Source organism: Enhydra lutris, unplaced genomic scaffold (assembly GCF_002288905.1).
Source record: "Enhydra lutris kenyoni isolate GAN:26980312 unplaced genomic scaffold, ASM228890v2 scaffoldscaffold13, whole genome shotgun sequence".
NCBI classification, from domain to species: domain Eukaryota; kingdom Metazoa; phylum Chordata; class Mammalia; order Carnivora; family Mustelidae; genus Enhydra; species Enhydra lutris.
In genome coordinates, this window is record NW_019154097.1 from 35,262,834 (window position 1) to 35,332,169 (window position 69,336).

Sequence of the window (69,336 nt, forward strand, 5' to 3'; positions counted from 1 at the left end):
CCCTCCAGACTGGCCACACTGTCCCGACCAGAGCGGCCCGAATGCCTGTCAACCATGGCCCCATGTCACCCCCGCCAGCCTGAGGCCCTGGTTTTCTTCCTTGAGGATAAGCAGCAGGGGGCAACCACCTGATGGCCTCCCCGGCCTCCCCAGAACCAGGACCACCCATCCTTGGGTGCCGCCCCTGGGCAGCTTCCCCCCACCTCCAACCCAACACTGGCACCCAGAGCCCACCTGCAGCTTCCCCCAAAGCGCCTGGGAGGGGCACCCCTGAGAAGGAGCCAGGAGGGAAGCTGCATGCCTCTCTTATCTTCGAACTAAATCTGGCTCAAGGTGGCTGGTCCTCCAGGCGTCTGGGGCCAGCGGGGACAGAAAAGGAAAAGCCGCACAACACTTAGACGTGCCTGCGGAGCTATCGGGGCTGGGCGCTGAGATGGCAGAACCCAGGGCTCAACCCTCCCTCTCTCCTCCCAGATCCGCCCCAGGCAAGTTAAGGCTGCCGGAAGAGAGGAGAGGAGCGGCCCCAGCAGACCCCCGTGGGAGCGCGCAGGTACCTTCTCCCAGGGATGGGGAAAGGGCTTGCCACCCGAGCCTGAGAGAAGGGGCTCCTTAGGTGGTCGGTCCGGTTTCTGGTTGCGTTTCTGCTGAAAGGAAAGAATGGGCAGCTGGTTTGAGGTCTAAGTCTGTCCCCCGCCCCTCTCTCAAGACCGCCCGGACGAGGGCCCAGGTGGCTCTCTCTCCTCCCTGCCCTGCCCCCTCCCTCACCTCTAGCAGAAGATGAGCCGTCAGCAGAAGAGAGATCCTGCTTTCTTTGTCTGTTTTGGGCTTTCTCCTTTAAATTCAGCTTAAGGCAAAAGTTTGGCAAAGCGAGTCTACGTAAGGCCGCGTGAGGGAGGACGACGAGGGGAGCTGCCGTAGGGGCTACCACTCACAAGCCAGCGGTAGCTCCCAGTCAGGGTCGTGACCAGCTCCGCCGCCTCCTGCCCCTGAACCTCGTAAAAGAGGTGTTTAAGGAAAAAGAAGAAGAAAAAAAGAAGAACTGAAAAAGCAGTTGTTCCGGGAGTCTCGCAAGTGAATGACGGAAACCGCCAGGAAAGGAGACCGAAGGTGGGGGGGCGTGGGGTTGGGTGTCCCAGCCGGGCCTCCCCTCCCCGAAAGGAAGCAGGTGCCAGGAGGGCTGGGGGAGCCATCCTGGGGCATTTGCACAGTGAGATCCGCCCGCTCCAGAAGGTAGAGTGGTTGCATTTTGCCAAACGACTGCAGAGTCCGTGGGTGTGCTCGGAGCGGGGTTATTATTTGCGTCTAGCCTCGCGGGGCGCCCTGGCTGTTACCGGTGCTTGGGCGGGATCACCACCAGCGGCTGCCCGTACTTGGGCCGCCACATGAGGACCTGAGCGTCGTTGGCATTGGGCTTGACCAGGGCGCTGGGCGGTATCGGCTCGTTCTTGCTCAGGATTTTGGGCTGGTCCTGGGCGATGGGCTCCCGCAGCCTGGCGCGCTGGCCCAGGGGCCGGTTGGGGTTCACCTCGATGCTCAGCTGCATACGCCAGTGCAGCGTCTGTAAGATGATCATGTCATTGGTCGAGGTGTTGGTGGCCACCAGCCACGTGGTGAAGCTCTGGTCCCGGTAGATGTTGGTCAGCTTGGCCACGTTGCTCTCGCTGACAGGCACAGCCCACGTGACGCTGGGATAGAAGTTGTCGTTCATGCTGATGATGAACTTGGAGTCTCTCTTGGTGGGGCCCACAATGGTGCACGTCTCCGTGGTGTTGCCGTACCAGGGGTAGTTCACCCCATCTGAGTCACTGATGGCCTCGATCTTGCCCTCCTGGAGGTCCGGGAGCTCCCAGCTGGACCTGAGGACAGGAAGGCCAGTTCACTCAATCAGCCACGCATGAGGCTGCGTCCCCCCGCCCCCCAGGGTGGGGGCGCAGGGACAGGCGATGCGCAGACATCCACCGTCAACATCTGGGCTCCCCCAGACGCAGCCCGCTTCAAAGCCAAATCCTGTTCTCCTGCATCCTCTCCAATCAGTCATCCTACTGTTGCTGTAATACCCCTCGGACAGAAGAGGACACCAGCCTGTCTCCCGTGTGGCTGGGGGCACAGTGGCACCCGGGGAGCCCCCACCTTGGACACTCATCAACAATCATGTCCATCCCGCCAGACAGATAAAGACAGCGAAGCCAGGGCCAGGGGGCTTTTTCCCCGGCAGTGGGGCCTGGGACCCAGGCAGCCTGACTTCATCCAGTGCCGTTTCCACCTGAGCACCCGTAATACCGAAGCTCAGGACCCTCTACCCCCAGAATTCTGCACAACGGGGTAAGCCAGCAGCGCCCCCCAGGATACGGTACTCGACAAAATGCACTCCCGTTCACAGCAGTATCATTCCCTGTGGCCAAAAGATGAAAGGAACCCACGTGTCCCTCGGTAGGAGAATCGATAAACAAAATGGGGTCCATCCACACGGTGGAATATTACTCAGCCCTAAAAAGGAAGGAAATGTTGCAGTATACTACAGAATGGATAAACCCGGAAGACATCATGCTGGGTAAACTGAGTCAGACACAAACCGATAAATACTATATGATTCCACGTGTAGGAGGTCCCTACTGTGGTCAAATTCACAGGAACAGAAAGCAGAACAGCGATTGCCAGAGGGAGGGGCAGAGAGTCAGTGTTTCACAGGGCAGCGTTCCAGGCAGAGAAGATGGAAAAGCTCTGGAAACAGATACACGACGATGTGGATGTGCTTAAGGCCACCGAACTCAAAAATGGGGGAAATGGCCGATTTCGTTAGGTGTAGCTTATCATTATAAAGAGAAGTCCTCCTCTACCCAAATGTATCATTTAGTGTTAGCAGTTAGCAAATTTGGGGCCACTCTGGGAGGGATGAATAGGAATGCGATGTTGCTAATTTTCCTGTTTATTTCCCTTCTGTTTTGTGTTTATTCCATTGAAAAAGTCACAAATTAGGGTAACACCTGCCTACTAGGCCACCTCCTGCCTGGGGCCCTGAGCTCATCAAAGTCCAAGGGAATTAGGGCAACAGCTCAGACGACCTCCCATTTCTGAGGTCCCCATCAGTCCCCAAGAGCCACCAGGCCCCAGCAGCCGCGGGTGGGTGGTAGCGGGCATGAGGCTACCAGCTCCCCTCTTAGGTGGGTACCACGGACCAGAGAAGGAGTTTCCGGTCCCTGTCCTGGATTTCTCAGAAGCCCGTGCCTTTGCCCCACCTGTGCTCAGGTGCCCGGAAGGCACCCATTCTGTCCTCTCACGGTGGCTACACCGGCTTGCAAAAGGGTTTTGTCAAAGGTAGAAAACAGGACAGCTGCTCGGCTCAGACAGTACAGCGTCTGACTCTTGACCCCAGCTTAGGTCTGGATCTCAGGGTCCTAAGTTCAAGCCTCAAGTTGGGCTCTATGTGGGGCCTACTTAATAATAATCATAATCGTAATCGTAATCATAATTAAAAAGGAGAAATTAAATTTGCAAAAGGAACTTTGCAAAAGGAACTTTGCTCTTCCATGGCCCCCTTTCACGGCCAAAGAGCTGGCTTGTTTTGCGGGAGGGGGACTCGGCACCAGAATGGCCCCTCTCTCCCAGCCTCAGATTTGCTTCCCTCTCCCACCCCCAGATGCACGCCTTGGCTCAGTCACAGGCGGGTGACAGTCCTCATGAGCTGGCAGACAGCCGCGTCTCATGTGGGCTGTTACTCAGAACCAAGTCCTGGGCATCTGCCTTCAAATCATCAGAGGCCAGCACGGACTCCCCGGGGTCCCGGTCCCCGCCCCTCCCCCTCGCCAGGAGGTGGAAGGGAACTCGGGTAAGGACACAACTTCTAGGAGACGCGGACCAGCCTGGACCCAGCCTCAGTCCAGCCACTAGCTCTGACTGTTACAAATCTCCGATCCTCCGTTCTCCCATCAATCAACTGTGGATAATCCTACCACCTTGCAAGATTTTTTTGATTATTAAGCGAGTTACTCTACGGGGCAGTACACGGAAGCTCCCGGAAGCCACGTGCGGGAGGCGTTTAGAGGCGTGCCGGCCCTGACTGACCTGAAGCTCTTTGACCCGTTACAGTTTGGGGATGACACATTCTCCGAAGGGAATGAACTCCACGCAGTCACTGTCTCCTCTGAGATTCCGTTTGCTCTGGAATGACCTTGGACTTCAAGGCAGACCCTCAGCTCTTTGCTCCATGGCATGGGGGGGCAGGCTGGGACCCCAGCCCTGCACACGCTGAACCTCCTCCTTTCTGCACAGCAGAGATGCTGTAGGGAGGCCACTGCAAGGGGCAAGCCAGCCTCCCAGCACCGCTCATGCACACAAGTGCCTGGCCAATGGGTCGACTGGGAGTAGAGGCATTTTGTGGGTAAGTGTAGACGCGCCTGTGTCCGTGTTCGCACACGAGCAGAAGACACTGGTCTCCCGTGTGTCTACCCCCTTGATCCGTTCACTGGCTTCTGCTGGTCTTCAGGGCATGACCAGCCAGAGAACTTGTGGGACCCAGTACAAGCAAAAACTCAAGATCACCTGTTCAAAAATGAAGAATTTCAACATGGCATCAGCAGAGCACTGAACCATGCACGAGGCACTCCAGATCATGGGCCCAGGGCGACCATGCAGTCTGCACACCCAGGAAACTGCCCTGCTGCCACCTGTCACACTCCTGCCCTCGTCCTCGTAAGTGTGTGAATCCAAAGGACAGCAGGCTAGTCCAGGCTTGAAGCTGGACTTTGGAACCCTCTGGGATCCCCTCGCATCACGTTTGAATCAGACTCCTCAGCTTCCCTCACGCCCCTTTTCCTGCAGCAGTCCCCATCCGTCAATCCACTCACCAAACGTTTGCAGAGCACCCATTATCAGTGTTTGCAGAGCACCTGCCACTGGAGGGCCCTGCACCCCCTGGCCACCTGGCACCATTCTTGACTCTCCCTCTCACCTCTGAACATCCCCCTTCCCTTTGCCTTCACGCTGGCCAGGACCTCCACCTAGGTCTCCCAGCCTCTACTCCTGCCTCCAACAATATTCCCCAGAAGCCTAAGTGATCTTCTAAAAACATAAATCTGCTCACACCATCCCTGCCTGCAACCCTGATAAACCTGCCATGACTCCTCTGGCCCTTAAAGCCGAGGTAGTCAAAGCTCAGGACCCCTCCCGGTGGAGTGCACGCACATCCACGCCCTCCCCAGGCTCCAGACCCCCCCCAGCCGCTCCTGCTTGTGCGCTGTCTCACCCAGAGCAGGTACCCCTGAAACAGCCCCTCCCAGCACAGGCACCGCCGCAGCGACGCCGGCGACAGCGGTCGTGTTCCCCACGCCCATCCCCCGCGTATACACGTCAGTGCAGTGCTTCTCCTCAACTACCCTGGGGCCAAGACTGGGTGCACATTTGATGGAAGAGGCTTGGAGACGGGAGACCCCTCACTCAAGGTGACGCAACCACAGGGCCCCCGGGCCGGGACCCACAGCTGCCGTGAGCTGGTCCCCAGCAGCCGCCAACAGACCCTCACTCAACACATGCACATGCACACACACCTGCACACGCACAGAGGCTTGCCCGGCGCACGCACGCACACACGCGCTCTGAGCACGACGGCCAGAGAATGTGAGTCTGGCGGGTCACAGAAAGGCCTTCCCTGGGGGCGCCTGCGTGGCTCCGTCCGGTAAGCATCCGACTCTTGGATTCGGCTCAGGTCACGATCGCAGGGTCCTCGCATGGAGCCCTGTGTCAGGTTCTGCACTCAGCAGGGAGTCCCTCTCTCTCCCTCTGCCCCTCCCCATCCCTCATGTGTGCATTCTCTCTCCAGTAAGTAAATCTTAAAAAAAAAAGAAAAGAAAAGCCTTCCCTGGAGCCGGGGGGCGCGGGGGGCTGTGCTGGGGCAGGCTTGGGGCTGCGGAGCATCACCCAGGACTGGCCCAGGGCAAAGGCCTCTCAGTGGAGGGTGAAGGCACCCAGGGATGCCCAGGGCAGCACCCTGGGAGGGAAGGTGAGACCTGTGCCTTGTGTGACCTTGGAAGACAGCAGCACGCCGCTCCCTGTGGCTCTAGGAAGAGCCAGGTCCGTGCCAGGCAGGGGCGGTGAGCCTGGGCGCAGCATGGATGGCCCCTCGTGCCCCGGGGCTCCCCACCTCTCCCAGGGCTCCCGCCGCATTTTGAGTTCTGGGCCCCAAAGCCAGACTGGACTGAGCCTCAGAGCAGAGTTTCCAAACTCCACGTCTCTGTTCATCTCGATCCTGTCCACGAATCTCCTATGTTATTATTCACTCCATCATTTTTTAAAAACTACATTGAGTTTTTCCTAAGAAACACACCAAAATAACATGTTGGGTAGGCTAGATATATTTTTTTCCCTGATATACATTAAAATAACTATGTTGCTTTAAATCCAAGTTATACTTAGGCTTAACGGAGTTCACTTAAATATTATTTCACATCCCACAACTGATGTCCGGCCGACACTCTGAGAGCCTCGTTTACAAACAAGGATTTGGGGCTTGAGGGCAAGAGGGCTGTCCGCACCAAGGCTTTTCTGCCCACGCTGGTCTCCGGGCCTCAGATGGGTCACACAGGCTCTCAGGCCTTATCTTCCCCCGCCCCCAGTCTTACACATTTCACAGTTCTGTATCATTTCCAAAGGGTTCAAATTCTGTAAAAGTTTGCAACCAGGAGACCAGTTTCCTGACTTCTGCCCCAGAAGAACTCCCACAGGGCTGGCCCCTTCCCTCCAGGTGTCTGCTCTCCAACGGAGGGTCTGGGGGGTGTCCCCGCTTCCTGCCTGCTCCTAGGGTTTCCCCCAAACAAAACCCCCACTCCTTCTGGGGCCCAGCCCCCCTCTTTGTCCAGGCCATAGCCCGGGTCCCCCAGAAAGGACCAACAGTAGTGCCTGTCTAATTTGAATTCTTAGTTACAAAAGCTGTGCTCTATCTTTTTTAAAGATTTTATTTATTTATTTGAGAGCGAGAGAGAGCACCAGCAGGGCAGAGGGAGAGGAAGAAGCAGATTCCCCACTGAGCAGGGCCTCACATCCGAGACCATGACCTGAGCCGAAGGCAGACGCTTGACTGACTGAGCCACCCAGGCGCCCCAAAAGTGGTGCTTTTCTTAAAAAAAAAAAAAAAAACGTAGAGAAGAGTATGACGTGAGAAGCCAAAGCCACATCTCCCATGCCTCCCCCCACCTCCCTGAGGTTACTCACCGCATTACACTTGGGTAAACACCCTTCTAGACCTTTCTCTGCACAGACACGCAGCACACATCGCCACTCACAGTGTTTTCTTTTTAACAAAGCGGGGCTCCTGCCCTGCATATTTTACAACTTCTGTAAGAAAACGCAACACGAGGACCGTTTCCCCCATGGCGGCACCCCCGGCCCGGCCTCCCGGGCAGTGCCGGCCTCCCCATCTTCCACGCGTACGCAGACCACACTCGCCCTCCCCACCGACGGCCACCGGAGCTGCTCCTGGCGCTTTGCAGGCGTTTTCAACCTCGTACCTACATCCTTACGCCCTGGCTCTTCCGTTCATCGTTTGGCAATTTTTTTTTTTTTTTTTTTTTTGGGTCAGGAGATTTTTTTTTTTGTCCGCCTACTATATGTCAGGCACTGGGCCAGGTGCTCCAAGTCTCTGTAAGACAAACTCCACGAGCAGAACTGCATGAAGGACGCGTATATTTGAAATTGTCAGAGATCCAGCCAAACCCACCTTCCAGAGGCTGCCTCCTCGTGCCCCTCCAACAGCGAGTGAGGCTGTCCACCTGCCACCGCCCCCCCCCGGCCCCCGCCGCCAACCCCAACACGGGGCATTAGGGATCAGTTTCGTTTCTACCTGGATCTGATCAGCAAACAACAAAGGATCTCCGGGTTTAATTTGTTATTTCCCCGATCACTGTGGCGGCTGGGTCCCCCCTTGCACATCTCCGGGGGCAGCCGGCTTTTGTTTTCGGGACTTGGAAGGTGAGGGCTGGAGCCGTCACTTGGCTAGGGCCGGTCCACGGGGAGCTCTCTTTGGGCCAGGCAGCCCCCGCCCCCACCGCCACTTCCTCCCACCCCAAAGCCTGGAAACCAGGACTTCCCTCTCCCACCCAAGCTGCCCTCCCCTCCGCCAGGGCCCAGCAGATGGGGGAGGCCGCCTTCCGGTCCCAGAGAGGAAGCTTCGTCCTCGATTGTTCTGTGCGGGGCCCGCGGCTGCAGGAAGAGGCCACGTGGTCCCCCACTGGAGCAGAGCAAGCCCCCTTGGGCAAGAGGCCTCAGGTGTCAGAGGCGGTTTCCTCATCCTAAAATGAGGACCCCAAGAGGTCCTGGGGAGAAAAGAGAGGAAGGGGAGCCAGGGCAGGTGTGCACATGCCCAGCTCCAGCGTCCCCCTCCGCCTGAAGCCTCAGTCCCCAGTCCCTCCACCCCTGCCCGGCCCCTTCCCACCAGCCTCCTGCAGCCCTGACGGCAGATGTCATCGCGTGCTCTGGCTGGAAAGACCCCCCACGCCCTGCCAGCAGGTCTCCTCACTCAAGGCTCCCACGCTGGAAGCGGGTCCGCGAAACCCAGCCCAGAAGAGAGCACAGCTCTGCGAGAGCCATCTTTCTGCGGACTCCGCCAGGGATCGATCACAGGATCACCAGTGAACTCGTTAGCAGCTCCGCCACGGACAGAGCCACGGATCAAGTGCGTGGAATGCACCAGGCACTGTGCTGAGCTCGTATGGTGCATCTCCTCCCAATACCCAGCGAGGGAAGGACCTTTCTCCCCATCTCACAGATGGGAACAGAGAGGCTCAGAAAGGTTAAGAAACCAGCCCCAAGTTCGCAGCTGGACTAGGGCGTGGGCAGGGAGCACTGGCCGCCCACAGAGACCCTCTCTCTTGAGCTCTTTCTCCCCTAGCCCCCAACCAGCCCTGGGCCTCAGCCACGCCCCAGCTTCCCTGGGGGCCCCAGGGGAGGGCAAGCTGGGGACAACATAAAGCGTCTCCCACACAGGCTAGAAATTGTGACTTGTCACTTCGAAGGCTGTGCTGGCTGACAGGTGGCGGTTGAGGAATCGTGGAGGAAGGGGCTGTGGAGGCAGGTGTCTCCAACAGTTTGGGGGAGGTGGCTTTTAAAGCAGTGTGGGTGGGTCGAAAACCATATAGAACCCTGCGAAGCTGGCACGGAGAGACGCTGTCGTCCGTAGGAGTCGGTGTTCAGCCGAGGCGTGTGCACGCGCGTTCCAATTCAAACGGTTCAAACCCGGGTGTCATTCTAAAAAGTTCTCCCGGATTAGAGATTAATTTTAAGCAGGGATAATGTGCAGGGGTATTACGGGTTTTGGTTAAGTATTTGGAATTAATATTTTGGATACAAGCCCGTATGTAAAGGACAGAAACCCTACCCTTAACCTTTGCCACTGGGCTGCTCTCTCCCCAGGCCACGAAGGCCCAGAGTGTGGGTTTCATTTGAAGTATTCAAATACTTCAAATGAAAGGGTCTCGTGAGGGTCTCGTCCAGTGGTTCTCAGGGGTGACTCTGCACCCCTCCCAGGGACAGCGGGCAATGTCTACAGACAGCTTGATCGTCCCGGCGGGGGCGGACCTGGCACCAAGTAGGCCGAGTCTAGGGATGCTTCCCACGCCCCACAGTGCACAGGACGGGGGCAGTTGTGGCCCGCCCGTGTCTCTGTGCAGTCCCTCCTGACCACCCCTCACTTTCTGCATTGTCACGGGGCTCAAAAAGACGATAAAGCAACCTTTGGGGTCGGAAAGATTGCACCTCGGGGCCCTCAGAGCCGCCTGCGGGGACTTCTTTCCCTATCCCCCCAACAGCTGATACAGCAGCAGGGCCCAGAGCCAGGGTGGTCGGCTGTTCTGGGCCTGGGCCTGAGCGCAGGAGGGGTTGCTGCACACAGGCTCTGCCCTCTCTCTGGGGCTGGTCCTGCCCCAGCTGGGGGTTCAGGCCCAGGGAGGATGGGTTCAGGGGACACAGGCCCCCCTCCATCCTGTAAGAGGTGCCCCAGGGAGGGGAGGAAACAAAGGGAAGCAAGTGGAGAGCAACGAAAACGGCCTTCAACCTCTGAAAACGCAAATCATCCGTGACTTGCACTATTTTTAAATTTTTAAAAGTCAGGGAGTGGGCGCTGTGTAAAAGACGGAGACCTGGGCTCAGGAGAAACTTCGGGACCAAGGGAAGTTTGCATCTTTCTGAATTCTGCAGCCTTGGCCGCGGTTCTCAGCTGGCTCAACCCCGCAGCAGAGAGGAGGATGGTCACAGTAACAATGTCAAAGACAACAACCCTGGGCTTGGCACAGTGCCGACTGCTCGACAAATGTCACCTCCCATGATTCTCACAGTAAGCCGGGGGGGCAAGGGCTGTGACTGGCCCTGTTTGCAGACAAGGAAACCGAGGGCCAGAGTGGCTAAGATCGCACCCTGGAAAGTGCAGAGCCTGGACTCCCGCCCAGGTCCGCTCCACTGCAGCTAGGTGTGCAGCAGGCGCTTCTAACCAGGAAGCAAGGACTGGCACGGAAAGGGAAAGTCATCTCGGGTCTCCAGCCTCAAGCCTGCCTCCAGCAATAGTGCCTAGAAGGACACGGAGCCACCAAAGGGAGGCTTCCAGGCCTGTGCACAGACTGGGAGGCGGAGGCCCCAGCCAGGCCTGCCTCTCCCCGCAGCACACCATGTCTGCCTCAACTCAGCGCCCCTGGTCCTCCCGCACGTCCTTCCTCCTGGCACTCTTATCTTTCCACGTTCCGCGAGTCCCTCTGCCTCCCCCTCCACTTCCAAGGAAGAAGACAGGCTTTCCCTAAAACCCCTAGAAAAACCTCTGTGTCTTGTCCGTCCTCCCAGATCCTTTACAAAGTCCCAGAAGACTTCCGGTTTAAGGCTTCCTAGGAGAGTCCACACCGAAGAGCTAAGAATGTTTCCCTTCTTGCCATGGGAAGTCAGCCCCCTGCCTTGGTTAATAGCCACTTTTGAGAATCAAAAGGCTTGGGGTGTAGACATCAGTTTGACAGAGGAACGTGCCCCCCCACACCTCTATGGGGTGATCCCTGTTACCCCCCTTCTACCCTTTACCACCTTCCTCTTGTCCCCCTTATAACTTCAGGGGCACCCCTGGAGTTGTTCAGTGGAAAAGCGACAAGATCCGGGGTCCCACCACCCTCCATCCCCTCCTCACCCCCTCTAATTTTGGTGGGGGGTGTGTGCCAGGATGTCCTGAAATCAGCGAAAAGGTCCAACCCCCAGGGAACCCCCTGCTCCGCTCACTTGCAGAACTGGGAAGCAGGGTGCACGGGGTGGCAGGCTGCCCTCAGGGCCTGCCTAGCTCCCCCTGAGGGACCTCGTGCTCCAAAAGAGCTATTTTCACCGCCCTATCTCAGGGCGGCCCTGAAAGCTGAGTTGCTTTCCTTTCTACTGGTACTCTTTCCAGACTGGGGATGACCACCTCTGCGGCCAGACAACATAGCAGAAGAGTAGACCCAGGCTCCGCGTGTCCTGCACCAAGACATGCATTGTCCTGGGAACATTCCGGAGACCAAGCTGGAGAGAAGCGGCCAGTGTTAGGGCCCCTCTGGAGCCTTCGGGACACTGACACGGGATGTCTGCATACAGCGGCCTTCTGCCTCGGGGAGAGAAACACGCTACTCCGTGAAGCAAACTAGGTTTCTAAAACTAGCCATCCTCTCCAACAAAACACCGTAGGAACTGCAAAGCCTTCCCCCAGGCCCTCACGCACCTCTGAAAACACTGCAGAGACAAGTTCGAGCCCAGCACTAAGCTCGATACAAATAACCACAGAGGCATCCAAGGGCCCCATTCCCCTCCGGAGTATGGGCCACAGGTGCCTCCCAAGGAGGCCCCAGCCGAGGGGTGGGGGGTGGCAAGCCTCAGGCTTTCTCATGGCCCCGGGACAGCACGCTTGTCAGATTTGCCAAAGAGACACCTGGTGGAATGCGCCTCTACAAACCGGCCTCTTACAGGCAATGACACAGGAACCCCAGGGGCCGGTGACACAGGGAGGGAAGGTCGCAGAGCCATGACCCCAACCCGAATCGACAGGCAACCCGTTGAGAGCACCTGGCCAAGAGGGAGGACTCACGGGCCACTTCCGTACCTGCCTAAAGCTTCCCCTCTGGCCCCCAGCCCCGACCCCAGACCCCCAAGCTCCCCAGTCTGAGCAGCGCCCCCAGCACTCGCCCCGGGCGGTACTCACATGCCCTGCTCCCCGTACTGGTTGTAGAACTCCATGTGGCTGCACGCCTGAATCCAGCCCACGATCCAGGTCTCTTTCTTGGGGATGGGCGGCATGACCACCTGGGCTGAGGCACGGAAGTGGGGTGTCCGGTAGCGGAGCACCACGCTGGAGGACTCGTCGATGCTGGTGGGGATGGGGTCGATTGAGGCTTTCACATCAATCACGGTGATACCTTCCCGGAAGACTCTGGCTTTGCCCCCGATGCTCTGAATACAGCCCATGGCACACAGTACGGCTCGGATCTCCAGGGAGGGCCAGCAGTCCCAGAGGAAACTGGGCATTGAAAGGATGGAGGCGGCCTGACCCAGTGCAGACGGTACTGCTCTCCAACCTCAAATCTCAAGACCGATATCCATAGGATAGAAAATTCACTGAGTACAGGGTCTTTGCATATCACTCTCTCGGGCCCGTTTATAAATAAGGATTTTGCTGCATCTCAAGAGCCCTGGGTTCTCTCTTCTGCTAGCAGTGGACAAAAATCACCGATATTCTTTGGGTTAAAAAAAGGAAAGTTTGGAGGCTAATGGACAATCATGTTGTTCAGACATCCAGTCCTTCCGTGCCTCACACGCGGGGAACGCAGCTCCGAGACGCTCCTGAAGTCTTGGGGCGAAGAAGGCGAAGGCCGGCAGACACATCAATGAGGAAGGCTCGTCCCCTGCGCGGTGCCGCCACCCTCGCTGCAGAAGTCCGACTTCCTGCCCTTCTGCCTTCCGCACGCGCTCGCGCGGGGCACACGCACCGGCCGCTCGCCCAACGGGGCCCTATCAATGGAAGAGCAGTTTCTGTTCGAGCGCGGAGGCCGGGGCGCCCTCGGGGGCGAGCGCCGACCCGCGGCTTCCAGGAGGCGAGCGCCGGGCTCCGGCCGCCCGCGGGGTCGCCGAGGAGCGCGGCGCGGGTCCCCGTCGGCGCCCACTCGCGGGCGCGGGTCGACGCCCCCACGCGGGCGCGCCGCGTCCCCCCGCCGCCGCTGCCGCCGCCGCCCGTCGCCGCGCGGGGCTCCGGGGCTGCGCTCGGGCCGCCGCCTGGCTCGCCGCGGCCGCGGAGGACCTGGTTGGGGGCGTGGAGGAGACAGGGCGTCAAGGCCCGCCTCAAAGTTGAGCCGAACTTTGCTGCGGGGGGCGCGCGAGGCGGCGACGCGTGTGCGCGGGGCGCGGGCTGCGGAGCTGACGGCGCAGCTCTGGGCGTCCTCCCCGGAGGCGGCGCCCCCCCTCCCCGCCCGCCCCGTCAGTGGCGGCTGCACGACCGCGCGCACCAGCGAATAATCGCCGCCCGTGACATCTCCGCTGACACCCTCCCGGCCCGGGGGTGGCGTGGGGTGGCGGGGGAGGACGACCGGCCGGCACCGCAGTGGGCCGCGTGGACTCGCCGGCCCTGGCACTGCCTCCGGCGCCCGAGCCCCTTCCCCCGCCGGATCCCTCCGGCCCCCGGGGGGCGCGCAGTGTCACCCCGCAGGCCGGTGTGATCGGGCGTGCGCCCCTTCCCGGACCGGGATCCCCCGACCCCGGAGGGCGCAGTGCCCCAGCCCCGCCGCGTCGGTCGCCTCCGTCCCCACCCTCGCCAGCCCCGAGCGGCGCTAGGCCCCCAGCGCGTCGGGCGCGCTCGCCGCCGCCGGGGAACTTTGGCGCGCACGCCCCCACCCGGGCGGCGCCACCGACTCACCTGCCCCTCTGGCCGCTCCGCGTGCCCCGGACGCCGCCCTCCGGACGCCCCTGACCCCCGCCGCGGGTACGTCCTCGGGGCGTTCCCCCCTCCCCCGGGCAGTGTCCTTTGGCTCTACTGGGGTCCGGGGCGGCCGTGGGCGCCCCCGGCCCCCGCCTCCTCCTAGCTCGGGGCTGCCGGGGGAGGGGTGGCCGGGGGCGGAGGGGTGAGGCTCGGGGCTCTCTCGCCCCCACCCCGTGCGTCCGCTTTATTTTATGATCATTGTGAGCGCGCTGCCGCCGCTCAGACCCGCCGCCGCGCCGCAGCCGCCTGGCGCGCCCCGCGCTGCCTCGCTCTGCTGCAGCATCGGAAAGGCAACCAGGTCAAACTTTGCAGAAACTCAGCCCCTGCGCCGGCCTGGCCCCGCGTCCGCCTGCAGCCGCTGCCGGAGCGCAGCGCACGCAGGGACCGCCGCCCCCTCGCCGGCCCCGCGGGGATGCAGGTCCGCAGGCGGCGGCGGCGGCGGGCGGGCGCCGCCTCCTCCTCGCCGCCCGCCCTGCTCTCCACCCTCGCTCCCCGCACACAGCCCGCCCTCCCCCTGCTAACCCTCTCCCCGGCTCCCCCCCCTCTCCTCCTGCAGCTTGTGGGGAGCTAAGCCTCTCCTCGCAGAAACGACATTTCCTTTCTGGCTAGCCCCAGGAATTCTGGGTAGTGTAGTTCGGCTTCTGTCGGGCGCAGGTGGGCTCCTCTGCCCTTTGAGCGCGGCAGCCTCCCTGGGGAGGAGGGTTGCAGCTCACGGTATTCCTGGCCATGGTGGGGCCATGGCTGGGTGGAAACAGTGCAGGGACCCTGGGAGGCCCCAGGGCTGGGAAGCTTGGGGGAGAAGTCCGGGGACAGGATTCCTGGGACAGAGCCTCTTGGCACTCAGACAGGTGGTCAGGCCTGTTGGGCCCCGGCTGGGATAAAGTGCGTCATCATTTCCTCTGCCCTCAGCCACCCCTGTGGAGGGAGGTCTATTATGGGTGCTTCACAGAGCAGGAATTCAAAGCTGGGAGACCCCAGAGACTTGCCGGAGGCCCTACGCCGGCAGGTGTCCCAGCTGATACTGGGACCCCAGCCATCTGAGTGCCGAGGTTCAAGGGGGGGTTGACCCTGGAGAGTCCCGTGAACCTCTCTGAGCTGCTGCAAACCACCAGCCCCACCCCCACCTTGCAGTCTACTCCCCCAGGGAAAGGCCAGGTGGTTTGTGACATCAGGAAACCTGGCAGGCACTTAGAGCCACTGACCTGCCCTGCCCCCATGACTCTGACTTCCAAAGGTACCCGCAGCCCACTGGGAAGCAGGCCCTTCCGGCCAGTGTCCCGTTAGAGCGTTTTGAGTGCCCGGGAGGGCAGGAGCTGGGGAGGGAGGGTTCCGGCCCCTCTGAGGTCTCCTCTTTGAGGGATGATCAGCCGGGTAGAGGGACCATCGCATGCCAATGCCAGCTTAGGCCACAGGTACCTGATTTCTAGTCCTGCTCACTGAGACGAAGGGAGGGTGGCCCTCATGACCTGTTTCCTGCTACAGAGGAGAAGCCCAGACAGCACAGGTCTCCCAAAGACCCCGTGTAAATGTCCGGTTCCACGAAGAAGACTTCCCTGGCCTCATAACCCAAGGTGGCCTCTCCCTGCTGTGACGTCATGGCTCCCCCAAAGCATTCTGCTCTTCTGGAACTCACCAGGGCCTACGTCACCTCCTTTGCCTTCAGATAACTGTTATACTATTCAGTTTCTGTATAGGTAAGATGTTAACTTGTGGGGATGTCTGTCTCATCTCCCAACCCCCATCACCCCCAGTGCCTGGAACAGAGCAGCCCCCACTGGCCAGGGTGTTCCCTGAAGTCACAGATGCCATCTTGGCGACAAGGACATGGGTGCTTGCTCTGTGAACTCGTGCCAGGCTGCACATTTTTCTCATTCGATGTGAAAAGGACAGAGGCCAGAGCCTTAACCTTGTCACTAAACAGCCACACCCCTAGAGGTGGTGCTGCCTGAGTGACCCCTGACGCCTGAAGGTGGGCTATACAGACAGACCCAGGGATCTGGGGACAGAAGCCTTTCAGAGTCTGGATCCCCAGCCACATCTGGCCAAAGCCCACTCAGTTCCTTCCTCCAGGGGCGCTGCCCTTGCTAGCTGTGGCCAACCCCTCTGAATGGGATGGAACTGACCCCTAGTAACCCCTGTCGCTAGTGAGTCCCACTGGAAAAGGTGCTCAGGTGCCCCCAGGGTGAGGACTCTTGCAAAACAGAAGCCCCCCTCCCACTTAACCCCAGCCCTATAGATGCCTCCCTGCACGTCATACCCCGTGCAGTACCTTGTCCTGGGCTAGCTGAAGGCCAGTTTTGTGGGCGGAGGGCTACGGCGGTGTCCGTGGGCCTGGTCACCAGGCTCTGAGCTGAAGAGTGCTCCCCACAGGCCAGCCCTGACCGAGAGAGGGTCTCCGCAGCCTGGGCTCTTGCACGCGCCCTGTCCCAGTCCTCCTGGGCCGGTCAAGGCTCTGGCTGCTTCCCCAGCTCTTGGGCCCTGTTGGTCCTTCTGCCTCCCAGCTCAGTCTTCCTCCCACTCAGCATTTCCTGGAGCTCCGTGGGTGTCAGGCCCAGGCCTGCAGCTGCCTCAGCATCTGTGGAAGGCCCAGGGTCCGTCCACACATGTATGAAGTGCAGAAGGGGACATCTGGTGGTAGCACACCCAACACCACGGGGACACTCATAGTGCCCCTCGCTGACCTTTCCCCCTCCCCCAGATCTCAGTCTCCCTAGAACCCTCGGGAAAGTCACCAATGAATGAGAAAGAGGAGAGACTGGACAGCCCCAACCCCAGCCAGGAGATGAACTCCCCAGTGTGGCAACTTGGGGACTCAAAGTATGGTCACTGGGAGGACAGGGTCCCTCCATTCTGGCCACATTGGCCCAGAGAGGTCACGGAGAACCAGCCGTACAACAAAGCTGGGATCAGAACCACATGGCCCAGCCCGGCTGATTTTCACATGCAGCTCAAACAAGCTGAGAGTCCTTCAAGGTCTGCGGAGAGAGCTGGAGGCAGCTTCTCCTCACCGAGCATCCCTGTAAGCCATCGTACAGTTCCCCTCCAGGCCCTCCATGGTCAGCCCACCAGCTGGCTTCTGTCACCGTGCCATTCTGTAGCCAAGACACTGAGGCCCGGGGAGGGTGGGGGTGTGGATTGCCCCCAGCAGCCCGGCTCTAAGACCCGGAGGCTGGCGATTCAAGGGAACAGGAGCTGTCCCTGGCGTCCCTGTAGTTGTCGGGACCTCGTTTTCATGGCCTTTGGAGCTGGTCTCCAGGCTCCCTCTCCCTCACCAGCCAACCTGCATCTCAAGGCCGACACTGGTCCTTCAAAAGATCGTAGCCTCCAAGGGTGTGGTCATCATGGGACTAGAAAGGCATTTCCCAGGAAGGAAAAGCCCTTGTTCTGCAGATGGAAATGTTAATGCTGGAATTCTGTTGCCCTGGGAAACAGGGTTCTCTCCTTAACTGTTTGGGACCAGACTGGAAGCCAGTGGTAAGTCTTGGAACGCCCACCCAGAAAACAGGGGGCAGGGCTGAAAGCCAGGCAAATGGCTAGAGACGGGACATCCGGAGGCCAGGAGGTGGAGCCCACTGCAGGGCCCACCTGACATCACTGATGCACCCCATCTCTGCGGGGAGCAGGAATGGGATCTCAGAGAGGGCTGATCCATGGCCTCCCCTACAGATGGGGAACACAAGCCCGGCGAGGCCATCCAGAGAGGGCCCCCGCGTTAGAACCTAGGGCATTCTCTGTGAAGAGACAGTGGCGTGGAATGGGAAACGTCTGGGAGGCATAAGACCAACTGCTTCAGGGGGCTGCAGGTCTGGAAGCGAAGGCCTTTCTGGCCACAAGTTCAGAACCATATTGCTTCTAGGGTACGTCAGGCTCAGGACTTCTCAGCTGGACCCTCCACCATCCACACATGCTTTCCTTCGCCAGTATCGACTGGACACTTGCGCTCGGCTGGGCGTTCAGGGGTTGCTGGGGACACGGGCAGGGCCAGGACAGACGGCAGGCGTGGTCCCCACGGCACTTACGTCCCATGGGTCAGAGAGATGCCAGGGTAAATCCAGGAATGATGGATGGAGGTATGAATTAACATGAATAATATATAAATACAAATTCATACTTGAAACGTTTACGAGTGAGTATCGACTGCTATAAGTCAGATATATAGAGTTTATTGTTTTGATTTGTGAGTGTCCGGTGTTGAGCTTGGGGCAGGGAGGGTGAAGAAAGCACTTCTAGGAGGGGTAAAGCAGGGGTGCGATGTGTGTGTAGTAAGCGTAGTAGAGGAGGTTAGAGTGTGTGAGTGTACGTGTGAGCGTGTGATGGTGTGGGTGTGTGTATGTGAGAGTATATGTGACAGTTGTGTGTGTGCGATGAGCATAAGTGGTGTGTGGTGTGGGTGTGGAGCAAGCGTGTATTGATCATGTATGACTGTGTGCGCCTTGCGTGAGGGTGTGTCTGTATGAGCGTGTGGGTGTCTGAGCGTGCTGGTTGGCATGTGTGTCCCTGGGCCTGCGCGTGTGTATACGGGCTTGTGTCTTGTGTCATCTGTCCCCGGGGATGTGCGGATGCGTGTGTGCTGGTGAGTGGAGCTGAGCACATTTTTGAACGTGAGTGTATGTAAGAGTGCGTGTGTGTGCAGGCCGGCGTGAGGAATGTTCTTCCCGGGCGGGGGCGGGGGGCGGTAACGCGCGGGATGGAGATGCCACTGGCCACAGGGAGGTCACCGGAGGGTGGCTGGGGCTGCTTCTCCCAGCCTGGCTTCCAAGGAGGCCGCCCTCTGGGGGTTCCGGGTAGGGACGCTCCTCGCTGCCGCTCTGGTCCGGCCTCTCCAGCGGAGCCTTCAGAGCCACAGTTCTGGCACCAAAAATCCTGCCCTCCCGCACAATCGTCGCCCCAGCTGGGGAGCGGCGGCTCCGCGGCGCCCCAAGGTCAGGGAGCGGCCGGAGCGCGCACAGACCCGGGACCCCGCACCCGGCAGCGCGCCGTCGCGCCCCACGGCCTCTGCGGGAGTGGGGGTCCCGGGTGCGGGTGCCGCTCTGCGGGTCCCCGCGCCCCCTGCCCCGCCGCCCGGAGGCGCCCGGAGGCGTCGGCGGCGGGCGGGGTGCGGCCGGGATCGGTGCGGCACTGGGAGTTCTCCAAGGTGCTAAAATAAACCCGCGAAGGATCAGGTTTCCGACCGAAATAACCCGGGACCGGCCTTGGAAATGCGAACTGCGAAAGCGATCCGGGCGGGAGCGCCGGGGTGGGGAGGCGGTGGTGAAAAACGCTGTTCCAGGGCTCCCTCCCCCTCCTGGCAAGGGCCCCGCCGCTGCCCCTCCCTCCTCTCCCCTCCAGCTGTGCGACTCCCCGAGACGCGTCCCTCCTGCCCGGGCGGCGTGGAGCTTCTCCCCCCAGTCCCTTCTCCCCTTCCCTTCTGGGGTCGTCACCCCAAATAACCCGCCTCCTTTGGTCATCCGTCTTTGATGGTGAAGCCTGTGGTACATTAGAGTCCAGCCTGCGGAAACACGGAGTCATGGCCTCCTACTGTGCGCCAGGCCTGTCTGGGCCCCCTGGGCACATACCTGACCATGCAGAGGACAGTCCGTGCCCCCTGGGCTGACACTGCTGGGAGGACATGAGCCATAAACACACAGAGAGTAAGTGTTATGGCCAAGGGCAGAGAAGAGCAGAGGAGGGTAAGGGGTCCTGCGGTGCCCTCTGGCTGACTCGATGACCCAGATAGAACCCCTTCACCTCTGAGTTTTGATGTTCCCATTTGGGTGAGAACGACTCAAAGCCCATCAAGTTACTGTGACAGTTCGGGGACACACACTTGGCTCAAGTAGGCACAGAGCAAGTATTAGGTGCCAGCTAATGCTACCCACGCTCCGTCATCGTCGACAGTAGTAGCAGATCTCTCTCAAACCTTTCAAGACAACAGGTCGCAGGTGTCTAGGCCCCACAGCCCGAGTCTGAGCCCTGCAGTGCCCCTTCCCTGCTGTGGGCCCTGGCAAGTCACTTCGGTCTCTCAGCACAGGACAGGGCTAGAACAGGAAGGTTTTGTGCACCACGGGCCAGGTAGGGTAGTGGCTCCGGTCAGGTGGTCTGCAGGATTGGGCACCTCCGAGGGTCACCTTTGCACTTCCTACTGGTCCTTGCCTGAGGTCTGGTGCCTAGCAGTCCTCCAGAAGTGTTCCACGAGCAGGCGAGTGCGTCAGTGAGTGCCAAGCCGTCGCGGAATGGAGAAGCTGGGGGACCCCTGGCCGGAAGGAAAGTTTGCAGCCTTGGAGTTGCAGGGACCAGCCATCCCTGACCTTGACCGGCTCTGTGGCCTCACAGGTGATGCCACCACCCTAGGCTGCCCTTCCTCATCTCTAACATGGGAAGAGGGTGCTTGGACTTGCCCTGTTGCCCTGTCGATGCCTGGAAGCATCTATAACCCATGTTTTCCCAGGTCTGGGCACCGCAGTACGTCGCTCAGGCCGACCCATCAGACCCACAGGGATGCAGCTGAGCCCGTGGTGGCCTCTGGCACTTGCCGCCTGAACCACGTGTTTGTAGTTTACTTTGGCACGCGGCGGGGGTGTGTAAGGAAGGCCGAGGCAGACTAGATTTGTATGGTCATGAAATGGAAACAGGCTGCGCGTCCAACAATAAGAGGTTGCTTACGGAAGGTGCGGCCCGTCCACACGGCAAAATGCCAAGCAGCCGTTGGACAATGGCAGGTTGTCGTGGAAACATGGCCAGGTTTATATTACGTGAAAATGTATAGGTTATTTTTTTAAAGGGCATATAAAAAAATAAAAAATAAAAAAATAAAGGGGATATAAAACAACCATGTTTTATGTGTGCACTTGTGTACATATGATACAGTTTGTTTAATGTATATTCTTGCTGAGAAATATATATATTCTTGCTGATTATTAAAGTAATACTTGGTTTTGTGAAATAGTATAATAATTGGAAATGAGACAAGTGAGAATTCCTTTGTAACCTTATGACCCTCATGTTAACAGTGGTGGTCTCCAGGCAGTAGGATTGTACCTATATCATCTGTAGTTATTTATTTTTAAGATTTTATTTATTTGAGAGAGAAAGAGAGAGAACATGAGAGGGGGGAGGGTCAGAGGGAGAAGCAGACTCCCCGCCAAGCAGGGAGCCCGATTCAGGACTTGATCCTGGGACTCCAGGATCGTGACCTGAGTGGGAGGCAGTGGCTTAACCAACTGAACCACCCAGGTGCCCCTCATCTGTATTTATTGAATTTATTTCAGTAAGCATGTAATCTCTTGAGAATAAGAAAAAAAAAAGTAAGGTTACTGGTAAAAGTAAACTGTTTTACAAACTGGCTAGTTATTTCGTGGGTGTGTGTCCTGTCTCCGAAACTGGGCGTCATGAGGAGCTCAACAAAAGCATTGATTGAATGAATGAGTGGATTCTGAGTGTCCTTGAGCAGGTGGGGCCTCAAAAAGGGGTGCAGCCTGCTTCTCAGCTGAGAACGTGAACTGGGTCACTCCCCCTCTTATGGGGGGAGGCACAGGTCTCAGGCTGAGTGAGTCCCACTCCCTGTCCTTCCAGCAGTCCCCCAGGATGGGGAACAGAGACCAAGAGGGCTCACAAGGCTCATTGGTGGTCACTAAACTGGGGGTGGCTGAGCCATGGTTGGAACCTGGGGCTGTCTCACTCCAGAGCCCACTCTTAACCCAAACTCCCAGGCCAGAGCCCAGCTGGACTTCATGGACCCCCCCCCAACCCCCCGCATAGAGCCCACTGTGGCCCTCAGAGCCTGCTGGCAGCTCTGACCAGACTGAGATGCTGACCTAGACCTCGGGGTATTAATAGCCCCAGTCTGGGCTGGGCTCCTCTTCCCCTCTGGAGGTCAGCCGAGGTCAGGGGCCCCACCCAGGGAGAGTGAGATGAGCTCCTCCCTGGTGGAGAACTGAGCGAGCACACCCAGGTCCCTGCTGGCTGAGGGATCTTTGTCTGGAGGACCTTGTGCTCCTCCCCAGGCACTGCTGGGGAGTTGAGCCCCCACTCCTTTAGGCTTCTTGGCTGGAGGCCTTCTCACCTCTGAGCCTCAACGTCGTCATCTCTAAAATGGGGGAGGTACCACATCTTCACGAAAGGTTGATTATGGGGTGTGAACAAGTTAGAGCACCCAGCTTGGTCTAGTGCCCTCTGTCCACGCATTCTGAGTACATCTCCCTCTGTGTCTGTCCAGGGTCCGGGAGGAGGCAGCACAGGCCATCATTTCCACCCAAGAGGCAAGGACATCTCCCCTGTAGCCGTGTGGTCTGCATGGGGCCCTCTGGAAGAGGAGTGCCGGGAAGTCTACAAGGAAATCTGGATTCAGGGCTTCTGGATTCTGGCTTCACACCAACAGGGCCCAGACTTTGGTGGTGGGTCATTCTGACGGGGACACCCAGAGGGAAGAGAGGACTGTGCCTTCTTTGTTGAACCCATAGAGTGAACGGCTCACTATGTGTCAGGGACCCTGCTCAGTGTTTAACAAGCATCATCTCACTGACCTCACACTAGCTTTTGAAAAGTAAACACTATGATTCCCATGTTACAGGTGGAAAAACCAAGGCCCAGACAGGCCAAGTGACTTGTCCAAGATCCCACAGCTAGTTGGGGACAGAGCCCAGGTCATCCCCCCTCTGTCAGACCCAGACCCTACGGCTGGTGCCCTGTGGCCAGAGAGCCCTCACCCCACTCCAGGTAGCTGGCTGTCCTTGGGAGGCTCTGGACCTGGTGCCTGGCAGGCTGTGGGGTGGGCCGGGGGCTTCACAGGTGGTCTCCATGACTGGAAGGAAGTCACAGCCTTCTGTCTCCAGCCCAGCTCGGCAGACAGGCCTTGGCTGCCCTGAACTGTGAGACCAGGACATTCACTCCTGACTCTTCTGGTCACCCTCTACTAGCGGCTTTCCCTTGAACCCAGGCCTAGTCAGCCCTATGAGGGCTGTGGAGACTTTGGGTACCTCCAGTCACCCGGGGTGGGGGGACAGAGAAGCCTGACTCAAACCCCAAATCTTCGACTGGGCCCTTGGGTCTGCCCTCTTTGGGATCTCAGCCTCTCTTGTCCTTCTGAACTATGTCCCAGCCACACGGGCCTCCCGGGCCTCCTGTGGGGTAGGCTCTCCCCTGCCTAGGACCTCCCACCTGTTCTTCCTTCCTGGGGAAGCCCCCCATGATTCCCAAGCCAAACCCAGGGCCATGGTTCTATGATCCTACCCCACATCCCTACACCTCCAATCATTTATGTGTGCCTTGTTTAATCCCCATGGAACTGAGCTTCCCAGGGACAGGGACGGACATTTCATTCGCTGCACGTGCCAGGCCCCTCGCGTAGTGCCAGGTGTCTGGTGACCAAGGGCCCGCCTGAGCCGCTGGAGTGCTTCTGTCCTCCGCAAAACTCTGAGCAGCGGAGACAGCCTCCAAGGGATAGATCCCTTACCAACCCATCAATTGGCCCTCCCTCTAGTGGAACTCAAATCTTAACAGATTGCCATTTGATTGGACTCCAATGCAGGGAAGCCAAATTCAAGACTGATTAAAAAGTAAAAATAAAACCCCAGGCTGCCAGCTTAATGAAATGCTGTCACAGAGGGGAGGGGTTCGGCCTGGCCCCAGCGGCCCCAAGATGATGCTGGCAGTGACGTCTTTCACTCCGTCTGGTGCCCGGTCAGGCCTTTGACCTGACTCCGCTGTCCCGTCCACGGGACCAGGTCCGAGTGCCCGGGCCCAGGGGGCAAGGCAGGCCTGGCTCACGGGGGTCTGCACTGCTCAGAGGGAACCTGGTAAAAACAGGGGTGGGTCCAGGGCCCACACCAGGGCTTCTGGCCGGGGGCCCTGATGAGGCTGGAGCAGCAGGGACTACATTTCCCAGAGTCCCCGGGTCCGGGGGAGTGAGCCATTGGAAGATTTAAATAGCCCAGGCCTGATGCAGCGGGGCCACAGCTGTGCACGCGTCAGCCTCCGCGGCTGCTCCATTGGCGCCGGCCCGCGTCGGGGGGCTCGATTGGCTGCCCAGCTGGCGCTGACGTCCCCCCGGAGCCCGGCGGCCGCCAGAGGTAAACAGCCATGTGCAATCCCGCACTCCGGATTTAACAGCTGCTGCGGGGAAGGCAGGGAGGCAGGGGGCGGCGGCGGCTCCCCGGGCAGCTCCTGTCTTCGGGGACCAGGCCTCGCAGCAGGGCTGGCACCAGCCCTCGCCGTGTGAGTGGCACCATGCCCGCCTCCCAGAGCCGCGCCCGGGCCCGGGACCGCAACAATGTCCTCAACCGGGCGGAGTTCCTGTCCCTGAACCAGCCCCCCAAGGGGGCCCCGGAGCCCCGCAGCTCGAGCAGGAAGGCCCCGGGCCCCTCGGCGCAGCCCCCAACCCCGGGCGATGGGGCCCGCGAGCGGCGCCAGTCCCAGCAGCTCCCCGAGGAGGACTGCATGCAGCTGAACCCCTCCTTCAAGGGCATCGCCTTCAACTCCCTGCTGGCCATCGACATCTGCATGTCCAAGCGGCTGGGGGTGTGCGCCGGCCGCGCCGCGTCCTGGGCCAGTGCCCGCTCCATGGTCAAGCTCATTGGCATCACGGGCCACGGCATCCCCTGGATCGGGGGTACCATCCTCTGCCTGGTGAAGAGCAGCACACTGGCCGGTCAGGAGGTGCTCATGAACCTGCTTCTGGGTGAGTGTGTCCGCCGCCCGCCGCCCGCCCCACCGGTCCCCCCCGGGAGGGAGCCCACGCCACCCCACCCCGCCCGCCCAGGACGAGTGGGGCCCTCAGAAACCAACTGGAATGATCTAATGAGGTTAAGCAGGAAGGGTGCCCCAGAAACAGGTAAGCCTCCAGCTTGGGAAAGAGAGAACCAGGGATGTGCCGCCAGGCGACCCTCCAACGCGGGGGCCTCAAGGATGTGGAGGCCCTGTGGGGTCCTCCAGGGAAAGGCCCAGCTCTTGGCAGAGTGTACCACTGCCCCAGAGACGACTTGAGAGAAGGGGGTGCTGGAGGCTCTGGTCTCCAGGGAGGCCCTCAGGAGTCTGGTGAGGGTCCTGGAGTTGGGGGAGTCCTGGTGTCCTAGAGCAGGGTAACTCCCATCCCGTGGGTTGGGGTCCTTGAGCTCCTAGGCTGCTTGCAGACCACATCTGTGAGCTGCCCGGAGGTCCCCTCTGCTTGGTTCAGGGACCCTGCCAACTGCCCGGGCCTGGGGGAGCTGGAGGTCCAGCCTGTGGCTCTGCCCACTTGTGGCCACCTAGGGTCCTCACCTGCTGCTTCCCCAGGTGGGTCACTGGGGGGCAGCCAGGGGAGCGGGTCCCTGGTTTGTCTCACCATATAGTCTCTGCCGCCAGCGTCGTTCAGTCGAGCGCCGCCCTGTGCCAGGCACCACATGGACCCATGCGGAAGGCAATCCCTCCCCGCCAGTCACAAGGTGACATCCGGCTCCCATCCAGCCCGCTTCCAGGCACCTGCACTTCCCGCAGGTGCTCGGGTAGCCCTGGCTCCCACCCTCCATGCTGGCCCATGTGGGTCCCCTTGGCCCCCCCAGCATGGCCACCATTTTGGGCACAGGCAGGCAGCTGGCCCAGGCTCTCAAACCCTGATGAGGGAACACAGCTCCAGAAGGGGTGCAGGCTGGATGGCTGAGAGCTGCGGTCCTAGGGGAAGGTGGGAGAACATGTATCTGCCCACCCAGGGTCAGAGGGGCTGGGGCTGGACGCTCTGTGGGTGGGACGTGGGGAGGACTCGGACAGGTGCTTCCTGCACCCGCAATGTTTTCATTCTTTTAGATTGCTTACGTTCCTTGTTATTTCTCGGGAATAGACCTGCTGCTATTATTGCTCCCACTTTACAGATTAGGAAATTGAGGTTCCTATAAATAAAACAACCTGGCCAAGGCTTCAGAGCTGGAGATCTGCACCAGGGCCGCCTGACACCGAGGCCAGTGCCCTTTCCAGGCGCAGTGCCACAGGCTCTGGAGTGGGGGGCAGAGCAAGGTGGCTGAGGCGCCAGGCCAGGGGCTCATGACCCAGGGTTTCCCCAGGGCTGCTGCAGCCCCAGACAGAACACAGTTCAAGAAAGCTGTGTTGGGAGTTAGGTGGTCTGGTGTCCAAGGACAGGGGTGAGAAGGTGCCCTTGAGCCTCCCTCTCAAACCTGCCCGCTAGACACCATCCATGGGTCCCTCCCTGGATGACGCTGGAGGTGGTGACACTGTATTGGGAATGAGTTTGTCGTTTACTTGTGCCCAGCATTGCATAAAGCGTGCCTTTGCTGCTAACCCTCACACAGCCCGGGAGGGAGAGGCAGTCATTCTTCTCCTGGTACAGAGGAGGAAACTGAGGCACAGGGAGGCAGCTGGCCCATGGTTGTGCAGCTAGTCAGAGATGGGGTAGGGGTGAGAACTGGGAGTAGCTCTAGCCTGTGAAGCTGAAGTTTCTGGCTCATTCCAGCAACTCCACGGCTGGGAGCTCAAAGGTGTCGGCTTCTGAGGATGAAGGCCAAGATTCAAGACGCCGCTCTTTTTGAACAAGAGTTTATCGAGCTTTATCGTGGCCCAAATACTGTGCCATGAATGTCCTGTACGTCATAATGTAAAACGATGTTTAATGATTAATAAGATGAATATTAATATACCCACTTTACAGGGGAGTTAACTGAGGCTCAGAGGAGTCAAGGGACACACCCACCCCATGCGAGTGTTAGTGTTCGGCCCAGGAGCCAAAGCCACATACGCAGACGGCCAGACCCTCACCTCCCCCCTCCCTGTCTGTCTGCGGGTCGAGGTGCCACCCAGTCCGTTCCAGAAGCATGAACGCAGCAAGGAGGTGAAGGGTCGTGGTAAGGGAGCGAAGGGTCTAGGGGGATATTTTCCACCTCCCAGCCCCTTTGCTCGTGTACTTAGTTACCTAGACCACGGAGATATGAGGGCCTAGCACAAAGCAGCCGCTCTGAGCAGGCAGAGTGCTCTGTGGGCCCTCCAGTTCCATGGGAGGAAACTCCAGCAAGTAGCCAAGGTGGGTTCTAATCCCACAGCTCCGGCCCAGCCTGCCTAGGGAGCTGCCGGCACCGTCCTCCACCTGGGAGAGCAGCCCACCCACTGTGCACAAACTGCGGGCTTCTGTCCATTCTGCAGTCTTCGGGGGGCCACGGAGGCAGCCTTCAATCCTAGAGCACAGGTTCCAAGGTCAGACCGGGCTCTGTCCACTCCTTCTCTGACACTTTCTCTTTCTGTGAACTTGGTCAGGCGGGGTCCCATCCCCGAGCCTCAGTTTCCTGGTCTGTACATGGGGCTCCAGGGCTTATGGGAAGCTGAGAAAGCACTTGGCACAGGGCTCCCCTGTGGGGGTCCAGTGCCATCCAGTGCCCTGGAGTGGAGGCCCCACCTGTACAGTTGGGACCTGGGCTCCCTGTGACCCCAGAGCAGAAAACTCAGGGGCCTTGGGAAATGGGAGCTCTAGCCACGGGGCCTGGGAGGAGCCCCAGCTGGGCCAGGTGGAAGTTCTCTGCGCAGCCCCCTGCCCCACGTTCCCTCCCCGAGGGCATACTGGGCGGACTGGAGAAAAAGCCAGAAGGGATCTGAGCAAACCTTGGTCTCCAGAGTCATCGGGACCTGGGTGCAAACCCGAGGCCTGCTGTGCGGACTCAGACGAGTGACTTTGCCTCTCTGAGCTTCATTTCCCTCATCTGTCAAATGGGCGGCTGGGACACTTGACCAAAGAACACGTAAGAAGTTTGGCGCGTCCCAATGCCCATCAGCGCCCCTGCCCCCGTGGCGATCACCATCATTACCACCACTCGTGTCAAAACAGTTCCAGGTCCCCTGCAGGCTCCAGATGCCTACGAGATGCCCTGTCCCCTCCCTTGTCCCTCCCCTGCTGCACTCCGCTTGATGATCCCAAAGGGAGCCGTGTGACAGGTGACCTAGGCCCATCCCTGTTTCTTTGTGGGCTGGTCCTTGGTAGACAATGGCTCCCATGTCTTGTTGCCATGACGTCTTTATTGAGATTTTCCTGATTATGAAAACTGTGCATTCTTCTTGTTCTATATCACTTTTTAAATTTTTCACTTATTTGAAAGAACAAGAGAGAGAGCACAGATGGGGGCAGGGGCAGAGGGAGAGGGAGAAGCTAGACCCCTCGCCTAGCAGGGTCTCCCATGCACGGCTCGATTCCAGGACCCCAGGATCATGACATGAGCTGAAGGCAGACGCTTAAGTGAAGGTGCCACCCAGGCGCCCCTCTGTATCGTTTTCTATTGTGAAAAAATAGTCACGATCCCAAGCCTACCATTTTGACCACTTTTTAAATCCACACTTCACAAGCATTAAAAACCTTCCCCATGTAACGCAACCATGACCGCACCCATCTCCATAACTTTTCCACCTTTCCAAACCGAACTCAACCCCTAGTAAAGACTAACTCCCTATTTCCCCCTCCCCCAGCCCTTGGTGCCCACCGTTCCACTTCCTGTCTCTATGAACTTGACTTCTCTAGGAACCTCGTAAAAGTGGAATCATAAGGTATTTGTCCTTCTGTGTCTGGCTCATTTCACTTTGCCTAATGTCCCCCAGGTTCCTCCATGCAGCAGCTGGTGTCAGGATTTCCTTCCTCTTTAAGGCTGAATAACATTCCATCGTGTGGGTAGACCGAGCACACCGTGTCCATCCAGCATCCAGCAGTGGGCTCTCGGGCTGCCTCTGCCTTTGGGCTACTGGGAATAGTGCCGCTGGGAACGCGGGGTGCGTATGTCTGTTCAAGGCCCTGCTTTCAGGGCTTTGGGATAAATACTCAGAGTGGAATTGGTGGCTTCAATGGTAATTCTGTGTATAATTTTTCGAGGAGCCCCTGTACTATTGCCCACGGCCGCCGAACCAACAGCGAGGCACAGGGGCTGCGATTTCTGCACGTCCCTGCCAACACCTGCTGTTCCCTGGGTTTTGACAGTAACCATCCCAGTGAGTGTGACAGGTGGTAGCCCATGGTTTTGAGTTGCTTTTCCTTAATGATTAGTGATAACAAGCACCTTTTCATTATCCGTCCTTACAGTAAGGAAAATTCAAACATTCCAAGGGCAGATGATAAAGAAAGCCAGTGTCTCCCTTAAACCCCCTCCCCAGGAATAACATCCGCTCCATGGGCCCCCCGCCGCGTGGCCCCCTAACTCTGCACGTGCTAACACAGCATCTGTTTCTCAAATGACCTCCTGGGGTGTTTTGCCTGGCGTGGCCTCCTTCTCGTGGGCAGCAAAGGACCTGCTGGGCCATGAACGTGCCCTTGGGGATCATGGTCTCAGCCCCACGTCCCTTTACCTCAAGCATGAAGGTTCAGAAACCAGACCTGGTCCCTCAGCCTAGCAGCGCCCGTACGCCCACCCAGCGCCCCCTGTGCAGACCCTCTGTCTAATCTATGGTGTCAGCTCTCCCTCACCGCCGCCAGGTCTTGCTGTCAGGGGTGGCATGGTGATGTCCCCGAGACACAGAACCTGTCCCTGATGGCAACCTAGGCTGCCCCCAGCCTTCCCTGCCAGCTCTGCAGGGAGAGAGCGGTGCCCCTGCTTCCCCACCCCTGCTGTACTCGTCATGTCTCGGTGGGGCTCAGTGAGACCTCAGTCCTTCTGGGGGGCCTTCAGCTATCCCCTGCCCAGGCACCATCCTGACGGCTGCCCTTGTGGCCACGTATAGTTGGACAGGCTCGTGTCTACACTGCCTGGCGCTCCAGTGAGCGAATAGATGTTGCTGTCAGATTCTGGTGCCCGTGGTCTTGATTTCCTTGTACCTCGATGGTTTTCAGAGATAGGCAGAGCCGGCTTTGGCGTCTGGATTCTTCAGTTGAGCAATGGAAACCTGCAAAGTTATGTGCTCGGACCGCTCAGGCCAGGGGAGATAGACAGGCCGGCGCCCCCGTGTCGGCCTCCCGGGTGCCTGGGGCTGGAGGTACGGCTGTGGCTGACGTCAGGGGCTGCCCAGGTCAGGAGAGGTGGCGGCACGTGCACACACAAGCACACACGCACACACACACTACTCAGGCCAGCAGAGCGGAGGTCCCAGTGCTGAGAGGCTGGAAGGTTCTCGCCTACTCTCAGGAACCCCCCACCCGGCTGCTCTGCTCCCTGCGTCCCTCCCTGAGAACTGCGTCCTGCCAGAGCCGTGCGCTAGTTTTTTCAAGAGTTTTGTGTGCATGTGCTGAAATACGCATAAAATTTACCGTTTGAGCCATATTCCCGTGGTAAAATTCAGCAGCATTAAGGCATTCCCGTTGTGTGCACCCATCACCCCCGTCCACCTCCAGAACTCTGCCATCTTCCCAAAGCGAAACTCCGTTCCCGGGAGTCACAAACTTCTCATTCACGTACTTCCCCTTGGTGGAACGTCCTCACCCTTCCCCCAGCTCTGGGGAACCACCGCTTTCTTTCTGTCTCTCTGAGTCTGTCTATCCTAGGGACCCCGTAAAAGTGCAGTCATAGAATATTTGTCCTTTTATAAAAATAACTTTTTTAAAAATTTTATTTATTTGAAGGGCGCCTGGGTGGCTCTGTGGGTTAAGCATCTGACTCTTGATGTCGGCTCAGGTCAGGATCTCGGAGTCCTGGGATCGAGCCCCACATGAGGCTCCACGCCTAGGGGGAGTCTGCTTCGGATTCTCTCTCTCTTTGCCCCTCCCCCTTCTTGGGCACTCTCTCTTTCTCGCTCTGCTCCCCGGTCTCTGTCTCAAATAAATAAACAAATCTTAAAAAAAAAAAAACAAAAACCAAGATTGATTTATTTGAAAGAGAGAGAGAGCAGGCAGAGGGAGAGAGAGAGAGAGAACCTCAGGCAGGCTCCACATCTAGCACAGAGCCCAACGTGGGGCTCGACCTCACGCCCCTGAGAACATGACCTGAGCCGAAACCAAGAGTCGGATGCTTACCTGACGGCAGCACCCAGATGGTCCTGGAAAAAAAAAAAAAACAACTTTAAAAAATGTGCCCAAGTTGGGGCACCTGGGTGGCTCAGTGGGTTAAGACTCTGCCTTCATGGGACACCTGGGTGGCTCAGTGGGTTAAGCCGCTGCCTTCGGCTCAGGTCATGATCCCAGCGTCCTGGGATCGAGTCCCACATCGGGCTCCTTGCTCAGCAGGGAGCCTGCTTCTCCCTCTGCCTCTGCCTGCCACTCTGTCTGCTTGTGCTCACTCTCGCTCTCTCTCTCTCTCTGACAAATAAATAAATAAAATCTTTAAAAAAAAAAAAAAAAAGACTCTGCCTTCAGCTCAGGTCATGACCTCGGGGTCCTGGGATCGAGTCCTGCATCGGGCTCTCTGCTTGGCAGGGAGCCAGCTTCCTCCTCTCTCTCTCTCTCTGCCTGCCTCTCTGCCTACTTGTGATCCCTCTCTCTGTGTGTCAAATAAATAAAATCTTTAAAAAAAAATGTGCCCAAGTAATGCCTGTTTGTGGTAAGGAAAAAATTTAAATGCAGAATTACAAAAAGACCATGAAAATCACCCTCATCTTCCTACCTAGAGAGAAGCACCATCACCGTTCAGCGCGGCGCCGTCCAGACTTCTTTTCTCTGCATATAAACGCGCTTGCATGTTAGTTCAGAAGGACGGCGTCCTGCGTGAATCCTGCTTGTCCTTCCCCGCTTGACAGAGAGCCCCGCTGCGCCCCCTCGGAGGCTATAAATACACACCCTCCTGGTCACTGGCCGTGGCCTTCGAGCGAACCACTGTCTAGACTAGAGCACGGTGCGTCCCATCCGTCTCCTACTCAAGGGCAGGGTGCGGTTTTCAGTGTTACAAGGAGTGCTGCAGTGGCCATCCTTGACCGTGAATCACGGTGCACATCCCTAATTATTTCCCGAGGAGGTATTCCTGCAGGCCGGAGAGCTGAGTCAAGGCAGACGTGTTGCAAAGGCTTCTAAGTCCGAGGCCAAATGCCCTTCAGAAAGGTTAGGCCCGTTTTTACCACTCCACGGCACTGCAGCTGGTCGCCCCCCACCGGTTCCTAAAGGAGCTGGAATGGGGGATGAGAGGTGGGGCCGACCCCCAGCCCAGAAGAGCTGGGACCCACCCCAGCTTCAGCCGGTGTGAGTCATGGCCCCCCGACCTGTCCCCTCAGCCACCAATAGGGCGCCCCCATACGGCCTGGCCTGATTCCCTGAGGCTGGAAAGCAGTGAGCGCCCCACAGGGGCCATGAGAGGTCATCCCAGCCATTCCCCTGCCTCCAGGCACACAGACAGACAGACATACACACACACACACACAGAAGTGGCCAGCCACAGGCAGTCAGGACACCTGAGGAACAGCCAATTCCAAATCCCGCCCCCCATAGCTGTGCTTTTCTAAGATCTGGTTCCTGCCTCACCCCTGTACCCCTGCAACCCTCTGGTTCCTTGGACAGCACAGGCCCCCAGGGTCTCTGGGGTGGGAGGGGGACAGAGGGCACCGAGGCAGGATCTCGTCCTACTCTGAAGCCCAGAGGCCGCCGGGGCAGCAGGGCCTGGGGAATGGCCGGGCTTCCCCCCTGGGGGTCCAGGCCCCTCAGAGTCCTGCTTGCTGAGAGGATCTGAGCATGGAGATGGCCACCAGGATGGCCATGAGGGGCAGTGAGGGAGGCCAAAGCCCGTCCCAGGGACCGTCTATGAAGCACTTCCTACGAGCAGCCCTCCAGGCAGCCTCCAGGATTTTGTCAGTGAGGGGAGGGAGGCGCGGACAGAGGGACGTGCCGAGGTCACACAGCTCACAAGCGGCTGCCCTTGAAGCTGGCCTCTGATTCTGGAGCCCAGGAGCATGCCCTGGCTGACGGCGGGGAGTGGAGGCCGGGGAGGAGGACACCCGCTCAGGTTAGCTGTCGGGGGTCGGCGGGCTTCGGCTACTCTCCTGCCCCTTGCCCCCGAGCATCCTGCCAGGCGGACGTTCCCCAAGGGGCCCCCCGGCCTCCAACTCCAGGAGGAATGTAGGTCAGGGAACTTGACAGCGCCGTGTGAGCAGAATTCACGGAGCCCTGAGTGATGGCGCCATTTGCTTCTATTTCTGGGCCCCAGATTACGCGCTGACAGTGTCAGAATCACGGTCCCAGGGAGGGCCGGCCGCGTGCTGGAGGAGGGGAGGGCCGCCCTGTTGGGATAGCAGGAGCAGGGCTGAGGAGTGGGAGGCCCGGGGCAGGCCATTCGGCCTCTGAGCCGCAGCCCAGGTCGAGACAGCTGCCGCTTGGTGAGGGGGAGACCCCCGGCCCTTTGCACCTGTAAAGGAACTCTCTGTCGGGTGCTTGCTTCCCGCCTACCGCTCGGCCAGATGGCGCTCTGCCAGCCTGGTCTCCAGCCCCAGACCTGGGTCTGCCTGACCTACCCAAGAACTGGAGGTCACGTGAATGAATGAACAAGGCTTAAGATGGCCCAGTGGTCTCCAAGGGGCACAGGACAGTGGGGTGGCATCTCTACCTCATTATGGCCTCAAGAGACGCAATCAGCCAGAAATAGCAGGTTCCCAAAGGCCCAGAGGCAGGGTTTTTAAATCATGGGACACAGGCAGCCCCATGGCCTCTGTGGGAGGGCAGGGGTGGGTCACAGGGCCAAGCCCCCGCCCCCAGCTTCACCAGCGGGCCACCTGTGTCATCTGGTTCCTATACTGAGCCTTTGTACATGCTTTACCGGGGAAAGGCTCTGCTGCTGCTACAGAATGTGGGGGCGTGGGTCTAGCTCAGTTTGTGGCCTGTGGGTCCTGACCACCCATGAGGAGAGCTGGGGCTTGTGGGGAGTCTGGGGCACAAGCCCTCCCTGCCTTCAGCCACCGAATCTGAGCCGGGCCTGAGCATGGGGCACCCACTAGGCAGCCTAGAGGTGCCAACCCTCTCCCTCCCTCCTGCCTTCTGCCGCGGACGCCTCTGCCAGGACTCACACTTGTCTGGGAAGGCAGAGTTCCAACCAGCAACAACTTGCCAAGTTGAAGCGCCCTGGTTTTTTGGCTCAGAAACTTGGTCAGCAGGTGGACGGACGACCGTGTCTTCCAGTGGCTAGTGTCCCTCGAAGCTCTATCTCAGGCCCTGATCCTGGTCCACATTAGACCCCCCCAGACCCTAGCAGTCCACCTGACGCCCGGGCTGTGGCTGGCCACTGTCCCCCAGCACCGGGGAAGTCCAGGCCCTGGACGCTCTGACTTGCCTTCAGGTGACAGAGGTCGCAGAACCGGGGCCAAGTACATCTGACCCCGGTGGGACGTCACAGAAGGAAACCCTTTTGCCGGTGCACCTGCTGGATGCTAGCTAGCCGCCAGCTCAGGCCGGATGGGACTGAGGGATGATAACGGCAGCTATGCCTCTTGGCCGCTGAGCTCACTGCGTCCTGTGACAAGCCTGTTACAGGTGAGCAGGTCGAGGTCCCGAAAAGTGAAGGACTCGTCCTTAATTAATGCAGGAAGATCTTGACCCCAGCCATGATCCCGGAAGCTGCGAGTGGAACCCCCACCCTAAGAACTGCCCCCCGCCCCCGCCTGGCTTCCCGCTTCTGCTGCTCCATGAGGCTGAGAGCCCCAGGGGTCAGCTGCCTCCCTTCAGCTCCCACCTGCCCTGGGGATCTGGCAGTCCCCCGTCCCTCTTCTCCTGCTGGGACTGTGACCTTCCAAAGGCTCCAGCTGGCTCCCAGCCCGGGCCTGGCCTCCACCTGGGTCCGTGGGCTGGCTGGCCACACACGTCCCCAGCTGGCCAGCTCCCGTTGCCATGGAAATGTGGGGAGGACGCCTGTAGAACGGGGTCCCCTCCCTCCCTGTGGCTTGTCCTCCCTCAGGCCAGCAGCTTCTCCGGCCACCGCTTCCTGCTCCCGTCCTCCCTTGCTGGCCAGGCACCTCCCAAGGTGGGCAGACGTCAGCTATGGAGAGGGGAAGGCCCAGGAGAGGCCAGGGGTTCAGATCCCAAACCCAGAGACGGGACAGCAGGCAGCAGCCCTGCGGGGTGGGGCGGGGGGTGGGGCAGGTAACCAGGAAGGCCAAGAAGTCTCCCACTAACCAGGGAATTCAGGGTTAATTTGGGAGCAGCCTGAAGTCTCTTGCTGGTACCTTCAAATAAATACCCCCGGGGCTTCATCTCCCACAGCTGTGGCAGCGAGGGGTGGGGCAGGGGTGCGGCCAGACTTTCCCAAGCAGGTTACAGACCCGTGTGCAGAGCGCGTTGCCGATGATATTAAGTCTATGCTCCGTCGAAGGATAAGGTCTGGAACGGCGGCGACCTCTGGGCGGTGGGATTACAGATGATTTAAAATTGTACTCGTTTCCTAATTTGCAAATTTGCGACAGTGACTACCTCCTGCATCTTTTTTTTTCTTCAAAAGCTGGTTGGATTTTTCTCCATGTCTGAGCAAGAGCGGTTGTAAGCCAACTGTTCGGAAAGCCCCTGCAGTTTCCAGAAAAGCTCCCAGCACCAGGCTGCTGTGAATTATCAAATAGTGACAACCCTCCTGCTGAGCCAGGCATGTTGGGGGGACCGACTCGCCTCAGTTTGCTGGGAGGTCCCTGTTTGAGCCCTGAAGGTCTTGTGTCCCCGGAAACCCCTCTGTCCCAGCCACACTTGAGATGGCTGGTCCCCTGTGCCCGACCCCCTCCAGGAGGTAGGTGTCTGTGATCTCATCTCCCTGGTGAGGAAAGGTGCGTGACTTGTCCACGGTCGCACAACCAGGAGGCTCCTGGGCTGGGATGCAAACTTCAGTCTCTGTGATACTTGTGAGGTTGGCCACCATACCATGATGCCCAGTCTCCTCTGTCACCCGGAGAAGGGTTTCCAGGTGTTGTGACCTATAGGGGTCTCCAAGGGCCTCTGTAAGGACGGGGATGGTTTCTGCGGAGATTTTACATACACCCCCTCCCAGCCCATTAGCTGTCTGGATGCCACTGTGATCAGCTGGGTGGAAAAGGAGCCTTGTCACCGTGCCTTCCACTAACAGCAGAGAGAGAGCACACCTTCCAAGGCCACACAGCACAGAGTGGGTGGGGGGAGGCAGGACGGATGGAGACCCGGGTCTCCCCTGTGCTCCCAAATGGGAGAAGAGCTCACCCCCCCGGCCATTCACCCCAGGCAGTGACTCCACGAACATCTAGAGACTTCCATTCCGTGCCTGGCCCTAGGCACAAACCTGTGAACAAGGTGGCCTCGGCCACCACCTCCACGGAGGGATGGTGTTGATGCGAGTGTCCCCAGCCAGAGGGTTCCTTGGTTGCAGCTGGGTGAGTGACGAAAAGGAGAAACATGGTGTGCTGGGAACGCGCCGTTTAGGGTCTGACCCAGAGTTCTGGAGGTCTGGGAAGGCCTCCCTAAGGAGGTGACATTCCTGCCAAGGCTGGAAGGATGAGGGAGAATAAGTCAGTGGGGAAGGGAAAGGGCCAAACCCTCTGGAAAGGAGGAGCGCAGGGATGATCGCTCCCATCTGCAAGGTTTTGTCTTGTCCTCTGTAACATGGGGACCATGCGCTTGGCTGCTGCGGAGGTGAGGGTCCCTCCCAGGGACACATCGTGTCACCACGGGACGCAGTGACTGCACCTGTACCTGTGTGCCCACAGAACTGGAGACAGGCGCCAACACATACGCGTACCCAAACATTTGTAATAGCCCCAGGAGGTGCCGGCCGCCCAGATGTCCGCAGACAAACGGACGGAGACACAAGTGGTGGTGCCTCCAGACGGGGGATATCATTCAGCCTTAGGAATGAGGAACGGACGGAGACACCGGGAGGGGTCGGGATGGCTGATGGGCCGTGGGGTGATTCCCTGTGTATGGAAGTTCCATCGAGACAGAAAGCAGATGAGTGGCGGCCAGGGCTGCGGGGAGGACGACAGGGGCTGGTTGCTCACTGGGTGTGGGACCCTCTTTCAGGGTGATCAGTGTGTTTTGGAACTGGATGGGGGGGATGCTTACCCAGCCCTGTGAACGTACTAAATGCCGCTGGGTGCGCTTCAAAATGGTTCGTTGTAAGTGACATGAATTTCACCTTAACTTTTAAAGAACAGGGATTGGGGGTGGGGGGCACCTGAGTGGTTCAGTGGTTAAGCCTCTGCCTTCGGCTCAGGCCATCATCCCAGGGTCCTGGGATCGAGCACAGCGTCGGGCTCTCTGCTCAGCAGGGAGCCTGCTTCTTCTCCCTCTCCCTCTACCCCTTCCCCCACAACTTGTGCTTGCTTGCTCTCTCTCAAATAAATAAAACCTTTTTTAAAAAATAAATAAATACTAAAAAACCAGGGATGGTCACGTGCTACTCTCAACATGGCAGGGACCCCAGTGAGGTCCTTTGAGAACCATCACCAGCCAGGGTGGTGGATCAGGCCCTCCAAGGGGCCCGTAGGGGCCACTGATGCCCCCCGATGACTTGCTCTCTCATGCAGCACCTTTCCTGAGCACAGTGAGCACATTGGGTCTGGACCCTCTTGGAGTCCCCAGGGCATCAGGGAAGAGAGACAAGATAAATACTAAGAAGTGTGTGATGTGTCCGGGCTAAGAAACGCTGTAAGGACAAAGTCCGGGCGGGCTAGAGAAGGCCAGGGCTTTGGTAAACAGGTGGTCGGGAAGGCATGAGCCAGTGGATAGCCCAGAAGAGGGTGTTCAGGCGGAGGGAACAGTACACGCAAAGGCCCTGCGGTGGAAACATGCTCAGGGGTGAGTGTGGCTGGGAGGAAGAAAGCAAATCGGGGTGGGGTGCAGAGCTTTGAGGGGACACTGAGCATCCTGCGGGCCTCTCTTTCTCTCTCTCTCGCCCACAGCTCTGCTCCTGGATATCATGACGGTGGCCGGTGTCCAGAAGCTCATCAGGAGGCGCGGCCCATTCGAGACGAGCCCCAGCCTCCTGGACTACCTCACCATGGACATCTATGCCTTCCCCGCCGGGCACGCCAGCCGCGCGGCCATGGTGTCCAAGTTCTTCCTCAGCCACCTGGTGCTGGCGGTGCCCCTGCGGGTCCTGCTGGTGCTCTGGGCCTTCTGCGTGGGCCTGTCACGCGTGATGATCGGCCGCCACCACATCACCGACGTCATCTCGGGCTTCATCATTGGCTACTTCCAGTTCCGCCTGGTGGAGCTGGTCTGGATGTCCTCCAACACCTGCCAGATGCTCATCTCTGCCTGGTGAGCCACCGCCCGTGGCTCCGGGACCCGGGGTGTCCTGGGAGAGGAGGCAGCAGCTGCGGGGCCCACAGGGCCAAGTGTCTGTCCCCCCACTCCTGCGCTTGGACTGTGAGCGTCCTCCCAAGGTGGGCCGGGGGCCCCAGGGAGAGCCGTGCTTGGCTTCTGCCCTGGAGACGGGAGGCGAGAACCAGGGTGGCAGGAGTGGGGCCGAGCATTGTCCTGTCCCTCCATTGTCGTGACTGCTGAGTGCTTGGCCGCACCCCCTGTGCCACAGCACAATGCCTGGCAAGACACCCCCAGCCGCTGCCCGACACAGGTGCCACTGCCATTAACGGTTGCCAATAGCTTAGGGCAGCCCTTTCAAAAGGGTGCCCTGCCGGATGCCAGCCTGCAAGACGCTTTGGGAAGAAGAAAGGGTTTTGTGGTCAAATAATCTTGGGGAATGCTGCATACTCTGCCCCCCATGCTGGCCGTTCACGAGAGCCGTTGTTGTCATAAAGGCTCTGACAAGTCCTGTAGAAAGGCTTCCTGTCAGACCCCGTTGAACTCCATGTTTCCTCAACTTATTTGACCACAGACCCCTTTTCTTGAGGAATAGCTACGAACCCCCAAAGATCTGCCGTCTCCTCAAGCACGTTTTGGGAGATGCTGCCCGGGAGCCGGGGGACCCAAGGCGCAAGTGGGCCCCTCCCAGCACCCAGGAAGGCCCGGTGTTGCGTGCCACCTACGGAGAGCCCCCGGCCATGGGCATCGGTGCCGCTTTGGCCCTCAGGGGCCGGACTCCGTGTGACCTGATAGGTCGTTTTCCAAGTCCCCATTCTGGCTGTGCGTTTCATGCGACAATACAGAGGACTTGCAGCGGACCCCTCCCCCGTGCTCTCTCTCGCGACGCATGTTTCCGGGCAGGACAGTCTGTGTTGACATCCAAGGGTGGGATTTCATCAGCCCCGGACAGGCCAGGGTGTCAAGTGGTCAGGGGGCAGGGGACTCCTCAACTTTCCCAGGCTGGTGGGTCGTTCTCCCTGAGGTCATTGGGGTTCCAGGGCCTGGGTCGCGACGTTTGGGAAGTCCTCATGGAGCTGCTGTCAGGGTCTCCCCTGGGGGCCCAGACCCTCTCCTGCTCCAGTCTCAAGTGTCCCTGGCTCCCGGCCCCTGAGCCAGGGGACAAGCCATCAGGCCAGCGGAGGAGAGCCATGACGAGGGGCGTCCAGGGAGCTCAGGCCAGGGGCCAGCCAGGAAGTGTGGGCGGGGAGTGGGGGGGGGGGTTGGGGGGGGGGGGTGGGGGGGGGGGGGAGGGGGGGGCAAGGAGGCCGTGCCTGTCACGGATGAGAGTGAGCCCCCCATGGCTGAGCCCAGACTGCAGGGTAGGGGGGAGACGCGTCAGGCTGGGGTCGGCGCTCGGGGTTCCCTGAGCGAGCACTTAGTGTGTGACGGCTCGACCCCTCTGAGTGGGGCTGTTGATGTGCCCATTGTGTGCATGAGAAAAAGAGGCACAGAGAGGGTAGGCGACTTGCCCAAGGTTGCAGGGGACAACACCCTGCAGCCCACCAGCTGCCCATGATGGAGGGGGATGGGTCTCCGGACCCAGAGTGCTCCACTGGGCTGGCCCTCCGGGCTGACCGCCCACCCCTCCTGCTGCAGGGAACCCAAGTCCTCACATGCTGGATGGCTGTGGCTCCCCCAACACCCAGCTGGGCCGTGGCCCCCGCAGACCGGTACCCGCCCACTCCCCCAAGACCCCCGGCTTCTCTTTTGAGCCTCCAGGGCTCCCTGCCCTGCTGGAGTGGGCCAGGACATCTGCACCTTGTCATTCCCCTGAAGGAGTTCTGGGGCACCAAACCGGCCGGGCCACCACGACGAAAAGCCCCAGCTTCCGGTCCAGGCCGTTGGCTACTTCTGGAGTCTTTAAAATACATTCTGCTCGTCTCCCCAGATGCTCCCAGGTGCTGAGTTTATGAGACGCCCAGCAGAAGGGGTGAGGGTGTCTTCCTCCCCACCTCACCCCCACCCTGGAAATCTGCGATCCACGGTGGACCCTGCTCCAGCTTTGGGCTGGGGACGGGCTGCTGCCCTCTGACGCCCCATCTGCAGAGGGTGGGGGGTGGTCTCTGGAGTCTTTAGGATGAGAAGGGGCTTCTGAAGAATGGAGGGTTCTCAGCAGCTCCCCTAAGGCTTAGAGGGGGCTGGTGGAATGCCACGGGCCTGATAAATGGTTACGAGGAAAGGCCCCTGGGAAGGCTCGTCTGGGAGGTACCTCCTGGGGGTGTCGGGAACACTGGGTACTAGGGACCCAGGCTCAGGCCAATGCCAGCACTTCCTGGCAGGGGTGACATCCCCTCTCGGAGACCCCGTGTACTGCTCGATCAGATAGGGATGACAGTGGTCCCTGGGAGGTTGTGTGTGATGCAGGGGTGCCCTCGCTGTGGAAGCCTGGCAGGTCTGTGCTCAAGGATGCCACCCGGATGTCATGGATGGACCCCTCCGAGGGGACCCGCGAGGGCAGAGCAGGGGGAGGGGTGGGGGACAATTCCTCGGGAACCCGCCATCACCCCACTGCTCCTGGAGAGTCCCCAGGGGGATGTGGGCAGGCAGGGGTGGCTAGGGGACAGCTCCCAGAGCCCCAGTGACAGAAACAGGGAGACAGTGTGTGTGTGTGCTCACGTGGGTATCGTGAATGCCCTTCCGTGACCACAGCCGATAACTGCCCTTTCTGTTTACGGTGAATTCTGAGCGCTGGTTTCCGGACGGTACACCAGTCCTACAAACCCGGGACAAACCCCAAGGGTCAAGACGCAGTACTTTTTCTAAACATTCTAAAGATTTTGTGAAGGATTTTTGCCTCTATGACTGCGAGGGGTGTTTGTGCTATTTCCTCGCTCTGTCTGCGTCTGCTGGGGTCATCAGGGTAATGCTGGCCTCTTCTGCGTTTCTGAGAGTCTGTGTAGCACGGGCATGATTTTTTTCTTTAACCCTCAGATCTCGGGCTTCTCCTTTCCTAACCTCTCAGAAAGTGGAGCTGACCCTTCAATTCACAACTGACTCTGGGGAGAGGAAGGGAGGGGAGGGGTAGGTACGGGAGAGCAAGAGAGAGGGGAGGGGAGGAAAAGGGACTTAGCCATATTTAACAAGCAGGAAGAAGTAGAGTTGATACACAATGTCACATTAGTTTCAGGTGTACCACTTTTTAAAAAAACAAGGTCAAATCCCACTGTGCCAGAGGGCTGCCATGTTGTCTGAAGTCCGCCTTGGCTAGATCCCCTGTCACTGTCCCAGGCTGGATGTCAGGTAGGGAAGGATCAAGCCCCAGGAGCTCTCAATATGACACCGCCTCTGCCCTTCCTTCCCCTCCCCCACCGTCAGCTGGACCCAGACCCCAGGGGCTTCCACTAGCTCCTCCTGTGGGCTGGAGCTGGTCCTGAATTCACCCAGTGCCCTCCCACCTCCTGGTTTCTAATCTCTCCACCCCCCCCCCCCCGCCTCCCCCCCCCCCCCCACACGCCCAGCCACCAGGGCAAAGGTGATCCCTTCTGGGAGCTGGAAGAACAGGAATCCGGAGGCTGCCTGCAAGGATCTTGAGCACGGAAACCTGCAAAGGTCATCTCTCTGGCTGAGCAGGGTTTGCAAAAGACCAGGCAACAGAAACAACAGGAATGTTGGCTCGTCCCTGATGTCACTGCAACTGAGGGCTCCGAGGGAGTGTGGACGCCAGGGCCATAGCCCGTTGAGGGGATCGGGGGGGGGGCCTCTTTGACAGAGAAGGTGTCCCTCGGTGTCTCCTGGTGCCATAAGAAAAAGGCCTGAGGACCTGTTCCCTCGAGGTGACCCGGCCCCAAAGATGTGGGCCAGAGCTTTGCGTGCCTGGGTTTCCTCTGTCAAGGTCCCGTGGTTGGAGGGCAAAGCTAGAGTCCGGCTGGGCCGCTGGTGTTGAGGAAGAGTTGCACACAGGGGAGTCAGACACACCTGGCTTCAAATTCTGGCCCTGACGAATCTTTGATCCCTCTGAGCCTCGGTTTCCCCCTCTATAAAATGGGGATGACGCTTGCCCTGCCCAGGTATGAGCGTTAGAGTGAGGGAGGCCAAGCCCCCAGTTTAGGCCTGGCACCCTGAAGGTTGCAAAGCAGAATGAGCTCCCTGGACCACCGTGTCCCCAGAGAGGACCAGGCGTGTCCCCGGGGCACTCGGGGACAGAGGCTTAGGGGCTCGGGTGGGCAGCTGTCAGCTGGGAGCTAGGAACCCAGGGATGGGCGTGTGCCCTTGTCATGGTGGGCCCAGTGCGGGATGGCTTCTGGCATGGTTTGCCTGGACTCTGGTGTGGGGGTGGGCAGGCCAGGGCAGGGAGTGGAGGTCCTGTGTTCCTTCCCTGCGAGAGCGGGCTTTCTGGAAAGCTCTTGTAGGAAACTCAGAGGCAGTGAGTACCTCTCAGGGTGGCGGAAAGTACAGTTTGTACCTGATCACCTCCTTCCGTCTCCATGGCAACCACAGGCGTCAGGGAGTCTGTGACCATGGTCACTGTGGCTCAAGTCCGGTGAGAGGGAGGAACCCCACTCCAGCCCCAGAAAAGGGACAAAACGGCTGTTCACTCTGGTGGGGAGGTCTAGTGGAAGGAGGGCTGGAGAGAGGGAGCTGGGTGGGAGGATCAGGGCTGCTGGGAGGGGTGAGGTGGGCCCGTGGCTGGAACTCAGAGATCTTGCTGGCTCTGCAGCGGAGCCTTCATCTGTAAAAAGTGCTGCTCTGCCCTGGGGAGGGGCTGCACCTCCAAGTCCAAGTTCAAAGGTAGCAGAGGCACTGGGAGTTGGCCTTCTGGGGGCAGGCACTGGGGGGGGACCCTTGGAGAAGGCCAAAGCATCAGGCTTCATCATGGTCACAGTAAGGACCTGGCGAAGGAGAGGCTCGGGGCCCCCAAATGCTGTACCCCCGCCATGGGAAGAGGTGGCCCTGGGGCTTGTCCCAGTGACCCTTCCGTGTGCTCACAGAAGCACGTGCACACGCACGCACGCATGTGCCAGCCTGGGCCAGAGCTCAAGCCCGTGGGTCCAGAGTGCTCATCACCCTCCCCGTGAGCTAGTGGGAGACGGGGAGGGCCGTTCATAGGGCCAGTGCTGTATCCAAACCCACGTGCCCTTGTGGCGAAGGATCCAGATTCCTGCTGCGGGGAAACGGAAAAGGCAGGCACGAAGAAATTAACCTTCCAGTTAATCCACAGTTTGTTGTCACGTTGCCTTGAGATAACCCAGCACGCTACCATGCCCTACACCACCCGCCCAAATTCTCATACACACAGACACAGACACAGACACAGACACACACACATGGGCACACGCACATATGGACACACACACACGGACACACACACACTTCAAACCAAGCGGAATGACGCGTATTGTTTTACAATCTGCTGTTCGTGCCATCGGATGTCATGTCTCTGGGTGCTTCCACAGCGTCCCACGGGGCCACCAGCCGCACACCAGCTGAATTCGCTCTTTTTTAATGTTTAAGTATTAATTCCGGCGCAGTTAACATGCATTCGTTTTCTGAACCAGGCCTCTCTGAGTAGATACCGGTTTCTTAGGCTTCTGGAAGCTTTTCTCCGCTGGAACCCACACCCCTGGGCAAACTAGCTCCCTCTCGGTGCACACGTCTGTGACATTCTCCTCACGGGACATTCCCAGAGATGGGAAGGGGAGCAGAAGCGACGCCCAGGCAGCGGGGGGGGGCAGGGGCTAGGAGCCAGGCCTCCCAGCTGGCAGCCTGGGCACAAGCCCATGCATTGCCGCTCCCCGCAGGAGGCCGTTGCCGCGCCCCGCAGGAGGTCGTTGCCGCTCCCCGCAGGAGGCCGTTGCGGCTACAGGGCTGTAGACAAATCAAGGGTGACAATGGCAGTCCCCACTGCCCAAGGGTCGGGAGGGCCGGATGACGCGTGAGGCGTGCTGTGACGGACGGAGTAACGGCCCCCCAGGGACCTCCGCTTCCAAATGCCCGGGACCCGGGAGTCTTCCGTTAGGTGGGCATTGGGACAGCGGACGGAGTCGAGGCTGCTCACCAGCGGACCCTACGCAGGGAGCTGAACCCGGATCCTCCAGGTGGGCCCGATGTAGTCACAGGATCCTTGGAAGCGGAAGGGGCGGGACGAAAGCTCAGAGTGTGCCGGGTGGGGGCTCAGCCTGCTGGCCTCCGGGCTGGGGGAAGGGCCTCTGGGAGCTGGGAAAGAAATGGACGCTCACCTGGACGCTCTAGAAGGAACCAGGCCTGCCACACCTTGATCATAGCCACCCCCTCCCTCTCTGTGAAACGGGCGTGGACTTGTGACCCCACAGGCGGTAAGACAATGACTTGCTGCTCCTTTAAGCCCCTAAGTGCACATGGCGTGTTCCGGCCACGATGGGAGCCTGGCCCGAGTGCCTCCCTCGGGTCCACCCCCAGCCCCACGGGCTACTGCGGCCAGTAGCCTCCCCCCACCCCGCCCACCAAAAAAACACCAGCCATCAAATCCAAGGTCTCTGGGATCACCCAGCCCGGCAGCCTCTGCACAGAGGGTGACACGAGGCCCAGCGAGACCATCAGGACCACCCCCAGGGCCCAGGGTACCGTAGAGCTGCCCCTGAACCCCTGCCCTCAGGCTCCCTGCCTCCAGGCCACACACTGACCCCTCCAGCCCCATCAAGGTCCCCTGCGTGTCGTCCAAACCTTCTTTCCAAAGGAGCTGGTGGCCGGGATTGAAGGGGTCCCCCCCACCTAGAACTTTGAAATGTCTCCTTGGCCCCGGATAAAGTTATCATATGTCAAACTAAGAGGCAGGAAGTTGGGGTTTCTGAGGCTCCCCCAGAAACGACCACTGGGCCACGGTGGGGCTGGGGTGGGAGGCACCTCTCCGGGAAACACCACCCTGGGCATTACGGGCTGAACTGTGTCCCCCGCCCCACGTACAGAAATACGGTGACGTCCGAACTCCTAGCATCGGAATGTGACTGCATTTGCAGCCACGGCTTTAAAGACGTGATACAGTTAAAAGGAAGTCAGGAGAGCGGCCCGAACCCGGCAAGGCAGGGGTTTCACAAGAAGAGATTTGGACACGGACGCACACAGGAGGAAGATCCTGGGCAGAGCCAGGAAGAAGGTAAGGTGCTTTGACCTTGGACTTCTGGCCTCTCGAATCGTGAGTGAATGTGCTTCTCTTGTTGGAGCCCCCAGTCTGTGGCCCAGGGACGCGAATGCCGTGAGTTTATCAGGCCAGCTGGCTCTCACCCATCAGCACAGGAAGAGCGAGGCTCCGGGGAGAGCGGGACCCGAGCCAGGCTGGGGGCAGGTCTGGAGCATGGAGCACTGCACCAGGCCCAGGCCCGCACCACCCTGCTGGCGGGGCTGGGGCGCGTCCCGGGCCGGGTGGGATGAGCACTGTGCAAGGAGCCGCCCAGGAGATGCTGGCATCTCAGCAGAGCCCACCCACTCCAGCCTCCTGAGCCCCCCACTTGCGGGAAGTGGGAGCAACCTGTTCTGCAGGAAATCCCCGTGTCCCCAGCCCCTTTCCCCGTCCGCGGAAAACTCCAGAAGGGGCAAGAGGCAGGATAGCAGGAGTTAGAAAAATGCACGGACGCCCGGATCAGCTGCCATCTGGCTCCAGGAGGAAACCGAACATCTGGCTGCCACTGTGGCCCGAGGCTTTTATGTAACACACGTGTGAGCCCACGTGTCCGGGCACAGGCTGGTGGCCTGGCCACGCTCCCCCTAACTCTGGCCCGGGTGTGAAATGCGCCTCGTGATAAGAGGGCTGTTGTGGGGCCAGGGTGCTGCTGGGCCAGGGTGTCTGGCACGGGCTCGGAGCTCAGAGCGCCCTCCCCACGCCCCACAGAGCTCCTGCGCACGGGCACGTGTGTGCACACGCGGTCTGGGCTGGCTGGCCGAGCTGTTTCCTCCCGCGTGAAATCACACACAGGCAACCACTAAGCTGGCTTCCAGCTGCCCTCCGGGAACCTGCGCATTCACAGACACTTCCACGCCCAATGCCTCACAGGCTGCAGTACATGCACATGCACTGATACACACGCCTACGTAAGAAAACGGCACACGCATGGGCTCACACTCAGTGACCCCGTTACACCTGGCCTTGCCTATGTTTCTACACACACATATGTGTGCTCTGGCACAAATGTGCACACTCAAACACTGGCAAACAGACCAGCCTTGCCAGATTTAGCAAGTCGAAGTGCAGGGTGTGATATTTGGGATGCACGTACACTGAAAAACTGTTCACTTGTTCAAAGTTCAAATTCAACTCGTGGACCTCTGTTTTCTCTTGGAATCCTAACACGCATACATTCGTGCACACACGTACACACTTACTCATGAGGATTGTAAGGTCCCCAGACCCTGCCTAGGACATGCTGGGTCCCGGCAGAATTTCTGAAACCTTCCTGCATCTTGTCATCGGCCCCGCTGCTGCCCCCCCCCACCGGCTACGGCGCCACTCTGGGGCCCCCCCCCCGTTCCTGAGGCTAAGAGCCTGGCCCAAGTCTAGGCTCGACGGTGGGAGAGGGAGCCCTTCCAGCCGGAGCTCAGGGCTCACTGGGACCCTGAGAAAAAGCCTCTCGCCAGCAGCCCAGCTGCGATGTCTGGCAGGAGCCACAGCCAAGCCCTGGGAAGAGCCCCACCCAGAGCCGAAGCCTGGGCCGGGCCTCAAGGAGGGACTTCCAGTGGGGGGTCAGAGATGCGATCAGAGCCCCGGAGACCCAGCTCGGCCTCTGCTGCATGTGGTCTGGCGTCCCTGGTGGCAGGCAAGTCGGGACAAGGGTCTTGAAACCCTCATTCCTCAGCTGAAATCCTTCACCCAGAAGGGTTTGCATGGAGGGACACTAGTGAGCAAGGTCCTAGGATGACCTTGGCACAGAAAGAAGGGTCCCCGGGGGAAGACCCAGACCTGCCCCACCCACCCCCACTCCCCTCTATAAGACAGGAAGTCTAGTCCGGGGCCCCAGGCCAGCAGATGTGCGGAGAGTCTCCTGAGAGCCTCACAGAGAACAGGGTGAATTTAAGAAAGCATCTCTTTCCCCACTTAGCCTGTTTTTTGGTTACATAAGAATGCATGTTCATTATTTAAAAATGAGCACGTAGAGGAAAGCCAAAAGCAAACATTTTTTGGTTATTCCTTTGAGACATTTTTTATGCTTTCATAAAAGTATGATGTATTTTGACCAAAAAAGAAAAAAATCGTTAAACACTGTAGTCTTATGACCTACTTTTTTCATTTACTGACATATTGTGAATATCTGCCTCCATCAATAATTAAATATCTACCCCTTGACGTTTAACAGCCTCCTGCCGATCCCTGATATGGAAAAGCCGTATATCTAAACCAGTATGTTTTATTAATTGAGATGAAATTCACAAGCCATATACAATTAACCAATTTAAAGTGTCTTCACTTTAATTGGAGGTCTTCAGTATATTCACGAGGTTGTTCCAAACCCTTTGCATCACTTCAAAATTAAACCCCACGCCTACTTCTCTGGGCGCTCTCTGTCCCTCTGGGTAGAACGTGCAGATAGAACCATACAGTGATTCTATCATTGTGTCTGGCTGCTTTAGGCGTAATGTCTTCCAGGTTCATCCTTGATGTACCAGGTGTCAGAACTCCGTTCCCTTTTACGGCTGAATAATATTCCATCACGTGGCGGGACCACGTCTTGTCTATCCCTCCAGCCTGTGGTAGACATTTGGGTTGTCCGCATTCTCCAGCTGTCATGAACGATGCCGTCATGAACGTTCGTGCACGAGTGTCTGTTGAGTCCCTGCCGTCAGTTGTAGGCACAGACCTTGGAGTGGAACGGCTGGGGGACAGGGAAATTCTGTGCGTGACTTTTGGAGGAGCCTCCACCTACCTGTTTTCCACAGTAGCTGCACCATTTACAATCCCACCAGTGGGATGTCAGGAGCCCCAAGTCTCCACCTCCCTGCCCGCACGTCCCTGCATTTGCAATGTAGCCGTTCGAATGGGTATTAAAGTGGACCCCCAGGTTTGCTGTAAATACGAGTTACTTCTGTTCAACAGTGAGTATTTCTGTTGTTTAAGACAGCCAGCGTGGGGGATTTTGCAATGGCAGCCCCAGCAAATTCATCCAAAGACTGTATGTTTTCTCAGGCACTGTTAGCTGTTGCCTTTGTTTTTCTTCTTTTCGAGTTACCTGTCCATGTCATCTGCCCTTCCCTTGTTCATGAACCCGAAGCGTGCTGAGTGGCCCTCCCCGGTGCTGGTCCACAGCCTGCCCTGCTGAGAGCAAGATCATGCTGCCCGACAGAGGTAAGAGGTCGCTGAAGCAGGTGGCCTCTCTCAGGGCGGGAGAATAAGACAGAGCAATGGCGTTCAGTTATTTAAAAGAATAAGGAACCCACCTGCAGAGGTTAGGATGTCCCTTGCTTGGGGTGTGGTCTCTACCAGGTGATTTTTTTCCAAGCTCCCCAGGTGACTCCAGGACAGCCAAAACTGAGAACCAGCAACCCTGACCTCCAGGACCCTCAGCTGGAAAAATCAGTGGTGTTCAGCTGGGGTGTGACCCAAGCCTCTGAGCCTTTAGCAAGAGTCACCACCCCAGCTGGTTCAGCAAGGCCTGGGTACCTAATTCTGTCACTAATCCCCCCCCCATCCCCCGCTGTGGGTGAGAAGGAGGGAAACCGGTTTGTGTTTATTCTGCTCCTACAAGTCCTGAGACTGTGGAGTCACTGGCTGTTAGATCTGAGGTGTTTCCTCCTGTGGATGAACCCAAACCAGGCTCTGGGTCAGCAGGTCGAGGCTGCACAACGTCGGGCAAGTCTCCTGACGGCTCAGAGCACCAGCATCAGCATCTCTAATGGGATGAACGGGGTTGTTCTGAGAACTGGCTGTATCCGCGTTTTGGTCCTTACGTGTCTCTGGTGGGTGAGTGATCAAGTCTCTTCGGGACGGGACGGGACGGGACGGGGTTTCTGTTTGTTGTAACCAACACAGTCAGGCGCAGACAGGAGGCTGTCAGCACGGTCATGGCAACGAAGGGCACTCACTTTAACCAGAGGGGCCCTGAGCAGGCTCACAGACCAGACCAGTCCCCGTTCCCGGGCCCCCACCCCAGGAAATCAGGGGGAGCCACGTTAACCTCCTGCCCCCGTCTCCATGTCTGGGTTATCCCAGACAAGCATGATAACAGTAGCTTCCACTGATAAAAGCCCACCAAAGATACTATAGCTGACACTTACCCAGACCCCCTAAGCTGGCTCCTTTTGTCCTTACTTGCTCAGTTCACACAAAGAGAAGGTCCCAGAAGCATGAGGCGGCTGACCTGCCTTTCTCGGCATACTTACACGACCACACCCCCTTTTCTTTAGCACACATGAGCTCTGATTTGTCTTTTCATGAAATGGCATCATTTTCTGCCTCATTCTTATACTTCATTAAACTTCTCTCTCTCTCTCTCTCTCTTTTTTAAGTCATCTTTCTACCCAACTCACAACACCGAGGTCAAGTGTCCCATGCTCCACCGACCGGGCCAGCTGGGTGTCCCTCAGCCTTTCTTTTAAGATAAGCATTTAAACTTGAAAGTTTCCTCGACGGATCATTTCTGTGCATCCCACACATTTTTTTTTAAGGATTTTATTTTATTTATTTTGAGAGAGGGAGAGAGAGCATGCACGCACGCACTAGTTTGGGGGAGGGTCAGAGGGAGAGCAGGGAGCCCGACATGGGACTCGATCCCAGGACCCCGGGATCATGACCTGAGCCAAAGGCAGACATTTAACCGACAGAGCCACCCAGGCACCCCCTCATCCTTTCATTTTTTAACCTTTCTGGATCCTTACATTTTCAGTGGATCCTTTATATTATTTTAAATAAGAGACTTTTATTTTTATTTAAAGATTGTATTTATGTATTTGAGAGAGAGAGGGCGCGCACACACGAGTGGGGGAGGAGCGGAGGGAGAGGGACGAGCAGATTCCATGCAGAGCACAGAGCCCGACGTAACACTCCATCCCAGGACCCCGGAATCACGACCTAAACTAAAATCAAGAGTTGGGCGCCCAGCCAAGTAGCCACCGAGGCACCCCTCAGCGGATCCTTTCTAAACTTCATCCGTCTGGATGTTTTTCCCACCCAACTTTAGAATCTTTTCACTGATGAGTTGAGTCTAATTCTGTGTCCTGTTATTATGGATATATTTGGACTAATTTCTACCATCTTATTTTGTTTCATTTTCTATATGTTCTACATTTCCTGTTTCTTTTTTCTCCTTTCTCATCCCTTTTTTTTTTCCTTTAAATTTTTATTTATGTCATGTCACCCCCAACGTGCGGCTCGAACTCAGAACCCCGAGATTAAGAGTCACATGCTCTACCAACCGAGCCAGCCAGGCGCCCCCTCATCCCTTTTTGAATTGAGGTTTTTGGGGTTTTTTTCTTTTCACTTTTCTCTCTCAGATTTGAAATACATACTATTTCTCTTGCTTTACTTGCCAAACGCTCGCGTGCGTAGCTGGCTTGAGGTCTAACCCTGGCAAAGGCCGGTCTCCCTCTGAAACAGCACCCAGCCTCCAGCTTTAACCCACCCCGATCTGCTTTCCCGGGTTGTCTGGCAAGTCAGCATGTCTTGGTTGAAGCCCCAGGGGAAACCCTTGTTCCTGTCTGTTTTCCCTTACCCACACCATTAGGGCTTTCTTTACTCTTCCTTCCTGGGTCTTCCGTCCCCCCCTCATCTTCCTTCTTCCTGAAACGTTTCCTCCCGAGCAGGTGGCGGGGAAACTCCCACGGTGTGTTCAACTGTGAACGTGAAGTCCTCACTGCCCGCTCCGGCCTCCCTGACTCTCATCTTTTTACCCTCCCTCTCCTCCCTCTCCACTTCACGTTCTGAGAAAAAACTCCCATATATCTTAGTTTCCCTTTTGTTTCAGATCTAGTCAATTGACAGTCACTTTAACTGAAATATATATATATATTTTAAGAGTTTTATTTATTGTCAGAGAGAGCACAAGCAGGGGGAGCAGCAGGCAGAGGGTGAGGCAGGCTCCCTGCTGAACAGGGAGCCCAATGCGGGGCTCAATCCCAGGACCGTGGGTTGATGACCTGAGCCGAAGGCAGAGGCTTAACTGACTTGAGCCAGTTCAGGGAGCCGTGAAATATATTTCACTTCTAGATGTACAATTTGCTTTTTTTTTTTTTTTTTTTAAGATTTTATTTTTAAGTAATCTCTACCCTGACATGGGACTCGAACTCATGACTCTAGGATCCGGAAGTCTGCACCAACTGAGCCAGCCAGGCCCCCCACCCCTGATTTGCCTTTTAACTCTTTCCTTTCCTGATCGCTCCTTTCTGCCGGCTCCCTCGCAGTGTGCCCTTGATCTCTGGATGTAGGCGTCACACTGGCCATTCTGCTTCTGGGTCTCACTGTCCCTGAGCCTGCTTGCTCTGCTGAATGCCATTCAGTGCCGTCCGTGAGTGCCCTGGGGGCCCTATGTGGCCGTGGCATCTTCCTGCAGGAAGGGTTTGCTTTGCTTCTGCCTGTCGTCAGGATGTCCACTCCAGGCTCGGAGCTGGAGCCCAAAGCCAGCTGGCCACCACCCGGCTCCCACGCAGTTGTTGCTGGGGGGTAGGGGAATCCCCCCTGCAGCGCTGTTGCCATAGGAACCTGGGCTCCAGGTGGAACTTCTGAGCGCTAGTACACCTGCTGTGTAAACAAGGTGGTAAGTGAATTCATCTGAAAGCCTGGGACCCTGGTGACAAAGAGCCTGCAGGCCAAGATCAGACCCCCTGGGATGCAGCCCTGGTTCTCCCTTAGAGCTGTGTGACCCCGGACAAGCCAGTTCCTAGTCTAGGCCTTGTACCCTCCATGCACGCCGTGGGTATAACCATCGTGTCTCATTCCTGGAGCTGGCCAAGCACAGAGGTCGGTGTGTGCCGGCCACTTGGCTAGTGCTGAATAAACGTGCGTATGAGGCCCGCACAGAGCTTTCCAGCAAAGCCAGCCAGGTGCCCTTTACACACGCTGCCATATTTTTACCCCACAGCCCCAAGAGGTGAGACTTGCAGTAACAGTAATGGAGGGATGAGAAACTTGAGGCTTCACAAGGCAGGCAGCCGGGTGAAGAAGGTGGGTGCTTCGAGACCCTTCCAGAAGAATCTGCCAGCCGAGACCCGGCCCTCTTCACCAGCCACATCCTGGCTCTTCGGGCCCCGGGGCTTCCAAGGAAGCAGTTGTCCCTCCCTGCTTGGCACCCCAGCCTGGGGTCCCCCCGAGGAGGATCGGATTCTAGGCCTGGGGGCCAATTGGCCAAGCCCCTGGTGTGTTCCCAAGCTGGCTGAAGAAACAGGCAGAATGCCTTGTCTTCCTGTTTCCATAATCCCCTTCCGGTCCCCAGAGGAGCCCCTCACCACTTGACAAAACTCTGAAGAAGGACCGGAAAGTGGCAGGCTTTATCTCCCCCTCCTTGGGGAGAGGCCCGGTTGGAATGTGTGCCCTGATAACCGGACTTGCAAGGGCCTGGGCGGTGGCTGCCTGTCCCGGGCTCTGGGACCTGTGGAGCTGGCTGATAAGGGCTCAGTGGACAGGGGCCTCAGAGCCGCAGCCCCCACCAAGGCAAGCGGCAGTCAGGCGTGGGGGGCAGTAGCCGTGGCAGAGTTCCCACGCAGGGTGCACGGCCTGGGTGCAGGAGGCAGTTAAAAGGGGAAATCGCCGGGCACCTGAGTGGCTCCGTGGGTTAAGCGTCCGCCTCTCGGTTTCAGCTCAGGTTGTAATCTCAGGGTTCTGAGATCAAGCCCCACATTCAGCTCTGTGCTCAGTGGGGAGTCTGCTTTAGATTCTCTAAATAAATAAATACGTAAAATCTTAAAAAAAAAAAGAATGAGGGCTCTGGAATCAGCCACACCCGGGCTAGAGGCCTGGCTCTGTCACTTAGTGGCCTGTGACTTTGGCTTGTGGGCCTCAGCATCTGTAAAATGGGAGAAGAGACCTGCGGAGCTAAGTCGGTGACTTGCATATCTCAGGCCAGGCCCTGGAGCCTGGGACGTCCTCAGTAAACATTTTGTAGGCCATGACTCAGGAAATCAGAGGACCTGGTGGTCCCAGATGATCTTAGCTCCACCCGCCTGCGCAGGGCCTCGTGGGTCTGCAGCAAGAGCACAGGGTGCGGCGCAGCCCTCTGGAGCTGGGATGGGAAGGGGTGCCAAGGGCTGAGAGCCAGGGCCCAGGAGGCCTCCGTCCCGGGCAGTTGATGTATCTGCTTTATTTTGTCCTTTGCAGTCTGGCCCCCTCTGCTGCCGTGGTCACCACATCCTCTCCCCAAATTCTGGTGCCCTTCCCTTTGGCCAGGGCCCACCCATAGGACCAGGGACCACGGGACCCTGCCCCGAGTGTCCACGAGAGCTCCAGTAAGACCAGCTTCCGTCAGTGCGTGGCTGAGACCTGTTGACTGCGGCTGCCAGCCGGGGGCCCCGCGTAGGCAGACCCGGAGCTGCCCGACCATGCTGCCCCCGCTGTGGAACCCCCAGTGAGCGGGACAGGGCTGGGCACACAGTAGGCCCCCCCAGGAAAGCGTTCTCTAGAAGAAGAGCTCCGGCTTCCGTTGAGGAGCACGGCCTGACTCCAACCCTGGAGTGGGGGGGGTCTTGTCTCCACAGTCAGGACACTTGTCCCCAGGCCACAGGGCAGCTCAGAGCTGTGGGGCTTCTGGCCCAACGTGGGCAGTGCAGGTGGGAGAGACAGGGCATCAGGAGTCAGGAATATTCTTGACTCGCTCAGCCCCTGAGTCTTGTGATTTGGAAACTGAAGAGCCCCCTGACTCAGCAGGATATTAATAAGCCTGGCGGGCTCCCAGGGGGCCCGGCTGTGCCAGGGGCCAGAGCAGGAGGACTCCCAGCTCTGTGGCCTGGGATCTCCCTCCTCATGTCCCCCCGCTGGTCCCACTGTCCCAGCTCCTTCCCCAGGCCCCTGCCCACTCCCCACGTCCCTGCCTTGGGCCGCAGTGATTCCTGTGAATTCCTGAGACCCTCGGCACCGCGAGCAAGCCTGGGCAAATCCCACGGAGGTCAAGGAGACCATCTGGAAGGGACCCAGGAGGAAAGACAGAACCAAAGAGCATAGGGGCGGGGGTCGGGTGGTCAGCAGTTGAGGCTCTGGGGTCAGAGGTGAGTTCGTGCTCCCCTCCCCCGCTTGCAACTTGGTGACTTGGGACAAATCACAGAACAACACTGAGCCTTAGTTTCTTAATCTGTAAAGTGGGGCTTCCGGAGAGCACCTAGTCCTGGATCTGCAGGGAGGACCCAAGGAGGCAGTTGTCACAGAGGGCCCCTCTTGGCAATGACAGCTCCTTCTCAGCCGCCCGCATGGCGTCGGGTGCGGTGTCCAGCGGGTCTGGACCGGGTTTCTGTCCCGCAGTGCCCTCTAGTGGGAGAAGTTGGTTATTGCAGGGGCTCCAGGCCCAGGTTGTGTGGGTTTCACTGCTTCCCAGCACTGAAGAGTCCAAAACGCTCCCTTTTTGATCAGCTTAGGTTCATGGCCCCTGTGATGCGCAGGAGGTCAGGCAAAGAGGGAGGAGACCCAGCTCATAGGACAGGGCAGCCTGATTTGGCATCATGACCTTCGTCACGTTCTGTCCTGGGTCCTGTTCCCTTTAACAAACTCCCTGACCTTCAGAGTCCTCACCTGCCAGTGGGACAGGAAGCCTAGAAGGCCAGGCACGGGCAGCAGGCCTTCAGGAAGCGGTAGTGACCAGGCACCTGCCCACCAGCTCCCAGGGGCCATATGATTCCCTCCAGCCAGAGGCCCTGACCAGTGCAGACACAGAGACGGCAAGGCCTAGGGTCCCTGAGGCTCCCTCCCCAAGGCTTCTGCAGACCCAGCCCGTCCTCTCCTGGCCCCCTAGCACCTCCTGCTCCCCGAGGCTGAGCCCCCTCTGCATTCAAATGAATGTCCATTTGCTGAGGATTCCCCGGGGGCCTGCCTCTCCTGCAAAGTACCTGCATTCTGTGTCTCTGCCATTCCCCGACCCCAGCAAAACCCCTTCTGTCTCTGGGGCTGTTGAGAACACAGTCAGGACCGGTGAGCACAGGCCACGTGGGAACAGAGCTCCGCAGGGCACAGCGAGACCCGTGATTCCGTAGAGCAGGCAGTGAGTTCCCCGTAGTGTTGGTGCAGAGATGGGACCAGCTGGCCTGCGTGTGGGAAGTGAGTCCCCTGGAGAGGGAGCCCAACGGGCTGAACTCGAGGACCTCGTGCAACCCTGAGAGTCTCTGTTTCCTCCAAGCTCAATGCTACTAACTTATTTTTAACAAGGTGATGAAAGGGGGCACCAGGGTGGCTCAGTCGTTGGGCCTCTGCCTTCGGCTCAGGGCATGATCCCAGGGTCCTGGGATCGAGCCCCGAATCGGGCTCCCTGCTCAGTAGGGAGACTGCTTCCCCCTCTCCTACTCCCCCTGCTTGTGCTCCTGCTCTTGCTGTCTCTCTCTATATATCAAATAAATAAAATCTTTAAAAACACACACACAAGTAATGAAAGAACAGAGTTTACAAAGGAAAAGAGAAGAAAAGAAAAATGCATTAAAAGCCTTATCCTGGAAAATAACTGTCCTCTCTCCCCATCCTGAGGCTGTTTCCCCTGAAGCACATCCCTCGGGCTTCCGGCTGTTTCCCTGAACCACCGCCTCCATCTTTCCTAAAATCGTGTTTACCCAGCTCTTTCTTCATGTTTCAGTTTCCAACATCACCTCTGAACCTCCCACCACGGTTCCTAAACACTTTCTTCCCTCACCCCCTACATCCACGGTCACCTTCCCTGCAATCCCCCAAAGTTCTTACACCCATCTTCCCCAGAATGGTTACATCACAAGTTTGGTAAAATAATAATAATAATAATAATAAATAACCACAGTTTATCATGATTATGCAACTCTCGTCCCTGCTGAACCAAATATTTCACTGAGATCAAGTCTCCCGTCTGCAGGGGTGGCCTGGCTGGCTCCGTCGGTGGAACGTGTGACTCTTGATCTCGGGGTCATGAGTTCGAGCCCCACACTGGGGGTGGAGATGACTTAAAAGTATATACCACGGGTTTTTAGTGAGTGTGTATTAGATCCTAGCATCAGGGCTCAGGGATGAACAAAACCAAGACCCTGCTTCCCTGTGCTTGCACTACAGAGCGGAGAGAGGTGATGGGCAATGAGTAAACACATCAAGTATTTCAGGTGATAAATTCTGTGGAGAAAAGTAAAGTCAGCTAAAGGGTTTGAAAAGTGACAGATGATGCTGTTTTAGGTAAAATGAAGAGGGTTGAATCCTATTTAACACGAAAGTTAGATTTATTTTCCTTGAACTCTGTAATTGTCTCTCTCCCTCCCTCCCTCCCTTTCTCCCCTCCTTCCTCCCTCCCTCCCTCCCTTCCTCTCATAACCTGGCTATCCCCAGTGCTGTGACCCTCTGTCACATGGCCTCAGGGGGAGTATCCCCTCACGCATGCCCCGTCCATTTCTCCCTCTCCTGGCCCCAGACTCCCACTCCTCCAGGAGACAGGCCATCCCAAGGCCTGAGGCCCTCTGTTCCCCCCCCCCCCAGGGCTGGCTCCCCACCTTCCAACAATAAACCCTGTGGAGAGGGGACAGGAAGAGCCAGGAGGAGGCTCAGACTTTTTGATGAGGAGCCTCCTCTGAGGAAATGCCTGAGGAGGTGAGGGAGAGATGAGGTCTGGGAGGGGAGGACGGGGCAGGAGTCCACGAGGCAGAGAGGGCTGGGCGTGGGGTGTCATGGTCAGTGCAGCAGGACACATAATGAGGGGCCTTGGCCTAGGTATTCCGTGAAGTCTTCTAGAACAGGATGTGTAAGCTGAGTGTGGCAGGGGGCGGCCGAGCCCAGGACCCGAGGTCATCCTGGCTCCCTCTGGGGTCTTCCGAGGCCAGCCTTGGCCCCTGGGCCTCAGTTTCCCCTCTGTACCAGGAGGCAGCTGGCCTCGCGGCTGCCCGTCCCCCTCCGGTCTGGGCCCCGCGCCCCGTGTGCGGCGGAGGAGCCGTGGCCGGCCTGGGCGGGGGGCGCAGAACGGGCCGGTCCCCCGCTGCAGACTCCGCCGGGGGCTGAGGGGCGGCTGGGGCCTCCGGCCTTTCGCCCCAGGAAGGCAGGGGGCAAAGGCCGAGCTCCAGGGGCTGAGGCTCCACGGGACCGTCGCTACGAGGTTGTCTTGGCGTCCGGCAGTCGTGGCGTGAATGGTGTCCCCTACCAAAGACAGAGGCTCTAACCCCCGGAGCCCAGGCGGTGACCTCCCTCGGGGACGGGCTTCTTCCAGAGGTGACCCAGACAGGATGCGGTATCGGGGCAGGCCCTAACCCGGTCTGACGGCGCCTTACGGAAAGGACAGACGGGGACACAGAACCAGACGCAGAGGGAAGAAGACGTGAGGACACCGGGGGCCGCCGTGTGGGGACAAGGAACTGGAGGACCCGAGCGACGGGCGTGGAAGCCGGGAGGCCAGAAGCCCCGAGGGGCCTGGAGCGGCTCCTTCCCCGTCACCTTGGAGGGACACGACCCTGCAGAGACCTTGATTTCAGACTTCCGGCCCCACAACCGCGAGGCGATCCGTTTCTGGTTTTCTCGCCCACCTGGTTGGTGGCCGCGTATCGTAGAGCAGACCCAGGACACTAACACTGACCCTTCGGCGCAGCAAAGACAGGGAGGACGTTTAAAAGTTTGGGGGGACGCCTGGGTGGCTCAGTGGGTTAAAGCCTCTGCCTTCGGCTCAGGTCATGATCTCAGGGTCCTGGGATCGAGCCCTGCATCAGGCTCTTTGCATGGCAGGGAGCCTGCTTCTCTCTCTCTCTCTGCCTGCCTCTCTGCCTGCTTGTGATCTCTGTCTGTCAAATAAATAAATAAAATCTTTAAATAAATAAATAAATAAAAGTTCGGGGGGACTCAGTGGCGTAGGCATGTGACTCTTAGCTGCGCTCGGGTCATGATACCAGGATGCCGGATCCAGCCCCACGTTGGGCTCCATGTTCAGCATGGAGTCTGGAGTCTGCTTGAGATTCCCTCTCCCTCTCCCTCTCTAAAATGAATAAATCGGGGCGCCTGGGTGGCTCAGTGGGTTAAGCCGCTGCCTTTGGCTCAGGTCATGATCTCAGGGTCCTGGGATCGAGCCCCACATCGGACTCTCTGCTCAGCAGGGAGCCTGCTTCCTCCTCTCTCTCTACCTGCCTCTCTGCCTGCATGTGATCTCTCTCTGTCAAATAAATAAATAAAATCTTTAAAAAAAAATAAAAAAAATAAAATGAATAAATCAATCTTAAAAAAAAATAGTTTCAAAGTTAACAAAGAAAAAAATCAAGGAAAGCAAAGTCCCAGCCTAGGGATTTTTAACGTGTTCTTACTCGAGATTTTCAGAAGGCTCAAACCTCCCTTGAATCAGGGCTCAGCTCAAGGGTGGCTGCGAGTCCTGACCACCAAATCGGCCACCACCTACCCACTCCGCTGCTATCTTTACACCCTGTCATTACCTGACATTGCGGGTTTCTCTGTTTCTTTGTTTACTGTCTGTCTCCCCTTCCTAGATGCCAGCTCTGTGCAGGCAAGGGTTTTTGTCTGTTGTTCTCTGCTCTGTCCCCCATGCCTGGAACAGGGCCTGGGACACAGTTGGTGTTTGACAAGTATTTAGATGGATGGATGGATGGAAGGATGGAAGAAAGGAAGGATGGATGGTGGATGGATAGATGGAGGGATGGATGGATGAACAGACAGATGGGGGGAGGGATGATGGATTGATGGACGGGATGGATGGATGGATGAATGAACAGATGAGAGAGAGTGAGAATGGATGGATGGACAGAATGGATGGATGGAAGGATGGATGGATTAAATGACGGAATGGATGGATCAAGACCTGAAGTGAAATCAGGAGTTGGACTTTTAATGGACTGGATCACCCAGGTGCCCCTGCCCCAGTAAATAGTGCTGTTAGTAAGCAATTTGTATTTTATTTTCTTTATAGCTCATACAAAAATATATTGGTCCCTTAAACAGTATTAATATTTTAATAAGAAATATAATAATATACTTCATCTTTTCCAGATTTTGACTTAATGCTTTTATAGAGTTATTCTAAGCTATTCAGGTCATTTCAATGCTCGGCCCTAATGTCCTTGACAGCTGGGGAAGACACCTGACCAGGACACGTAGGTATAAGGGGAAGAGTATCCTTGTTAAGAGCAGTAAACCAGGGCACAACTTTTTTTGTCAGTTCCATCTACAATTACATGGAAGTTTTTGGTTACCTTTGGCTTAACTTTCTTTTTTTTTTCAAACTCTGCATTATGCAGAATTGTGAACATATTCAAAATCAGATGGAGGAGTATAACAAAGTTCCATCTGCCCCAATGTCCAGCCATTCACTCCCACGATATTCTATTTTTTTTTAAGTAGGTACACGCCTAACGTGGGGCTTCAACTCACGACCTTGATCCAAGTTTGAGAGCCACATGCTCTACCACTGAGCCAGCCAGGCGACCCCCATCACCTTACTCTACAGCAAACCCCAACCATCGCATCATTTCACCCACCAATGATTCTATCTCTAGCTCTCCAAGCAGGACCCTTTTATAAACACACACACACTGCAATGTCCCACCTGAAAACAAGAATCCCTTACTATCCTCCAATACCCACTGTGTTCAAATTCCTTGTTATCTCGCTGCATCATAAAATGTGCAAGACGATGGTGATGAGGATGATTAAGGTTAATTGATATGGTTTTTGTTTCACTTATTTCCAATGTGGTAAAATACACATAACTGACTAATATGAAGTGTCTCTACGTCTGGACGGTCCCCCTTCATCTCCCACCCTCCCCAGAGCAGCCCCACCCCAGCCCCTCTACTGTGCGAGTCAGCCTGGGCTGCAGGAACAGAATCCACATTTGCTGACCCTTCTGAAGGTTGGAAGTCCGAGATCAAGGATCAGTGGGGTTGGTCTCAGGTATGGTCTCTCTTCCTGGCTTCCAGATAGTCCCTTCCCGCTGTGTCCCACCCTGTGACCTCACGGAGCCTTAATCACCTCCTCACAGGCTTATCTCCCAATGCAGTCACGTTGCGGGGTGAGGGCTTCTACTTATGAGTCGGGGGAATGGGGCACAGTTCAATGCATAACAGGCCCTGCCTCCACCTTTGCAATTTGTTGGAGAAACGTGGCTGTTTGTTCCAAGAGTTTCCCACTGTTGGAGAGCAAGGACTGTATCCTCTGGATAGGCTTGAGTGTGTGCCTTTGGGCTCTACTTTTCCTATAAATTAAGAGTTGGATCTAGAGGCTTCCAGGAGGCTCTGGTATGGGGGCAGTGTGTGCGTGTGTGTGAGTGTGTGTGTGTGAGTGTGTGTAAGACAGTTTGTTGGGAGGAGGGGTTTTATTGTCACAGGACACCCATGTCTGGTAGTTTCTCTGTAAGATGAGCAGAGGTCAAGGCTGAATATCTGGTTTTGACTGAAGAAAGATTCATTTTCCACAATGTCTACGAATTATCCTGACAAACGAAAAAGGGATCATATTTTTATGTCATTAACAAGTAGATCAAAAATCCATTTAAATTCTTTGTTTGGAAGGTTTTTTTTTTAAGATCATTTATTTATTTATTTATTTATTTGTCAGAGAGAGAGAAAAAGCGAGCGAGTGCACAAGCACTCAGAGAAGCAAGCAGAGGTGGAGAGAGAAGCAGGCTCCCTGCCGAGCAGGAGCCCGATTCGGGACTCGATCCCAGGACCCCGGGATCATGATCCAAGCCGAACGCAGCCGCTTAACCAACTGAGCCACCCAGGCGTCCCAAGGTTTTTATTTTTTTTTAAGATTTTAGTTATTTGAGAGAGAGTGAGAAAGAGCACAAGAGTAGGGGGAGCAGCAGAGGGAGGAGCAGGCTCCCCACTGAGCAGGGAGCCTGATGAGGGGCTCAGTCCCTGGACTCCGGGATCATGACCCAACCGGAAGGCAGATGCTTAACCGACTGAACCACCCAGGTGCCCCTGTTTGGAGGATTTTTAAACAGATTAGAAAACTCTATTTCCAACATATTTAGGTTTGTGGATGTAAGAGCTCTTATGTAGGACCCAATCATGTAATACTAGAAATATTCCAAATGTCCATTTTTCATAATGTCCTGCCCCTAGTAAAATCTGTCAAAAAGTAATTTTTGTGTCATCCTGTGGCAAATTGGCCCTTCCTCCACAAAGTGCAGATTGTGTGTGTGCGTGTGTGTGTTTATGGCGGATCTGTGAGCAGCACATTACTGAGAGCTATTGTCTTTGCTGAAAGGGCCAGTAAATTTGAAACCTGCGACTTTTTGTAAAAGAAAAATACAAACTTCATGTTTAAGTTAGAGTAGTCCAAGTCTTCGCTTTTCTGTAATGCGAATGTTTTTATGAACATTCCCTTCCTTTTTGAAAAACACTGAAAGATTCTACTACGTGAACTCTATTCTGGGGGCACCTGGCTGGCTCAGTCAGCAGCTTGTGCAACTATTAATCTCAGGGTGGTGAGTTCAAGCCCCACATCAGGGGTAAAGTTTACTTTAAGAAAATAAGGGGACGCCCGGGCAGCTCAGTCTATTGAGCCTCTGACTCTTGACCTCAGCTCGGGTCTTGATCTCAGTGTCATGAGTTCAAGCCCCGCATTGAGCTCCACACTGGGCATGGAGCTACTTAAAAATAACAACATAGGGGCACCTGGGTGGCTCAGTGGGTTAAGCCTCTACCTCTGGCTCAGGTCATGATCTCAGGGTCCTGGGATTGAGCCCCCTGCATCGGGCCCTCTGCTCCACGGGGAGCCTGCTTCCCCCTCTCTCTCCGCCTGCCTCTCTGCCTACTTGTGATCTCTGTCAGATAAATAAATATATTTTTAAAATAACTAAAAAAATAAAATTAACTGTACTTGGTGTGTTTCTGGCTTCATTCCTTCCCCAGGAGTCACACACGGAGTGATTTTTATTTTTTTTCTCCGTAACTGCGTCCCAGGGTCCTCGGTTCGCTCTGGTCCAAAGCAGCTGCCCTCTCGGTAATTATTCTCCCACAGTTGGGTTTGTTCTTTCCATGAATCATTGTTCTTATTAAATGACTCACTTTCCTGCTGAGACCATATCTTCTCCGGTTCGTCTTTGCCTTGGAGACTCACAAATTAAGAAGTAGCACTTTGGTCTTTGATTAGCGGAGCAGAATCTGGCAGATGCCAGAAAGCTGAGACACACTGAAAACACCTGTCGCCCCACCTGCCTGCGCGGGTGCTGGGCTGCCACCTGCGTCCTGGGATGTGCTGTCAGCCCTGGCCCTCCCATAATATTTGCTTATGACGAAGAACCATCAAGAAAGAAGGAGAAGGAGAAGAAGGAGAGGAAGCGGAAGGGGAAGAAGAGGGAAAGGGGAGAAAGAGGAAGAAGAGGAGGAAGAGGAAGTGGAGAAGGCGGAAGAGGAGGAGGAGGAGGAAGAAGAAGAAGAAGGAGAAAGAGAAGGAGAAGGAGAAGAAGAAGAAGAAGAAGAAGAAGAAGAAGAAGAAATAGAAGAAATACGTTTTAGTCCTTTGCCATGTTCTTATTTTTGTGACAGTTCTTACTACAGAAAGTTTTACTGGGGCAGGAAGAACAGAGACTCCCAAAGGTACTTATATTTCTGATTTTGCTATTAAGAAACCTCACAGGGGCACCTGGGTGGCTCAGTGGGTTAAAGCCTCTGCCTTCGACTCAGGTCATGATCCCAAGGTCCTGGGATCGAGCCCCGCATCAGGCTCTCTGCTCCGCGGGGAGCCTGCTTCCTCCTCTCTCTCTGCCTGGCTCTCTGCCTACTTGTGATCTCTGTCTAATAAATAAATTAAAAATCTTTAAAAAAAAACACTTATCATGAAGTTTAAAGAAATTGGGGGAGAAGTAATAGATGATGACATAGCTTCAAACGTTCTTGCGAAAACTGTAGAGCTCTGTGCACACTTGATTGTGACATGTTTTGCAGCTTGGGGTGGCTGAACATTGTATAACCTGATATCTCAAGGCCCAACTATGCCCAGGCTCAGGCCCTGCATCTAAAGAGTCCAGCTGGTTCAGTCAGTGGAGTCTTGTGGCTCTTGATCTCAGGGTTGTGAGTTCAAGTCCCGTGGCAGGTGTAGAGATTACTTAAAAATACACTTTTATTTTAAAAATAAAATCTCAAGACAATAAAAAATAAAAAAGAGACTGGCTGGGGCGGCTGAGTGGCTCAGTCAGTTAAGCATCTGTCTCTTGGTTTCGGCTCAAGTCATGATCTCAGTCAGGGTCGTGAGATCAAGCCCTGCATTGGGCTCCGTGCTGAGTGTGGAGCCTGCTCTGGGATTCTCTCTCTCTCTCTGCCGCTCCCCACCCTTTAAAAGAGAGAGAGAGAGAGAGAGAGACTGGCTGAAAACGCATATCTCAAGTAGTCTTATAGATTAATTAGAGCCCTGGGACTGGGAGAAGGGCTGGAGTTCTACTTTCAACATCACTGTTACCCTGAGCTAGTCTTGGCTTTTTCCTAGATGACTTCATTGTTCTTTCGCGGCTTTATTGACGTAAAACTCATGGAGCGTAAACTGCGTTTAAAGCACACAGTTTGATGTGTTTTGACTGTATGTAGGCACCCATGAAATCATCACATCAATAGACCTCCTTTGCTTCCACAAGTCCCCTTTGTCACCCTCCTTCCCTCCTCCCCCACCCCCAGGCACCCATTGATCTGTCAAAGTAGATCCATTCACATATTCTAGAATTTTATATAAATTGACCCACATGTCATGCACTCTTTGACCCCTTTCATTTGGCCTACTTATTCTGAGATTCAGAAATGTTGAGTGTATCGAAAGTTCCCCAGGGCTCACAGCCCTTCTGCCATCTTCAAAGAGCATCCCTCCAGCCTGTGTTCCTGAAGTCACATCTCTCTGACACCAACCCTCTGGCCTCCCTCTTCAGAGGACTTGGGATTATACTGGAACTGCCCAGATGACCCAGGATGATCTCCCCACGTCAAGGTCCTCAACTTCATCATCGTGTCTGCAAAGCCATGTAAGGTAACGACCAGAGGTTCCGGGGGTTAGGACAGGGACATCTTTAGGGAGCCATTATTCTGTCTGTTATGGTTATGATGAACATCTGTGTCTGAGTATTTGTGTGGACATACGCTTGAGTTTATCTAGGAGGAGGATCATTAGGTCACAGGTTAGTGTAGGGTTAACATTTTAAGAAACTGCTAAACTGATTTCCAAAGCGGGTGTGCCATTTCGCGCTCCTGCCATCCATGTGTGCAGGGTCCTGGCGCTCTACGTCCTTGGGATGGCAGGTTGTTTGTTGTTGCTGTTGTTTTTTATTTTATTTTTTAAAAATATTTTATTTATTTATTTGACAGAGAGAGAGAGAGAGATCACAAGTAGGCAGAGAGGCAGGGAAGGGGGGGGGAGCAGGTTCCCTGCTGAGCAGAGAGCCCGATGCAGGGCTCAATCCCAGGACCCTGAGAACATGACCTGAGCTGAAGGCAGAGGCTTAACCCACTGAGCCACCCAGGCGCCCCTGCTGTTGTTTTTAAAGATTTTATTTATTTATTTGAGAGAGAGCTAGCATAGGCAGGGGGAGCGGCAGAGGGAAGGGGAGAAGCAGATTCCCCACTGAGTAGGGAGCCCGATGCCAGGCTCGATCGCAGGACCCTGGGATCATGACCTGAGTTGAAGGTAGATAGTTAACTGACTCAGCCACCCAGGCACCACTGATGGTTTTGTTTGTTTGTTTGTTTGTTTTTTAAGATTTTATTTATTTGACAGAGATCAGAAGTAGACAGAGGCAGGCAGAGAGAGACGGGGAAGCAGGCTCCCTGCAGAGCAGAGAGCCCGATGTGGGGGGCTCAGTCCCAGGACCCTGAGATCATGACCCGAGCCGAAGGCAGAGGCTTAACCCACTGAGCCACTCAGGTGCCCACTGTTGTTTGTTTTTGTTTTTGTTTTTTTTATTTGAAGGTCCTGGGATCAAGCCGCCACACTGGACTCCTTGCTCATTGGGGAGCTTGCTTCTTCCTCTCCCACTCCCCCTGCTTGTTTTTTGTTTTGTTTTGTTTTTAAGATTTTATTTATCTGACAGAAAAAGCAACAGCCAGAGAGAGAACAGAAGCAGGGAGAGTAGGAGAGGGGGAAAGGAGGCTTCCTGCCAAGCAGGGAGCCCAATGCAGGGCTCAAGCCCAGGATCCTGGGATCATGACCTGAGGCAAAGACACCCCCTCCCCCTGCTTATGTTCCCTCTCTTGCTGTCTCTGTGTCAAATAAATAAATAATTAAAAAAAAAAAAAAAGAACAACCACAACAAAAAAAGACGGCTCCTTTGTGTAGAAAATAAAGGAAATTATTAATTATAAAAATTTTTTTTAATTAAAAAAAATTACAAATAGATGTACTGATACCCGGTGATAGTTTGCCACCTACCAACTAAACCACATGGAAAAGGTAGTTTTTTTGTTTTGTTTTCTTTTTTTAAGATTTTACTCATTTATTTGTCAGAGCGAGCGAGCATGGGTGCACACAAGCTGGGGAAGCAGCAGGCTCCTTGCTCAGCAGGGAGCCTGATGCAGGACTGACCCCAGGACCCTGAGATCATGATCTGAGAGGAAGGCAGATGCTTAACCCACTGAGCCACCCAGGCAACCTGTTTTTTGTTTCTTTCTTTTTTTTTTTTTTTAAAGATTTTATTTATTTATCTGACAGACAGAGATCACAAGTAAGCAGAGAGGCAGGCAGAGAGAGAGAGAAGAAGAAGCAGGCCTCCTGCTGAGCAGAGAGCCCGATGCGGGGCTTGATCCCAGGACCCTGGGATCATGACCTGAGCCGAAGGCAGAGGCTTCAACCCACTGAGCCTCCCAGGCGCCCCTGTTTTTTGTTTCTTAAAACAAAGGGAAGACCCCCCACCCCGCCCCGTAGGAAATGAAACTTACAGGACTTTGGCATATTCTATGACAACACTGAGGACCCAAATACTGAACTTCAACTCTACTTTCTACTCGAGTTTTTTACACTGTGAGTGGATTCCAGAATGACTCTTCCCCAACCCCCCGTGCGATGGGTCCTTACTGCTCTCTGACCCGGGGCAGAGCGTTTTCTTCCTTGCCGGCTGTATTCACAGGCTGTTCCAGCCGTTGGCTCTTTACCCATCTAACGGCATCATTTCACACTGTGTGAAGTATTTTGCCAACCTCTGATTGCAGAAGACTTCGGACTATCCAATGCCAGAGCAGGAGCGGGAAAACCACAGCCTCTGGCCTCTGTCTGGCCCACTGCCTAGTTTTGTGAGTAAAGTTCTTCTGGAGCCTGGCCACCCTCGTTTGTGGATTGTTCACTGTCTGTAGTGTTTTCACGCTGTGACAGCAGATGAAGCAGCCGCAGTGAGACCACATGACACGCAAAGTCTGAAATAGTTACTCTCTGGCCCTTTTTTTGGCCAAGCCCAACAGCTAGAGTAATTTGGCCTTTTGTAAAAAGGAATCTCCAGCTTATATTGTGAGGAATATTTGCCTGGTAACGAGGAGATAAATACATGTGTAACCCGCTTAATTGCTGGTCGGTCTTCCAGCAGTAAGTGCCTTCAAATCATATTCTTGCGGTGCCTGCCTGGTTCAGTTAATGGAGCATGCAACTCTTTTTTTTTTTTTTTTTTAAGATTTTATTTATTTATTTGACAGAGAGAGAGAGACCACAAGTAGGCAGAGAGGCAGGCAGAGAGAGGGAAAAGCAGGCTCCCTGCTGAGCAGAGAGCCCGACGCGGGGCTCAATCCCAGGACCCCAAGATCATGACCTGAGCCAAAGGCAGAGGCTTTAACCCACTGAGCCACCCAGGCGCCCCCATCTTTTTTTGAGAGAGAGATGGTGGAGAGGGGAAGAGGGAGAGAGAGAATCTTAAGCAGGCTTCATCCCCAGCACAGAGTCCCACACAAGACTCAATCTCACAACCCTGAGATCATGAACTGAGCCAAATCAAGAGTCGGACACTTAACCAACTGAGCCACTCAGGTGCCCCAAAAATAAAATCTTTAAAAAAAAAAATCATATTCTTTGTTTGTTTTTTTTTTAAGATTTATTTATTTATTTATTTGAGAGAGAGAGTTGGGAGGAAGTTGGAAAAAAGTCATATTCTTAAACCAGAAGTAAAAGGGAAAAAAGATCTCTGGGAGCAAGAAATCACTGTCACAAAGATCTTATAATAATATAAGATTATATTATTATTATAAGATTATATTATTATTATAATAATATTAATAATTAATGATATTATTATAATCATAGTATCTTTTAAAGATTTTATTTATTTATTTGAGGGAGAATGAGTGAGAGAGAGCATGAGAGAGGAGAAGGTCAGAGGGAGAAGCAGACTCCCCAAGGAGCTGGGAGCCCGATGCGGGACTCGATCCCGGAAGTCCGGGATCATGACCTGAGCCGAAGGCAGTCGCTCAACCAACTGAGCCACGCAGGCGCCCTAATCATAGTATCTTTTAAAAATACAATTGATAGGGGCGCCTGGGTGGCTCGGTCAGTTAAGCCTCTGCCTCCAGCTCAGGTCATGATCCCAAAGTCCCAGGATTGAGTCCTGCATCGGGCTCCCTGTTCAGCAGGGAGTCTGCTTCTCCCTCTGCTCCTCACCCCACTCGTCGTACTAGCTCTCTCTCTCTCTTAAATAAATAAAACCCTTAAAAATTAAAAAATAAAAATACAATCCATAATAAATTTATTTGGTTTCTTAGCTCAAAGCATTTTATCAGCCACACTGACAGGGATAAGGGTAGAGGTGGTAGGGCTGGAGAAACGCATTATTTGGGACAGGCTATGGCCACAGCTCTGGCAGCTGATAGAAAGGTAACAGTAATCCAAAAGATAAGACAGAATTCTATTAAAGCATAGGACAATAATAACTATTAATAATAGGGCATGATCAGAAAAAGGTTAACTATGTGCAAGATTCTCTATTTAAAGTCATTTAAAAAAAAATAAGATTGCTATGCTTCTCCTTCTCCCACGTCCCCAGCTTGTGTTCCTGCTCTCACTGTCTCTTTCTCTGTCAAATAAAGAAAAATAAAACCTTTAAAAAAAGTAAAAAATTTAAAAAATAAAACACACAAAAACTTCGGGGCGCCTGGTGGCTCAGTGGGTTAAGCGTCGGACTCTTGATCTCTGCTTGGATCTTGATCTTGTGAGGCCTACCTAAAAACAAGCAAACGAACAAACAAACAAAAACAACTTTGGCATTGAAAGGGCTCATTTTGGTGATCTGGAAAGCTAATTTATGGGGAAGAATTAATATTACTCTTAAGAGGTTGTTTTGAAACGGCCTGTCAGATTCACAAACTGTGTTGTAACTTGTTACCAATTAACTGGCCACGATGGACAGAGCTTGGGGGGGTTAAAAACCCTTATGTTTTATAGTATTCCTCATTCACGACTGTCAGTAATCTTACGGGATCCATTTTGAGAAGGCGGATACTGATATTTTAACTTCTGTGGAGATTACACAAAACGTGCTGTGGCACAGAAACCATCAGTCTTTGCCAGAGCATGTCCCCGGATGCCCTCTTGGGGAGATGATCAGCACAGCCTAATGACTGAAAGTAGAGGACCCACTGACCGGGGCTCAAGTTCAAACCCTAGCTCTGTCATTGTCTAGCTGGGCTCGTAGCTCAACTCACCCAGCTCCGCTCCGTCCTTTCTGAAGTGGGAGTGATAATAGTATCTGCTTCGTAGGATTAGTGCAAGGATTTAACAAACTAATGCCCGTAAAGCACTTGCAAAGTGCCTGGATGCACACTGAGAAGATTAGCCATTTGCATAGTTAGGACTAGTGAGGATTATGAACATTTTAGCACACATGCCCCCTGCTGGTTCACGAAGAACACAGGGAACTTTTTACTTAGCAACTTGACCTAAGTAAAAATTCCCGGTCATTTTTGGGCAGTCCTATAGGGATGGAATAATCTTGTGTGTTTTTATCACCCTAGATCAATGTTCATGACTTAGGATGCTCCTAATGACCTGATTTGGGAGTATTTTCAAGGCGACTCTAAGGCAAAATGCGGTTCAGGTTGCCTTCCATGGCACCCCTTTATAGGCATAAGGCTCACTGTTTCCATGGTGACTTGGAGACCCCATCATGAAAGCGACTGACTTAGGGAACTTCACCTCTTGGGATCATCAGGTCTGTTACCCTCGTTCGACAAGAGATTTCTCACTAGACAGAAAAGCAAGCTTCAGCTTATTAAACACAATCGAGCGGTATCACACGCAGGGTCTCCCCTCATCTTTCCTGGCGGCTTTCTCTCTGCTAACATGGAACCTGCCCCATTTTCTGGCTGTTGCCGTTGCCATCCTTGCCGGTGC

The 69,336-nt window shown here is 56.3% G+C and overlaps 2 protein-coding genes across 3 annotated transcripts; one reads left to right on the forward strand and one right to left on the reverse strand.

Moving 5' to 3' along the window:
• Positions 1–1,280: 1,280 nt before the first annotated feature.
• On the reverse strand, positions 1,281–14,268 carry LOC111145965 (family with sequence similarity 78 member A). 2 transcript variants are annotated; one of them, XM_022501302.1, is made up of 3 exons: positions 13,886–14,268; positions 12,182–12,987; positions 1,281–1,856 (listed from the first exon to the last, which is right to left on the reverse strand). In XM_022501302.1, the coding sequence occupies exons 2-3, from the start codon at positions 12,502–12,504 to the stop codon at positions 1,328–1,330; spliced, it is 852 nt and encodes a 283-aa protein (XP_022357010.1). In that variant the 5' UTR covers positions 12,505–12,987; positions 13,886–14,268; the 3' UTR covers positions 1,281–1,327. The 2 variants fall into 2 exon arrangements, with proteins under 2 accessions (XP_022357010.1, XP_022357009.1); XM_022501301.1 differs by lacking the exon at positions 13,886–14,268 and having other exon boundaries at positions 12,182–13,126.
• Positions 14,269–23,979: 9,711 nt separating this feature from the next.
• On the forward strand, positions 23,980–38,845 carry LOC111145951 (phospholipid phosphatase 7 (inactive)). Its single transcript, XM_022501271.1, has 2 exons — positions 23,980–24,602; positions 37,625–38,845. The coding sequence occupies exons 1-2, from the start codon at positions 24,152–24,154 to the stop codon at positions 37,987–37,989; spliced, it is 816 nt and encodes a 271-aa protein (XP_022356979.1). The 5' UTR covers positions 23,980–24,151; the 3' UTR covers positions 37,990–38,845.
• The last annotated feature ends 30,491 nt before the right edge of the window (positions 38,846–69,336 follow it).

Excerpts from the sequence above, each read along its gene's own strand:
- LOC111145951 (XM_022501271.1), top strand. The coding sequence starts at position 24,152 with ATGCCCGCCTCCCAGAGCCGCGCCCGGGCCCGGGACCGCAACAATGTC. Across the intron at positions 24,603-37,624 it reads GCTCATGAACCTGCTTCTGG|CTCTGCTCCTGGATATCATG; the intron begins GTGAGTGTGTCC and ends TCTCGCCCACAG.
- LOC111145965 (XM_022501302.1), bottom strand. The coding sequence starts at position 12,504 with ATGCCCAGTTTCCTCTGGGACTGCTGGCCCTCCCTGGAGATCCGAGCC. Across the intron at positions 1,857-12,181 it reads CAGTACGGGGAGCAGGGCAT|GTCCAGCTGGGAGCTCCCGG; the intron begins GTGAGTACCGCC and ends TCCTGTCCTCAG.